A 72,089-nucleotide genomic window follows, 5' to 3' on the forward strand; every position below is an offset into this window, starting at 1 on the left:
ATGCATCATATGGAAGCTTGAACTTAATACCTGAAATTGGATGTAACACCTCCTTTACATCGCCATCTCTTTCATGGTAATATGTTCTCTTCGTCAATTGAAGCAAGATTACCCTCAGTGCTATTAGGAGACCGAAGTTACTCTTACACGAGCCAATTGTCTGATTTACCACACATAAAAAATGGTTCTATTTCCTAGCAAGTATTAGAAAGTAATATTGTAATGATGCAATCGAAAAGCTCTTATGCATGTATATATGTATGTATGTATGTATGTATGTATGTATGTATGTATGTATGTATGTATGTATGTATGTATGTATGTATGTATGTATGTATGTATGTATGTACATACATGCATGCCAGACTCTGATTTCGAATATTTAGGGATCAGATGTCAGCAAATAGATCACGGATATTCACTTCCTGCAACTTCGTCTTCACATGGGGATAGTCTGAAAAAGGATGTCCTTCCCCTTGTCAAAGTCGCAGTGAGCATGCCATCATCAAGTTATCGAACCATCACGAAGAATGTATCATGGCAGCCACATTCTGCCATAATCTATCAGACGCCCCAACTGATTATTGTGTCAAAGACATTAGTCAGGTTGATGAATATCGTAGCTTTTCTCAAGGATCTGGCGACCACCACGCACGTGGTCCCTCATTTTTTCCTGAAGCTACACTGACTCTCAGGCAGGATAATTGGTCGATTAGACTTACAATGCGATTCATCAGAATTATGATGAAGAATTTGCCTGGTATTGAAAACGAGGAGCTGACCGAAGCTTGTCGCAGGACTGTCCATTTGCCTTTCCGCTTGTTTGAAGTCGAGGATGGCTGCTACCTTGTACTCCTGGTGTATGCCGGCTATTAAACGTAAGTATATACCTCGATGCTTGTCACATACATATCTATTTCCATTCTGCTTTTACCTGTGGATAATGGATGCTTCCTTGTACTTATGGGTATATCCATCTGAGACCAGATTAACTGGAGGAGCTCATTGAGTTTCAGTACCATGTGTGGGCCTCCAGTTTTGTAGACTTCTGTTGGTATACTATCTGCTTCATGCGCTTTGTCAGTTGAGAAAAGGTCAATTGCCTTCTTCAATTTCAGAGTTGGAGGAACACCAAGTGATAACTTTTCACATGGAGCAGTCCATCAATTGCTTCCTCACTTATGATATTTTGAAGACAATCACTTTTTATTGGGGGTGATGTTTAAGTGTTTTGCCCATCTTTCAAGTTTCTTTTCTTTGTCAGTGGATGGGTTGGTATTGCCAGCATTCAGTTTTAGGTCCCGTAGATTGTCTTCAAAATATCGTAGAAGTTCTACATATTTTCACCTGTGTAAAACAGAATCTCATATGTCTTATTGGTCATCCATGATGCTTGAATCCTGCAACTCTATGAAGTTTGCATTAGACTGCCCTCCATAAGTTGTTTGAGGCTGCCTTCTGTAGCGGATGTTTCTCATTCAGACGTTCTGACTGGCATCATTGTCCTCCTGAAGCCAGTATTGATGTTTACGAGTGGATTAGCTGAGGGATATTTAGATGCAATTGAGAAGAGAGTCTTTGGAAGATGTACATTTTTCCTCGACATTTTCGGACTTAATAAGATAAGGATAAGTCTGCATAGTTCTATCGCAATGAGTCATCACTGTATAAACCGCAACAAACAAAGGCAACTGAATTTCAAAATATGGCATAAGATATATTAAAGTGTAAGATTTTTCAATCAATTGAAAGAAAGAAGTGAATATAATCACGTGATTTAGACATTGAGGTATCCACTGCTACACCGTCTTGATAAAGTGCCCTTTTTAGTTTCCATTTTTGCAGATACGTAAATACTTACCTTTAGCTTTAATAGATGATCGCAATTATAGTTGTTGATCATAACGGAATGGAAATATTTGCATTGAGGACTTGGTCAAATATAAAATACAGAGACATGTGTTTTTCAGTAACTTTTGTAGCGTCGACCTTTCATTTTTTAAACATGTTTGGAATAGGTTATATTAGGTATTAATTGTAATTAAAATTAAAATGAGATTATCAATTAAGTTTAGTCAAATAGTTGGGATAAATAGCTTTTATCTCAATACGGCAGAATTTATCTCTTGAAATAATTTTATTGCCAATTTTTCAACATTTTGTCAAGATTGTAGTCAAACAGTCTAACATTCTAAATACAAGTAATACCAAAGTAAAACAATGAAACGAAATGATATATGCGTGAACAGTTTAATGTTTAAGAAATGGAAGACACCGACTTCACCTTCAATTTCAATGTTCAATTACACAGATTTCAGTTACCGAACTGACCCAATAGGAAACAGAACGAAGTAACCACCGCATTTGCCAAATGTTCTATGGATTTTATACCCATTTCATTGTACTTACCGAACATACGCAGGAAAGGCCATTTTATGTTAGGCATTCAGATGCTCAAATAATCAGAAGTCAGTTTGGAAAACCCATTTTGTATTAACGTTGTACGTCTTGTTTTGCATCATGAATTACTTAGTTTACACATCTTACAATTTTTGCATTGATCAAGCAGATCACACAAATTTGAACAACAGTTTCACCTCTTGTAAAAGATAACTTGTATTGTATTAATACTTGGACTTTAGTCTAACATCAATTTTACCATATGCTTGTTTATGAATACTTTAATCGTACTGAAGATGTTTTGTTCTATATTGCTGACAATATGTCTAACATTTCTAAATCAAGCTATACGTTTTAAAAGTAATGGTATGGAATATGTTATATGTGAATGGTTGCATTGTAGAAAATGAAAGACTTTTTGGCCACAACTTGAAAGTTCACATACACAGATTTCAATAAAAAACTGAAGTCAGCAACTGGCAGGCATGACGTAACCACCATCAAATTTGAATAATTTACGTTTTCCCATCATCAGAATGTAAAGGGTTTAAGCACATATGCATGTACGCTTGACACGTCAATACTGAATTAATCTCTACTTTCACGTGCATCCATTTATGAAAGTCTACTTCACATGCATATATACATACATAGATACATAGATACATATATGCATGCATAGACACGCACACACGCACACACACACATACATACATACATACATACATACATACATACATACATACATACATACGTACATACATACATACATACATACATGCATATTATGCTTGTTCAATAAATTAGGGAAATGGACCCATTTCATTTTGATCTTATAAATTATCTCCATGTGTTCTAAGTGAGACAGTACATGATAATCCATTTAAATCGTTAGAGTCGAAAGTAAATAATTCCAATTCCTTTATTTTCCTCTCTTAATCTATGTTGCGTATATATCGCGTTTGAAATGAGAACACCCCTACAGTCATCATTGCTTTTACTGCTACTCTTTCCAAAGAGATTACACACGTTTCTGAATAGACGGTGATTTTTGACAACGTCAAGGTATATGAGGGAAACTGCTATGATTTTTCTGCTGGAAGATTCCGTCTGATATTGTTTGTGAGCGTGTCTGTGGGTATTTGGACGTATTAACCAATACAGATTTTTTGATCGGATAATTAACTGCTGCACATTGGTCGAACTGGGGGAGACAGTAGTGGAGTGGGGATTAGTAGTGGAGTGGGGATGGGGTTACCTACGAATTCTCGTTGTTACAAATCCAATGCACTGAAATTGATGAATGATGTAATAATATTATTATTGCACTATATATACTCTGTATTGGTGATAAGTATGTGCAGTAATTGACAGTGAGAGGACCTTAACCTTGTGATAGCGTATGGTCGGATCCATTGCGCGTTTCTACATAAAAAATTGATAACAAGGCGGACACCAGTTTCACAAATATTCAACACATGGCACAGCTTTATCTTCTAGGAATGTTATCTGATAAAAAAAATCAGAATATGCGTCTTTAACATATCAGACAAATGTAATCATCCTAATTTCAAATCAGATAAACACGAAAATATCCAGACGCACGTGTTCAAAATAGTTATATAAATTATTTCGCCTCCAGTATAAATAGAACACTTGACTTAACCCCCACACTGCATCTAGCGTTGCCATAAGAAATCTTCACAAGATCTGCAATGATTTCAATACACCTTCTGCTAGTACTGACGACTTGTACCTCCGTTGGAACAGCCTTCCTCGAAAAGGTGGGTGAAGCCGACCTGGACGCTGTTCGTATTCGACTAGAAGAGGAAAAGGCCAAAAGACTTCTTCTGGAGAATGACATTGAGGTTCTGATGGTACAAGTTGAAGAGCTAAAAAGGGGATTTTCTCAAATATCAAAATATATCAATGGTATGGATATCTATTTATCTATCTATCTATCCATCCGTCTATCTATCTATAAATCTATCTATCTATCTATCTATCTATCTGTCTGTCTGTCTGTCTGTCCGTCCGTCCGTCCGCCCATCCATCCATCCATCCATCTATATATCTATCTATATATCTATCCATCCATCTATCCATCTGTCTATCTATTTATCTACCTGTCTGTCTGTCTGTCCGTCCTTCCGCCCATCCATCCATCCATCTATATATCTATCTATATATCTATCCATCCATCTATCCATCTGTATATCTATCTATCTACCTGTCTGTCTGTCTGTCCGTCCGTCCGTCCGTCCGCCCATCCATCCATCCATCCATCCATCCATCTATCTATCTATCTATCTATCTATCTATCTATCTATCTATCTATCTATCTATCTATCAAATATATCTATCTATCTATCTGTGTATCCATCCATCCTTCCATCTATCTATCTATCTATAATATCTGTCTATCTATCTATCTATCCATGCATGCATGCATGCATCCATCCATCCATCCATCCATATATCTATCTATCTATTTATCTATCTATCCATTCATCCATTCATTCATCCGTCCGTCCGTCCGTCTGTCCGTCCGTCCATCCATCCATCCATCCTACCATCCATCCATCCATCTATCTATCTATTTATTTATATATCTGTACAGCTATATATCTATCTATATATCTATCGATCTATCTATCTATCTATCTGTCTGTCTGTATGTCGTGTTCTTTTTATGATCTTACTCATTTTGTTATGTATATAGCTGTGTCTTTACTGAATTTTCACTTTTCAGCGATTATCATTTCTTGCCTAGTTTGGTAGCATTTAGGAAGACTTTTATGGGTACTCTCGGGTTATGTTATTATGATAATTGTAGATTGGACGAGGAGACAGTTTTCATTCTCGCGGGTTCAGTTCTTTAGAGATTCCTAAATATTAAATACATGCCCGCAAATAACGTTCTTTCATATGATAGATGAAAATCGCACTTTCACAACGTTTTTGAATGAGTGGACTGACATATTTGCATGTTAAGAGATAAAGTACGGTAGATGCTGAGCGTTTTTATTTTCAATGTTCAGTTAATGACGAGAAGCCAAATTTACTTTCAGACCTTTTTGTAGACACAATAAATTGTAGGGGACATTAACAACTCGTTCGTACAACTCACCTTTACTTACATTATCTGTTTCAGCTTCTTCAGGAAATGTGACCTCTCTTACACCCAGCATAGCCTTTACTGCTACGCTTTCCAGAGACGCTACACATGTTTCTGAACAGACGGTGATTTTTGACAACGTCAGGGTAAATGAAGGAAACTGCTATGATTCTTCTACTGGACGATTCCGCGCACCTTTCCGTGGACTGTATATGTTCTCTGTAACCATTCTGAAACTTACTACCACGCATGTTCATTTATTGATAAAAAAGGACAACGTTGAGATAGGACGGGTATTTTCTGGAACTACTACAAGCGATTCGGGTTCAGTAACTGTGGTTACTGTGATGGAGAAGGGTCAGGAGGCCTATGTCACAGAGTATCCTGGTTATACTGAGACTATGCATGGTAGCTACTGGTCCACCTTTACTGGTCTACTAAATGCCCGAAATAATTAGATAAAGTATCCTTTTAAGGAAAGAAGCGACAAGTCTGAGGTGAAAAGTTTGAATAAATACATTCTTGTAATCATCCGACTTGTTATGTTTACCTATATTCGCATTTTGGAAAGTTTGCTTAAGTAATATAACCCTTCGATTCTTTTTAAGTGTTCTTTTGAATATAGAGCTAGTATTGCTCTTTTTATGGTACACGCCTTGGTGAAACGCGTTTCATTTTTCTTCATATGGCAATAACCTATATCTAATCACAGACCAGAAACGTTGTTGTTAGTCACCTTTGGGAAGTCTGAGAACTATATTTGTCTACGTAGTCAGGATATCTTGACATTGTGGCCCGCAGAATGTCTTCAAGGTATCACAAACCCTCTTCGTGTCATTCCTGTATGCGAACAACAGTCTCTTGTATGCCTTATTACTAAGTGATACATGGCTGACACACATGCAAGCAACGTTGGTCAGAAAACAGTCTACTTCTTCTGTAATGTACACCTTTAAGGATTTCTTGAATGTTCAAATTAATTGATATCATAAATTTACCATAAGAGTGTTGGAAAGTATTATATACCATTTTGGTACATACATGACTATATAAAACATACCAATTCCTGTATTGAGAAGTAACACTAACAGGAACCGAATTATCAGCGTCATCAGAAAAAATGCGCATGTGCATCTCTGTCTCCACTTAAAATGATGAGGTTTCGTATCGTTGCTTGAACGAGAGCCTTTTGACTACAGCTATTAAACCATGTCTCCCAATCATATTATGTTCATTACATCGCGACACTTATAAACAAAATTCTACCAGAAAACAGTATTGCCAACACCCTACACACTATGCTTAATGAAGCTAAACAAAGAATATAAAAGTATTTGTTTTGTTCCCATGATATTTTCATTACTTTGTCGGTATTTAGAGATCGTTACTCCTAAATGTTTTTCTACATTCATCTCAGCCCATGAAAAATTACATCTGTGTCTTCTACTAAGATCAGAAATTAATCCGTTAACTGAAACTATATCATTTTCCAAAAGTATTATCATAACTTTTTAAAACTGAGTACTTATAACAATTGCACAATAAAACATCCATGCTTGCTTTAGGTAATGACTAAAGAATTATGTCGACTGCTACGGTTGGGTAACTTAGTAAATATATAAATCGTCAAGGTATTCGGAGCTCAGTAATAACACCAAGATGTATTAAAGGGGATAAAATAATACCCTGGTGCGTCCCTTTATCACGAGGAAAAGCGAGAATATATTATTGCTGTAAATTGCCATACTGCATATTTTTGTGAACATGTTGACGACTTTTTATGTGTCCAAAAATGAAGCATGTTATTATCTACCTTTCTCTTTGGCATAATGTCTTGCAATAAAAGGATGTCATGATGCATTCTAATACCTGAGCGTGTCAGATCTCTCTACCTTGTTATGGTCAACGTCAAAGCGTACCATTGAAACGTAATCAACTATATGCGTGAACATTATCTCATTATTTACATGTGATTTCCACTGGTCAACAAGTGTTATTTCATTCATTATCTAGAAGAATTACAGTACCTAGAAGTAATTTCTTGATGTCTGTAAAATATTTATTAGGTCTCGATAAGTATTGTTACAGAAAACCGTTTCTGGTCTTGGTCTGATACACATTTGATATGGGGTGCCTGCTGACCATCCCACAGTTGACATCCTTAAATTAATATATGCCTTAAATTGAACATATATGCTAGTAGCTCTCTCAGTTTATCATTTCAATAATATTGTGGAAAGGTTTTATACTTCGGACGAGAAGAACTGTATGACTGCAACAGGATATAGTTTGACTCTGTCTTTATAAAAGAGACACATTGCTCTTTACCCGCAGGTGTAAATTCTTGTAGAATAATGAAATTAGTATTCAAGTGATGGAAGTATTTTTCAATTGTTCCGCTATGTGTCTTTCTACATTTCAGATTCATTCAGCTACAATTGGTTTTAATTTCAATAATGCAGAATAAGTCAAGGCCACACAACATAGCTTTGTGCTTCGATATGGTATAGCAAATTTTTCTCAAAGTTCGGGACGTAGAATTCATAGGATCAATAGACCAGACTAATGCACATTAAATATTAAATCTATCAAGGAACAAGAGAGTAAACAGAGTGTACTTGTCATTACCTGAGTTTGTTGAATTTAATATTGGATATGAGTGACAATTCACCACGAAAGTAGCGGCTCAAACTTTCGGATGCATTTTATACACTGAAATGAGTTTTTTAATATACTCTGAAGAAAATTCAGATTATCTATGGCATGGGAAAACACATGACAAATGAAAGCGAATGCATCATATGGAAGCTTGAACTTAATACCTGAAATTGGATGTAACACCTCCTTTACATCGCCATCTCTTTCATGGTAATATGTTCTCTTCGTCAATTGAAGCAAGATTACCCTCAGTGCTATTAGGAGACCGAAGTTACTCTTACACGAGCCAATTGTCTGATTTACCACACATAAAAAATGGTTCTATTTCCTAGCAAGTATTAGAAAGTAATATTGTAATGATGCAATCGAAAAGCTCTTATGCATGTATATATGTATGTATGACTGACTGACTGACTGACTGACTGACTGACTTTATTTCCTCTTTAAAAAGAGATTACATCAGAATAAACAAATTCATGATAATACAAGATCATAAAATAAAACAGAAAATTGACAAAAATACAATAGTAATACTGTGTTAGCTACCGTATTGACAGAACGAAATATCTCAATGCCTGCAATTATGCAAATCTGCAGTCATTTGGCGGAGCAAGGCACTAATCTTTTAACAGTTGCTTGATGATGATAATATTTCGAAAAGTTAATACGTCTATAGTGTTATGTGCTTAACATTAAGTTCGAGATAGTAACGAAAATAAAATGGAAAACTTATAACAGTGTAATTCTATATGTAGTTTTTTTTTTCTTCATATGACGCATGTATTTATGCATATATATACTTGTTTGCGCGTATGCGTGCGTGCATGCATTTATCTATGACTGACTGTCTAAATGACTTAGTTACCTCTTCAACAAAGAGTATATCAGGTTGCTAAGATACATATTATACATATCATAGGATTATGAGACACATCATAGACGAGAACGCAAGCATGATATATATATACATCGTCAACTAATGCATTTACAAAATGAGATATATAAATACAGAAAACCGTATAGAAATCTCATGGAAATAAACATAAACAAATACATTAACAAATACATAAACACACACAAACAGCTGTCATACAACAAAATTTGCGGATTTGACAAGAAGACTTTGGCCTTTAATTGTTTATATTTAATGTTAATTTACTACTTACTTTTAATATCATGTTAGGGCATGTTAGTTGATAGTAGGGCACACATTTTATTGTAGAATGAAGCTATGCTGTTTGCGGTCACCAACATGATATGATATGTATGTATGAGTGACTGACTGACTGACTTTATTTCCTCTTTAAAAAGAGATTACATCAGATTAAACAAATTCAGAATAATACAAGATCATAAAATAGAACAGAAAAGTGACAAAGATACAGTAGTAATACAATTGTAATACTGTGTAAGCTACCGTATTGACAAAACGAAATATCTCAATACCTGCAATTATGCAGATCTGCAATCATTTGGCGGAGCATGGCACTGATCTTTTAACAGTTGCTTGATGATGATAATATTTCGAAAAGTTAATACGTCTATAGTGTTATGTGCTTAACATTAAGTCCGAGATAGCAACGAAAATGAAATGTAAAACTTATAACAGTGTAATTCTATATGTAGTTTCTTTTCTTCATATGACGCATGTATTTATGCATATATATACTTGTTTGCGCGTATGCGTGCGTGCATGCATTTATCTATGACTGACTGTCTAAATGACTTAGTAACCTCTACAACAAAGAGTATATCAGGTTGCTAAGATACATATTATACATATCATAGAATTATGAGACACATCATAGACGAGAACGCAAGCATGATATATACATCGTCAACTAATGCGTTTACAAAATGAGATATATAAATACAGAAAACCATATAGAAATCTCATGGAAATAAACATAAACAACTACATAAACAAATACATAAACGCACACACAAACAGCTGTCAGACAACAAAATTTGCGGATTTGACAAGAAGACTTTGGCCTTTAATTGTTTATATTTAATGTTAATTTACTACTTACTTTTAATATCATGTTAGGGCATGTTAGTTGATAGTAGGGCACACATTTTATTGTAGAATGAAGCTATGCTGTTTGCGGTCACCAACATTAGCCTATCTGATACGTCATCGTCAATAGACGACATGCAGTCAACCCTGCTTCCAAGAAGTGTCTCCAACAATATATCGTCTTCTTGATTGAATAAGTTAACCCCGTCTCTCACTTCTAAAGAGTCAATCACTCTCTCAAAGAAAACATTTCGTTCCTCAAGCAGCATTTCGCAGCCTAAAATAAGATGTTTCGCTCTGTCGTCAGTCTCTTTTCCACAGAGTTTGCATACCATAACTTTACCAACAGGCATGATATATAGTTTCATTACTTCAGAGAGAGGCCATAACATGGATGGATATTTACGCCCAAGAAACCATATATTACTTGGTTTTAAGTCCAAATGAATGTTTCTGAAGTGAATTAAATCATCCCTTAGTTCCATATTTGCTCTCCAGGTAGTTTCTTCATGGTTTTGGATAATATCAGTAATATGTCGATTCCAGATGAGTTTTTCTTCAGTTTGTATACTTTCTGCATAGTCTAAAAGAACATTTCCCATACCATATTTCTTAGTTATTTTGTCAATATCAGGTATAAATCCCGTCTGTTTTAGCGGGTTGTTCAGATACTGACATAGGCGCATAATGAAAATCTTTTTCCAGATAAAAGTCCAATCGCCCTTACATAATCGGTTGAAAAGGAGCAATTTCATCCTATCTATGTATGCTTCCATTGACCAGAGTCCTAAGGTACTACTTGTTGCCTCCGTAGGCGAATATTTATCGAAAGCTTGCATACGTCGAGCTGCATATCTCTGGCATAACTCAAGTTCTTCTATATTTGAGTTTGTGATACCTGACCATAGTTCACATCCATATAGGACCGAGGGTAGAATAATTCTTTTCCAAATCTTCAGACTTGTTAGAGGGTTCATTCCTCCATCTCTGATACCAATAAAATATAAAGAGTTTAACAAGTGTTTGCCTTTATCACATGCTTCTTTTATCGCGTCGTTTGGTTTTAAGTTGTATTTTAGAGGTATGCCGGCATACTTCTTACTTTTGACTGCCGGAATTGGAGATTTGTCGAGCATAAAAGAAGGTATACCAGTCGTTCTTTTGTTAGTAAACAAGATGGTGCAACTTTTATCTGCATTATATCTTAATCTCCACCTTTTCGCATAGTCGGAAATTGTATCTAGCAGCTGTTGCATTGAATGACGCGAGTTAGACATTACAGTTGTGTCATCTGCTAATAAGACACAAGGCAGGTGGAGATCAACAAGATTTAGACCTCGCAAAGTGTGATCTAATTCCGTGATCAAATCATCTATCATTACAAGAAAGAACCAGGCAGACAAGATACGGCCCTGTCCTACACCCTGCATAATATCGAAGCGTTTGGACAGCTTGCCCGCATATAAAACAGAGCTTGTTACTCTCTCAAACGAATCTTTAATGATGCGCCAAGTCTTCCCTTTGATGCCAAGTCTGTACAACTTGTAGAATAACCCGTTATGCCAAACTGTGTTGAAGGCTTTAGCATTATCAAGAAATGTAGCATAGACAGGAGTATTTTCATCCAAATAGTAGCATATAGATTCTTTGATACAGAACGCTGCAGTGATACTACCGCAATTATTTCTAAAACCCTGTTGCAACGGATTTGGAAAAGAAATCTGTTTAGAAAATATAAGTAGTCTACTATATATAATTTGTTCTAGAACTTTCTGAAGCACTGGAATTATAGTTATATCGCGGTAATTATTCATATCTAATTTGTTCTTTCCCCCTCCTTTGAATATTGGTATAACCAAACCTTGTTTAAAGTGGCACGGGTACTTCTCGGCCTCGTACACTTTTGTGAATATAATTTCAAGTAATTGTACACTGCTTGGAGGGTCCGCAAACAGTAAATGCTCAGCAACAATACCGTCGTGGCCACATGCCTTATCTTTATTGAGAGAGCTAATTGCACTACTGATTTCGTCTCTAGTGGGGATTTTATCAACAAGTTCATCAAAGTGTGAATAGGTTTCTTTAGTTTGTTTTCTGACCTCTGCTAAGACCATCTGGTAATGATTTTCATCGTACAGATAAGTATTGTCAGGCAGTGATAAACTGGAGAAATGATTTGCCCATAACTCTCTAATAGAGTCGTGATCGCGTACAATTTTTCCGTTTGATTCGATTTCGTGAATGTAATTGCGTTTATTTCTTTTATTCCGTATAAACTTATAGAAAGTAGAAATATCGAGCTCTGCAGCCTTTTCAAGCTCACTAAATTGTTCTCTATCGTATATTTCTTTAGCTTTCAATAATTCTTTTGCAAACAATTTCTTCGCTTTCTTATAGTTCGCATATGATATATATTCCCAACCTCTTGGCCTACCATTAGAAATCCATACCCTGCGTTTCAGCCGCATTTCCGTGTGAAACTTTTTTACGTTTAATAATTTCCAATAGGGGTTAGCGTATGGGCAAAACCTCTTTATGGGGAGAAACCTAGATGCTGCTTCATGTAAAATCTTTACTGTGTCTTGAATAATAATTTCAATATCGACATTCGTCGCTAATTCTGCTTTATGCATTTGCGCTAACAATTCGTTGCGTGTTGCTTCCTTATATCTATTCATTTGTTCTGCTGAGGCTTTCTTCCAATTTATGGAATGAATGATATGCTCGTCAGCCATTGTTGCCTTATGTACTAAAGGTGTGACCAACTCTATTTTTACAGGAAGATGATCTGAAATGTTCAAAGGATGATCATCTATTATTTCTGCCTTAACCACTAAATCGAATTTACTTTTTTGCAATAGTATATGGTCTATCAAAGATTTTGATTTGCCATCGGTTGAGAAAAAAGTAAAATCTGGCCCTTCACAAATGGATTGACTATTAACAGATATTAAATGTCTATCGCTCAGAAACTTTTCCAGAATAGTGCCTCTAGCGTTTGATGTTAAACAATTTGCTTTGGAGCTAAACAGTGAACTTAGCTGACCATTGAAGTCTCCGGCAAGTACGGGAATGCCTTCTTTGCAGAAAATATCAAACTGATCTTTTAGTTCTTCTATTGTTTCGGAGTAACTTGCAATAGGAAAATTAGTTGATGGCAAAAGTGCCCCGAATATAAAATATTTAAGTCTATCATTACATTTTACCTCTATCCCTAAAACTCTGTCACTGCCAGCGCTCGACAAGGGATTAACGCGGAGTGATTTCCTATAAAGGATTGCTATTCCCCCGAACCCCGTATGCCTTAGCCTTTCTTCGAAATTTACTGCTAGTCTTTTGTCAGAGCGTGCGAATGATTTAAAATCTGGATGTATATTATCTAGGAAATTGAGCTGCTCCGGAAGAAGCCAATGCTCAGTAAGTACAGCAACATCTACCTCATTTAGCAAAGAATACAAGTAAGGTGACCCGTACATGACTCCTTTTACGTTCCACGTCAACAAACGAAATGTATGACTAGACATTAGTTGACTTAACGAAAAATAGATTTTCAACACAAGTATTGCAAAGACTATATAGCAATTTACCATAATATATGTATTTTACTTACTACTCCTTTATTTATTTACGCCAGTACTGCTGGGTGTCCTTATCACCATAATCCTCATACCATTCTCTTGCCCATACAAAATTTGGCCAAAAATCTTCCTCTAAAACTTTCTCAAAGTCTAACTTATCTACCGTGATTAAAACAGTAAAAGTGTCCTTTCCTCCTTTTACTCGCCAATGCTTTAATATCTGAGAGTCAATTACTTCTACCCCTTTAATTTTAGCGTGTTTTTTAATACAGGTTCTCATCTCCTCTCTTGTTCTATCAACTGGTATTCTTGACATTAGAACTCGACGTTCATAAGAGTTCCTCATTCGTTTATGTGGTCTGTAGTTTCTGTTGGTTGTGATAACTTCAATCGGTTTGTTTACTTTATCAGTGTCCTTCAATGAGGTGCCCGGATTGTTTGCTAATGGTGACCTTCTCTCCTTATCGTTGTTCCTTGTGTGTACTCGTGCCGAGTATTTCTGATCTTGGAGATAATCACGTACATCGTTATCTTTAACTAATGTAGGTTCTTCGTTGGAGGTATTGAGTATGGTGGACAGTGTCGACGCCACTCCTTCCCTTGAGTCAGTTGACTTGGCCGTATATTCCGTTTGATCCGATAAATGCTTCCGCCGTTTGATATAATCAGAGTCCAGAGCATTTATCGCTTTAGCCCTCTTTTCCGTTTGTGTTTCATTTGAATGATTGCCCATACGCACTATATCAGCTAGTAATGTCTGAGTTTCTGCCTCACATTTTGAAGTTACATTTTCTTTAGCCTTGTTATATACTTTATCACCGAGCAATTGGTGTAGAAACAGCTGGTGAGCATTTGTAGTTTCCAGCTGGTTATTCTTCTCCCTGAGTGAGATTCTCAAGGCCAGGTTGTCTTGTGATAACTTCTTCTCTTCCTCTTTGCATCTTCCTAATTCTGATTGTAACCTAGTCGAGTTAACATCTCTACTGAGCAGTTCTTTACGTATCTTGTCAAGCTCAGTTTTCAATTCATTTCTAATGTCATCTTTCATTTGTTGAATACTGCTTTGTATAAAATGTTTTAGGTCTATTATCTTGTATAAGTTCTCTGTTGTTATTGAACTGTCATTTTTATCATTTGATAGTGAAGATACTGAATTGTGATCTGATAACGTTATCACCTGTTCTGGTTTTGGTTCAGATCGCTGAGACTGTTTGTTAGATCCTTTTCTTTTAGATGCTTGACTCACGCATGTACTGTTATCAATCGTGCCCGTGCTCGGCTTGTGTCTCGACGCAAGGCTTTTCACTTCAGATAAGTTGTTATCTCCTGTTAAGAAATGGTATAGAATAAATATATCCTCAGCTAATCTCTCCTCTAGAGGAGCACTATCACATCTTACTGTTCTCTCAACTATACGCGTCACAGGGTAATTGCCATTTTCCAATTTAGCCAGGTCGTGAAGTGATAGTCTTATATCTTTTAAACTCTGTACATCCAATTCCAAACACATCTTCTTTTTAAATTCATCTCTGTCCAGAGTTCCAAATTTCGAATCAATTTGAAGGTATATATTTTTTTCGGTCTGGGTTGCTATTAAGTCTTCTTCTAAACCGGACCTTTCATCACCACTGTAACGCTCATCTATTTCTAGGTTGTCATCCATGTTCAACGGTTTATAGTGAAGTCCGTATACAATTGATAAATAGGTTAATACCTGTTATATATCGCTCGCACTTGCACTAACGAATGTGAGCCCTCTTCTGCTAGGACAGATATGTAACAGTTGTATGTTCTGTTAACTCTCGTGCATCACTTAACTGAAATTGTTCTCATTGTTCGAATGATGAATGATATTTGGTCTAACTCAGAACTTAGCTCAGAATTAACACATGGTAACGGTACCAAAGCTAACGCATCCGCTACCATAATATTTTGAATTCGTACATATGTGATTTGCTCACTATCTACTCACTATCTACTCACTAAAAAACTAAATATATAACACATATAAGGAAATAACTACTGGCACTAGGACTGAGTACACATTTACACTGGAATGAGTTAACGTGAGTTAACGTGAACAACAGTTCACAAAAGCATCTCACAAAATACATATAGTCTTTAACAACGATACTTAATGTATTTGACATTACCCACACATCATGTTTCCAACATCATGATCCGAATGCCCCAGTGTGAATTTAGATCTTATCTAGAATCTGACTGCTGTAGATGGCAAATCTCTGACATGTATATGGCATATCGTCATATATAGTAATTATGAGCACTAAATCAGTACATGTACGAATCACAGATCGTGTACGAATTTCAACTCCTTTTTTCGCAATAACAATCACACACAACATAAAAGAGCACTTAAGTGTATATATATATATATATATATATATATATATATATATATATATATATATATATATATATATATATACATACATCTATCAGGATATCACTGCCATTTATAACGTCATATATTACACATGAAAACTAGAATACTATGCTTAGCTTTTCATCCCTTTGCACATTGTTGACGACCAAGACAAATATGCATTTTTTTTTTCTTTTACACGTTACATGATTAAATGGAGTGTCACACTCACCCGCTGCGTCCATTGATCCAAGAAGATCCTTCAGAATAATCCAAGAAATTGAAATCCACAAAATATAAAATATAAAATATAAATTTAGTCCAGAATATAAATATTATTCACATATAATTCACATCAGTTATGCACAGCAAAGTTAAACAAAACTGTGTGCAAGTTAATCAAAATGCAATGATCACGGAATCGAGTACTCGAGTCACAAAATCATGAGAATGCGATTATTTATTAAAATAAATATTATTTATGCCACAATAGCAACAAGCGGAATTTATGTATCCTCACAACATGTCTCCAACAGCACATGTCTCTCAACATATTTCCAACACCACATAAGATTCACCAGAAAATACACGATAACGACACACCCTTTCATAGCCTGATACATGAAAATGGCGCGAAAAGAAGTATGAAAGGAAAATTGAATTTCATCGAATTTCCTTCGAGCTTAGTTTATATAAAACTATGATACACATGCCATTCTGTTGTCAAAGTGTTCACACAGCAGAATTTCAACACTGGATGAAAAGCACTTCTCTTTTATCTTACGGGCGTCCATAATTCACCAGAGCTTGAATACATTACGTCCACCTTGTCCGCCATCTTTATTCATCAAACGTGAAACGCGTTTCATTTTTCTTCATATGGCAATAACCTATATCTAATCACAGACCAGAAACGTTGTTGTTAGTCACCTTTGGGAAGTCTGAGAACTATATTTGTCTACGTAGTCAGGATATCTTGACATTGTGGCCCGCAGAATGTCTTCAAGGTATCACAAACCCTCTTCGTGTCATTCCTGTATGCGAACAACAGACTCTTGTAGGCCTTATTACTAAGTGATACATGGCTGACACATATGCGAGCAACGTTGGTCAGAAAACAGTCTACTTCTTCTGTAATGTACACCTTTAAGGATTTCTTGAATGTTCAAATTAATTGATATCATAAATTTACCATAAGAGTGTTGGAAAGTATTATATACCATTTTGGTACATACATGACTATATAAAACATACCAATTCCTGTATTGAGAAGTAACACTAACAGGAACCGAATTATCAGCGTCATCAGAAAAAATGCGCATGTGCATCTCTGTCTCCACTTAAAATGATGAGGTTTCGTATCGTTGCTTGAACGAGAGCCTTTTGACTACAGCTATTAAACCATGTCTCCCAATCATATTATGTTCATTACATCGCGACACTTATAAACAAAATTCTACCAGAAAACAGTATTGCCAACACCCTACACACTATGCTTAATGAAGCTAAACAAAGAATATAAAAGTATTTGTTTTGTTCCCATGATATTTTCATTACTTTGTCGGTATTTAGAGATCGTTACTCCTAAATGTTTTTCTACATTCATCTCAGCCCATGAAAAATTACATCTGTGTCTTCTACTAAGATCAGAAATTAATCCGTTAACTGAAACTATATCATTTTCCAAAAGTATTATCATAACTTTTTAAAACTGAGTACTTATAACAATTGCACAATAAAACATCCATGCTTGCTTTAGGTAATGACTAAAGAATTATGTCGACTGCTACGGTTGGGTAACTTAGTAAATATATAAATCGTCAAGGTATTCGGAGCTCAGTAATAACACCAAGATGTATTAAAGGGGATAAAATAATACCCTGGTGCGTCCCTTTATCACGAGGAAAAGCGAGAATATATTATTGCTGTAAATTGCCATACTGCATATTTTTGTGAACATGTTGACGACTTTTTATGTGTCCAAAAATGAAGCATGTTATTATCTACCTTTCTCTTTGGCATAATGTCTTGCAATAAAAGGATGTCATGATGCATTCTAATACCTGAGCGTGTCAGATCTCTCTACCTTGTTATGGTCAACGTCAAAGCGTACCATTGAAACGTAATCAACTATATGCGTGAACATTATCTCATTATTTACATGTGATTTCCACTGGTCAACAAGTGTTATTTCATTCATTATCTAGAAGAATTACAGTACCTAGAAGTAATTTCTTGATGTCTGTAAAATATTTATTAGGTCTCGATAAGTATTGTTACAGAAAACCGTTTCTGGTCTTGGTCTGATACACATTTGATATGGGGTGCCTGCTGACCATCCCACAGTTGACATCCTTAAATTAATATATGCCTTAAATTGAACATATATGCTAGTAGCTCTCTCAGTTTATCATTTCAATAATATTGTGGAAAGGTTTTATACTTCGGACGAGAAGAACTGTATGACTGCAACAGGATATAGTTTGACTCTGTCTTTATAAAAGAGACACATTGCTCTTTACCCGCAGGTGTAAATTCTTGTAGAATAATGAAATTAGTATTCAAGTGATGGAAGTATTTTTCAATTGTTCCGCTATGTGTCTTTCCACATTTCAGATTCATTCAGCTACAATTGGTTTTAATTTCAATAATGCAGAATAAGTCAAGGCCACACAACATAGCTTTGTGCTTCGATATGGTATAGCAAATTTTTCTCAAAGTTCGGGACGTAGAATTCATAGGATCAATAGACCAGACTAATGCACATTAAATATTAAATCTATCAAGGAACAAGAGAGTAAACAGAGTGTACTTGTCATTACCTGAGTTTGTTGAATTTAATATTGGATATGAGTGACAATTCACCACGAAAGTAGCGGCTCAAACTTTCGGATGCATTTTATACACTGAAATGAGTTTTTTAATATACTCTGAAGAAAATTCAGATTATCTATGGCATGGGAAAACACATGACAAATGAAAGCGAATGCATCATATGGAAGCTTGAACTTAATACCTGAAATTGGATGTAACACCTCCTTTACATCGCCATCTCTTTCATGGTAATATGTTCTCTTCGTCAATTGAAGCAAGATTACCCTCAGTGCTATTAGGAGACCGAAGTTACTCTTACACGAGCCAATTGTCTGATTTACCACACATAAAAAATGGTTCTATTTCCTAGCAAGTATTAGAAAGTAATATTGTAATGATGCAATCGAAAAGCTCTTATGCATGTATATATGTATGTATGTATGTATGTATGTATGTATGTATGTATGTATGTATGTATGTATGTATGTATGTATGTATGTATGTACATACATGCATGCCAGACTCTGATTTCGAATATTTAGGGATCAGATGTCAGCAAATAGATCACGGATATTCACTTCCTGCAACTTCGTCTTCACATGGGGATAGTCTGAAAAAGGATGTCCTTCCCCTTGTCAAAGTCGCAGTGAGCATGCCATCATCAAGTTATCGAACCATCACGAAGAATGTATCATGGCAGCCACATTCTGCCATAATCTATCAGACGCCCCAACTGATTATTGTGTCAAAGACATTAGTCAGGTTGATGAATATCGTAGCTTTTCTCAAGGATCTGGCGACCACCACGCACGTGGTCCCTCATTTTTTCCTGAAGCTACACTGACTCTCAGGCAGGATAATTGGTCGATTAGACTTACAATGCGATTCATCAGAATTATGATGAAGAATTTGCCTGGTATTGAAAACGAGGAGCTGACCGAAGCTTGTCGCAGGACTGTCCATTTGCCTTTCCGCTTGTTTGAAGTCGAGGATGGCTGCTACCTTGTACTCCTGGTGTATGCCGGCTATTAAACGTAAGTATATACCTCGATGCTTGTCACATACATATCTATTTCCATTCTGCTTTTACCTGTGGATAATGGATGCTTCCTTGTACTTATGGGTATATCCATCTGAGACCAGATTAACTGGAGGAGCTCATTGAGTTTCAGTACCATGTGTGGGCCTCCAGTTTTGTAGACTTCTGTTGGTATACTATCTGCTTCATGCGCTTTGTCAGTTGAGAAAAGGTCAATTGCCTTCTTCAATTTCAGAGTTGGAGGAACACCAAGTGATAACTTTTCACATGGAGCAGTCCATCAATTGCTTCCTCACTTATGATATTTTGAAGACAATCACTTTTTATTGGGGGTGATGTTTAAGTGTTTTGCCCATCTTTCAAGTTTCTTTTCTTTGTCAGTGGATGGGTTGGTATTGCCAGCATTCAGTTTTAGGTCCCGTAGATTGTCTTCAAAATATCGTAGAAGTTCTACATATTTTCACCTGTGTAAAACAGAATCTCATATGTCTTATTGGTCATCCATGATGCTTGAATCCTGCAACTCTATGAAGTTTGCATTAGACTGCCCTCCATAAGTTGTTTGAGGCTGCCTTCTGTAGCGGATGTTTCTCATTCAGACGTTCTGACTGGCATCATTGTCCTCCTGAAGCCAGTATTGATGTTTACGAGTGGATTAGCTGAGGGATATTTAGATGCAATTGAGAAGAGAGTCTTTGGAAGATGTACATTTTTCCTCGACATTTTCGGACTTAATAAGATAAGGATAAGTCTGCATAGTTCTATCGCAATGAGTCATCACTGTATAAACCGCAACAAACAAAGGCAACTGAATTTCAAAATATGGCATAAGATATATTAAAGTGTAAGATTTTTCAATCAATTGAAAGAAAGAAGTGAATATAATCACGTGATTTAGACATTGAGGTATCCACTGCTACACCGTCTTGATAAAGTGCCCTTTTTAGTTTCCATTTTTGCAGATACGTAAATACTTACCTTTAGCTTTAATAGATGATCGCAATTATAGTTGTTGATCATAACGGAATGGAAATATTTGCATTGAGGACTTGGTCAAATATAAAATACAGAGACATGTGTTTTTCAGTAACTTTTGTAGCGTCGACCTTTCATTTTTTAAACATGTTTGGAATAGGTTATATTAGGTATTAATTGTAATTAAAATTAAAATGAGATTATCAATTAAGTTTAGTCAAATAGTTGGGATAAATAGCTTTTATCTCAATACGGCAGAATTTATCTCTTGAAATAATTTTATTGCCAATTTTTCAACATTTTGTCAAGATTGTAGTCAAACAGTCTAACATTCTAAATACAAGTAATACCAAAGTAAAACAATGAAACGAAATGATATATGCGTGAACAGTTTAATGTTTAAGAAATGGAAGACACCGACTTCACCTTCAATTTCAATGTTCAATTACACAGATTTCAGTTACCGAACTGACCCAATAGGAAACAGAACGAAGTAACCACCGCATTTGCCAAATGTTCTATGGATTTTATACCCATTTCATTGTACTTACCGAACATACGCAGGAAAGGCCATTTTATGTTAGGCATTCAGATGCTCAAATAATCAGAAGTCAGTTTGGAAAACCCATTTTGTATTAACGTTGTACGTCTTGTTTTGCATCATGAATTACTTAGTTTACACATCTTACAATTTTTGCATTGATCAAGCAGATCACACAAATTTGAACAACAGTTTCACCTCTTGTAAAAGATAACTTGTATTGTATTAATACTTGGACTTTAGTCTAACATCAATTTTACCATATGCTTGTTTATGAATACTTTAATCGTACTGAAGATGTTTTGTTCTATATTGCTGACAATATGTCTAACATTTCTAAATCAAGCTATACGTTTTAAAAGTAATGGTATGGAATATGTTATATGTGAATGGTTGCATTGTAGAAAATGAAAGACTTTTTGGCCACAACTTGAAAGTTCACATACACAGATTTCAATAAAAAACTGAAGTCAGCAACTGGCAGGCATGACGTAACCACCATCAAATTTGAATAATTTACGTTTTCCCATCATCAGAATGTAAAGGGTTTAAGCACATATGCATGTACGCTTGACACGTCAATACTGAATTAATCTCTACTTTCACGTGCATCCATTTATGAAAGTCTACTTCACATGCATATATACATACATAGATACATAGATACATATATGCATGCATAGACACGCACACACGCACACACACACATACATACATACATACATACATACATACATACATACATACATACATACATACATACGTACATACATACATACATACATACATGCATATTATGCTTGTTCAATAAATTAGGGAAATGGACCCATTTCATTTTGATCTTATAAATTATCTCCATGTGTTCTAAGTGAGACAGTACATGATAATCCATTTAAATCGTTAGAGTCGAAAGTAAATAATTCCAATTCCTTTATTTTCCTCTCTTAATCTATGTTGCGTATATATCGCGTTTGAAATGAGAACACCCCTACAGTCATCATTGCTTTTACTGCTACTCTTTCCAAAGAGATTACACACGTTTCTGAATAGACGGTGATTTTTGACAACGTCAAGGTATATGAGGGAAACTGCTATGATTTTTCTGCTGGAAGATTCCGTCTGATATTGTTTGTGAGCGTGTCTGTGGGTATTTGGACGTATTAACCAATACAGATTTTTTGATCGGATAATTAACTGCTGCACATTGGTCGAACTGGGGGAGACAGTAGTGGAGTGGGGATTAGTAGTGGAGTGGGGATGGGGTTACCTACGAATTCTCGTTGTTACAAATCCAATGCACTGAAATTGATGAATGATGTAATAATATTATTATTGCACTATATATACTCTGTATTGGTGATAAGTATGTGCAGTAATTGACAGTGAGAGGACCTTAACCTTGTGATAGCGTATGGTCGGATCCATTGCGCGTTTCTACATAAAAAATTGATAACAAGGCGGACACCAGTTTCACAAATATTCAACACATGGCACAGCTTTATCTTCTAGGAATGTTATCTGATAAAAAAAATCAGAATATGCGTCTTTAACATATCAGACAAATGTAATCATCCTAATTTCAAATCAGATAAACACGAAAATATCCAGACGCACGTGTTCAAAATAGTTATATAAATTATTTCGCCTCCAGTATAAATAGAACACTTGACTTAACCCCCACACTGCATCTAGCGTTGCCATAAGAAATCTTCACAAGATCTGCAATGATTTCAATACACCTTCTGCTAGTACTGACGACTTGTACCTCCGTTGGAACAGCCTTCCTCGAAAAGGTGGGTGAAGCCGACCTGGACGCTGTTCGTATTCGACTAGAAGAGGAAAAGGCCAAAAGACTTCTTCTGGAGAATGACATTGAGGTTCTGATGGTACAAGTTGAAGAGCTAAAAAGGGGATTTTCTCAAATATCAAAATATATCAATGGTATGGATATCTATTTATCTATCTATCTATCCATCCGTCTATCTATCTATAAATCTATCTATCTATCTATCTATCTATCTGTCTGTCTGTCTGTCTGTCCGTCCGTCCGTCCGCCCATCCATCCATCCATCCATCTATATATCTATCTATATATCTATCCATCCATCTATCCATCTGTCTATCTATTTATCTACCTGTCTGTCTGTCTGTCCGTCCTTCCGCCCATCCATCCATCCATCTATATATCTATCTATATATCTATCCATCCATCTATCCATCTGTATATCTATCTATCTACCTGTCTGTCTGTCTGTCCGTCCGTCCGTCCGTCCGCCCATCCATCCATCCATCCATCCATCCATCTATCTATCTATCTATCTATCTATCTATCTATCTATCTATCTATCTATCTATCTATCTATCAAATATATCTATCTATCTATCTGTGTATCCATCCATCCTTCCATCTATCTATCTATCTATAATATCTGTCTATCTATCTATCTATCCATGCATGCATGCATGCATCCATCCATCCATCCATCCATATATCTATCTATCTATTTATCTATCTATCCATTCATCCATTCATTCATCCGTCCGTCCGTCCGTCTGTCCGTCCGTCCATCCATCCATCCATCCTACCATCCATCCATCCATCTATCTATCTATTTATTTATATATCTGTACAGCTATATATCTATCTATATATCTATCGATCTATCTATCTATCTATCTGTCTGTCTGTATGTCGTGTTCTTTTTATGATCTTACTCATTTTGTTATGTATATAGCTGTGTCTTTACTGAATTTTCACTTTTCAGCGATTATCATTTCTTGCCTAGTTTGGTAGCATTTAGGAAGACTTTTATGGGTACTCTCGGGTTATGTTATTATGATAATTGTAGATTGGACGAGGAGACAGTTTTCATTCTCGCGGGTTCAGTTCTTTAGAGATTCCTAAATATTAAATACATGCCCGCAAATAACGTTCTTTCATATGATAGATGAAAATCGCACTTTCACAACGTTTTTGAATGAGTGGACTGACATATTTGCATGTTAAGAGATAAAGTACGGTAGATGCTGAGCGTTTTTATTTTCAATGTTCAGTTAATGACGAGAAGCCAAATTTACTTTCAGACCTTTTTGTAGACACAATAAATTGTAGGGGACATTAACAACTCGTTCGTACAACTCACCTTTACTTACATTATCTGTTTCAGCTTCTTCAGGAAATGTGACCTCTCTTACACCCAGCATAGCCTTTACTGCTACGCTTTCCAGAGACGCTACACATGTTTCTGAACAGACGGTGATTTTTGACAACGTCAGGGTAAATGAAGGAAACTGCTATGATTCTTCTACTGGACGATTCCGCGCACCTTTCCGTGGACTGTATATGTTCTCTGTAACCATTCTGAAACTTACTACCACGCATGTTCATTTATTGATAAAAAAGGACAACGTTGAGATAGGACGGGTATTTTCTGGAACTACTACAAGCGATTCGGGTTCAGTAACTGTGGTTACTGTGATGGAGAAGGGTCAGGAGGCCTATGTCACAGAGTATCCTGGTTATACTGAGACTATGCATGGTAGCTACTGGTCCACCTTTACTGGTCTACTAAATGCCCGAAATAATTAGATAAAGTATCCTTTTAAGGAAAGAAGCGACAAGTCTGAGGTGAAAAGTTTGAATAAATACATTCTTGTAATCATCCGACTTGTTATGTTTACCTATATTCGCATTTTGGAAAGTTTGCTTAAGTAATATAACCCTTCGATTCTTTTTAAGTGTTCTTTTGAATATAGAGCTAGTATTGCTCTTTTTATGGTACACGCCTTGGTGAAACGCGTTTCATTTTTCTTCATATGGCAATAACCTATATCTAATCACAGACCAGAAACGTTGTTGTTAGTCACCTTTGGGAAGTCTGAGAACTATATTTGTCTACGTAGTCAGGATATCTTGACATTGTGGCCCGCAGAATGTCTTCAAGGTATCACAAACCCTCTTCGTGTCATTCCTGTATGCGAACAACAGTCTCTTGTATGCCTTATTACTAAGTGATACATGGCTGACACACATGCAAGCAACGTTGGTCAGAAAACAGTCTACTTCTTCTGTAATGTACACCTTTAAGGATTTCTTGAATGTTCAAATTAATTGATATCATAAATTTACCATAAGAGTGTTGGAAAGTATTATATACCATTTTGGTACATACATGACTATATAAAACATACCAATTCCTGTATTGAGAAGTAACACTAACAGGAACCGAATTATCAGCGTCATCAGAAAAAATGCGCATGTGCATCTCTGTCTCCACTTAAAATGATGAGGTTTCGTATCGTTGCTTGAACGAGAGCCTTTTGACTACAGCTATTAAACCATGTCTCCCAATCATATTATGTTCATTACATCGCGACACTTATAAACAAAATTCTACCAGAAAACAGTATTGCCAACACCCTACACACTATGCTTAATGAAGCTAAACAAAGAATATAAAAGTATTTGTTTTGTTCCCATGATATTTTCATTACTTTGTCGGTATTTAGAGATCGTTACTCCTAAATGTTTTTCTACATTCATCTCAGCCCATGAAAAATTACATCTGTGTCTTCTACTAAGATCAGAAATTAATCCGTTAACTGAAACTATATCATTTTCCAAAAGTATTATCATAACTTTTTAAAACTGAGTACTTATAACAATTGCACAATAAAACATCCATGCTTGCTTTAGGTAATGACTAAAGAATTATGTCGACTGCTACGGTTGGGTAACTTAGTAAATATATAAATCGTCAAGGTATTCGGAGCTCAGTAATAACACCAAGATGTATTAAAGGGGATAAAATAATACCCTGGTGCGTCCCTTTATCACGAGGAAAAGCGAGAATATATTATTGCTGTAAATTGCCATACTGCATATTTTTGTGAACATGTTGACGACTTTTTATGTGTCCAAAAATGAAGCATGTTATTATCTACCTTTCTCTTTGGCATAATGTCTTGCAATAAAAGGATGTCATGATGCATTCTAATACCTGAGCGTGTCAGATCTCTCTACCTTGTTATGGTCAACGTCAAAGCGTACCATTGAAACGTAATCAACTATATGCGTGAACATTATCTCATTATTTACATGTGATTTCCACTGGTCAACAAGTGTTATTTCATTCATTATCTAGAAGAATTACAGTACCTAGAAGTAATTTCTTGATGTCTGTAAAATATTTATTAGGTCTCGATAAGTATTGTTACAGAAAACCGTTTCTGGTCTTGGTCTGATACACATTTGATATGGGGTGCCTGCTGACCATCCCACAGTTGACATCCTTAAATTAATATATGCCTTAAATTGAACATATATGCTAGTAGCTCTCTCAGTTTATCATTTCAATAATATTGTGGAAAGGTTTTATACTTCGGACGAGAAGAACTGTATGACTGCAACAGGATATAGTTTGACTCTGTCTTTATAAAAGAGACACATTGCTCTTTACCCGCAGGTGTAAATTCTTGTAGAATAATGAAATTAGTATTCAAGTGATGGAAGTATTTTTCAATTGTTCCGCTATGTGTCTTTCTACATTTCAGATTCATTCAGCTACAATTGGTTTTAATTTCAATAATGCAGAATAAGTCAAGGCCACACAACATAGCTTTGTGCTTCGATATGGTATAGCAAATTTTTCTCAAAGTTCGGGACGTAGAATTCATAGGATCAATAGACCAGACTAATGCACATTAAATATTAAATCTATCAAGGAACAAGAGAGTAAACAGAGTGTACTTGTCATTACCTGAGTTTGTTGAATTTAATATTGGATATGAGTGACAATTCACCACGAAAGTAGCGGCTCAAACTTTCGGATGCATTTTATACACTGAAATGAGTTTTTTAATATACTCTGAAGAAAATTCAGATTATCTATGGCATGGGAAAACACATGACAAATGAAAGCGAATGCATCATATGGAAGCTTGAACTTAATACCTGAAATTGGATGTAACACCTCCTTTACATCGCCATCTCTTTCATGGTAATATGTTCTCTTCGTCAATTGAAGCAAGATTACCCTCAGTGCTATTAGGAGACCGAAGTTACTCTTACACGAGCCAATTGTCTGATTTACCACACATAAAAAATGGTTCTATTTCCTAGCAAGTATTAGAAAGTAATATTGTAATGATGCAATCGAAAAGCTCTTATGCATGTATATATGTATGTATGACTGACTGACTGACTGACTGACTGACTGACTTTATTTCCTCTTTAAAAAGAGATTACATCAGAATAAACAAATTCATGATAATACAAGATCATAAAATAAAACAGAAAATTGACAAAAATACAATAGTAATACTGTGTTAGCTACCGTATTGACAGAACGAAATATCTCAATGCCTGCAATTATGCAAATCTGCAGTCATTTGGCGGAGCAAGGCACTAATCTTTTAACAGTTGCTTGATGATGATAATATTTCGAAAAGTTAATACGTCTATAGTGTTATGTGCTTAACATTAAGTTCGAGATAGTAACGAAAATAAAATGGAAAACTTATAACAGTGTAATTCTATATGTAGTTTTTTTTTTCTTCATATGACGCATGTATTTATGCATATATATACTTGTTTGCGCGTATGCGTGCGTGCATGCATTTATCTATGACTGACTGTCTAAATGACTTAGTTACCTCTTCAACAAAGAGTATATCAGGTTGCTAAGATACATATTATACATATCATAGGATTATGAGACACATCATAGACGAGAACGCAAGCATGATATATATATACATCGTCAACTAATGCATTTACAAAATGAGATATATAAATACAGAAAACCGTATAGAAATCTCATGGAAATAAACATAAACAAATACATTAACAAATACATAAACACACACAAACAGCTGTCATACAACAAAATTTGCGGATTTGACAAGAAGACTTTGGCCTTTAATTGTTTATATTTAATGTTAATTTACTACTTACTTTTAATATCATGTTAGGGCATGTTAGTTGATAGTAGGGCACACATTTTATTGTAGAATGAAGCTATGCTGTTTGCGGTCACCAACATGATATGATATGTATGTATGAGTGACTGACTGACTGACTTTATTTCCTCTTTAAAAAGAGATTACATCAGATTAAACAAATTCAGAATAATACAAGATCATAAAATAGAACAGAAAAGTGACAAAGATACAGTAGTAATACAATTGTAATACTGTGTAAGCTACCGTATTGACAAAACGAAATATCTCAATACCTGCAATTATGCAGATCTGCAATCATTTGGCGGAGCATGGCACTGATCTTTTAACAGTTGCTTGATGATGATAATATTTCGAAAAGTTAATACGTCTATAGTGTTATGTGCTTAACATTAAGTCCGAGATAGCAACGAAAATGAAATGTAAAACTTATAACAGTGTAATTCTATATGTAGTTTCTTTTCTTCATATGACGCATGTATTTATGCATATATATACTTGTTTGCGCGTATGCGTGCGTGCATGCATTTATCTATGACTGACTGTCTAAATGACTTAGTAACCTCTACAACAAAGAGTATATCAGGTTGCTAAGATACATATTATACATATCATAGAATTATGAGACACATCATAGACGAGAACGCAAGCATGATATATACATCGTCAACTAATGCGTTTACAAAATGAGATATATAAATACAGAAAACCATATAGAAATCTCATGGAAATAAACATAAACAACTACATAAACAAATACATAAACGCACACACAAACAGCTGTCAGACAACAAAATTTGCGGATTTGACAAGAAGACTTTGGCCTTTAATTGTTTATATTTAATGTTAATTTACTACTTACTTTTAATATCATGTTAGGGCATGTTAGTTGATAGTAGGGCACACATTTTATTGTAGAATGAAGCTATGCTGTTTGCGGTCACCAACATTAGCCTATCTGATACGTCATCGTCAATAGACGACATGCAGTCAACCCTGCTTCCAAGAAGTGTCTCCAACAATATATCGTCTTCTTGATTGAATAAGTTAACCCCGTCTCTCACTTCTAAAGAGTCAATCACTCTCTCAAAGAAAACATTTCGTTCCTCAAGCAGCATTTCGCAGCCTAAAATAAGATGTTTCGCTCTGTCGTCAGTCTCTTTTCCACAGAGTTTGCATACCATAACTTTACCAACAGGCATGATATATAGTTTCATTACTTCAGAGAGAGGCCATAACATGGATGGATATTTACGCCCAAGAAACCATATATTACTTGGTTTTAAGTCCAAATGAATGTTTCTGAAGTGAATTAAATCATCCCTTAGTTCCATATTTGCTCTCCAGGTAGTTTCTTCATGGTTTTGGATAATATCAGTAATATGTCGATTCCAGATGAGTTTTTCTTCAGTTTGTATACTTTCTGCATAGTCTAAAAGAACATTTCCCATACCATATTTCTTAGTTATTTTGTCAATATCAGGTATAAATCCCGTCTGTTTTAGCGGGTTGTTCAGATACTGACATAGGCGCATAATGAAAATCTTTTTCCAGATAAAAGTCCAATCGCCCTTACATAATCGGTTGAAAAGGAGCAATTTCATCCTATCTATGTATGCTTCCATTGACCAGAGTCCTAAGGTACTACTTGTTGCCTCCGTAGGCGAATATTTATCGAAAGCTTGCATACGTCGAGCTGCATATCTCTGGCATAACTCAAGTTCTTCTATATTTGAGTTTGTGATACCTGACCATAGTTCACATCCATATAGGACCGAGGGTAGAATAATTCTTTTCCAAATCTTCAGACTTGTTAGAGGGTTCATTCCTCCATCTCTGATACCAATAAAATATAAAGAGTTTAACAAGTGTTTGCCTTTATCACATGCTTCTTTTATCGCGTCGTTTGGTTTTAAGTTGTATTTTAGAGGTATGCCGGCATACTTCTTACTTTTGACTGCCGGAATTGGAGATTTGTCGAGCATAAAAGAAGGTATACCAGTCGTTCTTTTGTTAGTAAACAAGATGGTGCAACTTTTATCTGCATTATATCTTAATCTCCACCTTTTCGCATAGTCGGAAATTGTATCTAGCAGCTGTTGCATTGAATGACGCGAGTTAGACATTACAGTTGTGTCATCTGCTAATAAGACACAAGGCAGGTGGAGATCAACAAGATTTAGACCTCGCAAAGTGTGATCTAATTCCGTGATCAAATCATCTATCATTACAAGAAAGAACCAGGCAGACAAGATACGGCCCTGTCCTACACCCTGCATAATATCGAAGCGTTTGGACAGCTTGCCCGCATATAAAACAGAGCTTGTTACTCTCTCAAACGAATCTTTAATGATGCGCCAAGTCTTCCCTTTGATGCCAAGTCTGTACAACTTGTAGAATAACCCGTTATGCCAAACTGTGTTGAAGGCTTTAGCATTATCAAGAAATGTAGCATAGACAGGAGTATTTTCATCCAAATAGTAGCATATAGATTCTTTGATACAGAACGCTGCAGTGATACTACCGCAATTATTTCTAAAACCCTGTTGCAACGGATTTGGAAAAGAAATCTGTTTAGAAAATATAAGTAGTCTACTATATATAATTTGTTCTAGAACTTTCTGAAGCACTGGAATTATAGTTATATCGCGGTAATTATTCATATCTAATTTGTTCTTTCCCCCTCCTTTGAATATTGGTATAACCAAACCTTGTTTAAAGTGGCACGGGTACTTCTCGGCCTCGTACACTTTTGTGAATATAATTTCAAGTAATTGTACACTGCTTGGAGGGTCCGCAAACAGTAAATGCTCAGCAACAATACCGTCGTGGCCACATGCCTTATCTTTATTGAGAGAGCTAATTGCACTACTGATTTCGTCTCTAGTGGGGATTTTATCAACAAGTTCATCAAAGTGTGAATAGGTTTCTTTAGTTTGTTTTCTGACCTCTGCTAAGACCATCTGGTAATGATTTTCATCGTACAGATAAGTATTGTCAGGCAGTGATAAACTGGAGAAATGATTTGCCCATAACTCTCTAATAGAGTCGTGATCGCGTACAATTTTTCCGTTTGATTCGATTTCGTGAATGTAATTGCGTTTATTTCTTTTATTCCGTATAAACTTATAGAAAGTAGAAATATCGAGCTCTGCAGCCTTTTCAAGCTCACTAAATTGTTCTCTATCGTATATTTCTTTAGCTTTCAATAATTCTTTTGCAAACAATTTCTTCGCTTTCTTATAGTTCGCATATGATATATATTCCCAACCTCTTGGCCTACCATTAGAAATCCATACCCTGCGTTTCAGCCGCATTTCCGTGTGAAACTTTTTTACGTTTAATAATTTCCAATAGGGGTTAGCGTATGGGCAAAACCTCTTTATGGGGAGAAACCTAGATGCTGCTTCATGTAAAATCTTTACTGTGTCTTGAATAATAATTTCAATATCGACATTCGTCGCTAATTCTGCTTTATGCATTTGCGCTAACAATTCGTTGCGTGTTGCTTCCTTATATCTATTCATTTGTTCTGCTGAGGCTTTCTTCCAATTTATGGAATGAATGATATGCTCGTCAGCCATTGTTGCCTTATGTACTAAAGGTGTGACCAACTCTATTTTTACAGGAAGATGATCTGAAATGTTCAAAGGATGATCATCTATTATTTCTGCCTTAACCACTAAATCGAATTTACTTTTTTGCAATAGTATATGGTCTATCAAAGATTTTGATTTGCCATCGGTTGAGAAAAAAGTAAAATCTGGCCCTTCACAAATGGATTGACTATTAACAGATATTAAATGTCTATCGCTCAGAAACTTTTCCAGAATAGTGCCTCTAGCGTTTGATGTTAAACAATTTGCTTTGGAGCTAAACAGTGAACTTAGCTGACCATTGAAGTCTCCGGCAAGTACGGGAATGCCTTCTTTGCAGAAAATATCAAACTGATCTTTTAGTTCTTCTATTGTTTCGGAGTAACTTGCAATAGGAAAATTAGTTGATGGCAAAAGTGCCCCGAATATAAAATATTTAAGTCTATCATTACATTTTACCTCTATCCCTAAAACTCTGTCACTGCCAGCGCTCGACAAGGGATTAACGCGGAGTGATTTCCTATAAAGGATTGCTATTCCCCCGAACCCCGTATGCCTTAGCCTTTCTTCGAAATTTACTGCTAGTCTTTTGTCAGAGCGTGCGAATGATTTAAAATCTGGATGTATATTATCTAGGAAATTGAGCTGCTCCGGAAGAAGCCAATGCTCAGTAAGTACAGCAACATCTACCTCATTTAGCAAAGAATACAAGTAAGGTGACCCGTACATGACTCCTTTTACGTTCCACGTCAACAAACGAAATGTATGACTAGACATTAGTTGACTTAACGAAAAATAGATTTTCAACACAAGTATTGCAAAGACTATATAGCAATTTACCATAATATATGTATTTTACTTACTACTCCTTTATTTATTTACGCCAGTACTGCTGGGTGTCCTTATCACCATAATCCTCATACCATTCTCTTGCCCATACAAAATTTGGCCAAAAATCTTCCTCTAAAACTTTCTCAAAGTCTAACTTATCTACCGTGATTAAAACAGTAAAAGTGTCCTTTCCTCCTTTTACTCGCCAATGCTTTAATATCTGAGAGTCAATTACTTCTACCCCTTTAATTTTAGCGTGTTTTTTAATACAGGTTCTCATCTCCTCTCTTGTTCTATCAACTGGTATTCTTGACATTAGAACTCGACGTTCATAAGAGTTCCTCATTCGTTTATGTGGTCTGTAGTTTCTGTTGGTTGTGATAACTTCAATCGGTTTGTTTACTTTATCAGTGTCCTTCAATGAGGTGCCCGGATTGTTTGCTAATGGTGACCTTCTCTCCTTATCGTTGTTCCTTGTGTGTACTCGTGCCGAGTATTTCTGATCTTGGAGATAATCACGTACATCGTTATCTTTAACTAATGTAGGTTCTTCGTTGGAGGTATTGAGTATGGTGGACAGTGTCGACGCCACTCCTTCCCTTGAGTCAGTTGACTTGGCCGTATATTCCGTTTGATCCGATAAATGCTTCCGCCGTTTGATATAATCAGAGTCCAGAGCATTTATCGCTTTAGCCCTCTTTTCCGTTTGTGTTTCATTTGAATGATTGCCCATACGCACTATATCAGCTAGTAATGTCTGAGTTTCTGCCTCACATTTTGAAGTTACATTTTCTTTAGCCTTGTTATATACTTTATCACCGAGCAATTGGTGTAGAAACAGCTGGTGAGCATTTATAGTTTCCAGCTGGTTATTCTTCTCCCTGAGTGAGATTCTCAAGGCCAGGTTGTCTTGTGATAACTTCTTCTCTTCCTCTTTGCATCTTCCTAATTCTGATTGTAACCTAGTCGAGTTAACATCTCTACTGAGCAGTTCTTTACGTATCTTGTCAAGCTCAGTTTTCAATTCATTTCTAATGTCATCTTTCATTTGTTGAATACTGCTTTGTATAAAATGTTTTAGGTCTATTATCTTGTATAAGTTCTCTGTTGTTATTGAACTGTCATTTTTATCATTTGATAGTGAAGATACTGAATTGTGATCTGATAACGTTATCACCTGTTCTGGTTTTGGTTCAGATCGCTGAGACTGTTTGTTAGATCCTTTTCTTTTAGATGCTTGACTCACGCATGTACTGTTATCAATCGTGCCCGTGCTCGGCTTGTGTCTCGACGCAAGGCTTTTCACTTCAGATAAGTTGTTATCTCCTGTTAAGAAATGGTATAGAATAAATATATCCTCAGCTAATCTCTCCTCTAGAGGAGCACTATCACATCTTACTGTTCTCTCAACTATACGCGTCACAGGGTAATTGACATTTTCCAATTTAGCCAGGTCGTGAAGTGATAGTCTTATATCTTTTAAACTCTGTACATCCAATTCCAAACACATCTTCTTTTTAAATTCATCTCTGTCCAGAGTTCCAAATTTCGAATCAATTTGAAGGTATATATTTTTTTCGGTCTGGGTTGCTATTAAGTCTTCTTCTAAACCGGACCTTTCATCACCACTGTAACGCTCATCTATTTCTAGGTTGTCATCCATGTTCAACGGTTTATAGTGAAGTCCGTATACAATTGATAAATAGGTTAATACCTGTTATATATCGCTCGCACTTGCACTAACGAATGTGAGCCCTCTTCTGCTAGGACAGATATGTAACAGTTGTATGTTCTGTTAACTCTCGTGCATCACTTAACTGAAATTGTTCTCATTGTTCGAATGATGAATGATATTTGGTCTAACTCAGAACTTAGCTCAGAATTAACACATGGTAACGGTACCAAAGCTAACGCATCCGCTACCATAATATTTTGAATTCGTACATATGTGATTTGCTCACTATCTACTCACTATCTACTCACTAAAAAACTAAATATATAACACATATAAGGAAATAACTACTGGCACTAGGACTGAGTACACATTTACACTGGAATGAGTTAACGTGAGTTAACGTGAACAACAGTTCACAAAAGCATCTCACAAAATACATATAGTCTTTAACAACGATACTTAATGTATTTGACATTACCCACACATCATGTTTCCAACATCATGATCCGAATGCCCCAGTGTGAATTTAGATCTTATCTAGAATCTGACTGCTGTAGATGGCAAATCTCTGACATGTATATGGCATATCGTCATATATAGTAATTATGAGCACTAAATCAGTACATGTACGAATCACAGATCGTGTACGAATTTCAACTCCTTTTTTCGCAATAACAATCACACACAACATAAAAGAGCACTTAAGTGTATATATATATATATATATATATATATATATATATATATATATATATATATATATATATATACATACATCTATCAGGATATCACTGCCATTTATAACGTCATATATTACACATGAAAACTAGAATACTATGCTTAGCTTTTCATCCCTTTGCACATTGTTGACGACCAAGACAAATATGCATTTTTTTTTTCTTTTACACGTTACATGATTAAATGGAGTGTCACACTCACCCGCTGCGTCCATTGATCCAAGAAGATCCTTCAGAATAATCCAAGAAATTGAAATCCACAAAATATAAAATATAAAATATAAATTTAGTCCAGAATATAAATATTATTCACATATAATTCACATCAGTTATGCACAGCAAAGTTAAACAAAACTGTGTGCAAGTTAATCAAAATGCAATGATCACGGAATCGAGTACTCGAGTCACAAAATCATGAGAATGCGATTATTTATTAAAATAAATATTATTTATGCCACAATAGCAACAAGCGGAATTTATGTATCCTCACAACATGTCTCCAACAGCACATGTCTCTCAACATATTTCCAACACCACATAAGATTCACCAGAAAATACACGATAACGACACACCCTTTCATAGCCTGATACATGAAAATGGCGCGAAAAGAAGTATGAAAGGAAAATTGAATTTCATCGAATTTCCTTCGAGCTTAGTTTATATAAAACTATGATACACATGCCATTCTGTTGTCAAAGTGTTCACACAGCAGAATTTCAACACTGGATGAAAAGCACTTCTCTTTTATCTTACGGGCGTCCATAATTCACCAGAGCTTGAATACATTACGTCCACCTTGTCCGCCATCTTTATTCATCAAACGTGAAACGCGTTTCATTTTTCTTCATATGGCAATAACCTATATCTAATCACAGACCAGAAACGTTGTTGTTAGTCACCTTTGGGAAGTCTGAGAACTATATTTGTCTACGTAGTCAGGATATCTTGACATTGTGGCCCGCAGAATGTCTTCAAGGTATCACAAACCCTCTTCGTGTCATTCCTGTATGCGAACAACAGACTCTTGTAGGCCTTATTACTAAGTGATACATGGCTGACACATATGCGAGCAACGTTGGTCAGAAAACAGTCTACTTCTTCTGTAATGTACACCTTTAAGGATTTCTTGAATGTTCAAATTAATTGATATCATAAATTTACCATAAGAGTGTTGGAAAGTATTATATACCATTTTGGTACATACATGACTATATAAAACATACCAATTCCTGTATTGAGAAGTAACACTAACAGGAACCGAATTATCAGCGTCATCAGAAAAAATGCGCATGTGCATCTCTGTCTCCACTTAAAATGATGAGGTTTCGTATCGTTGCTTGAACGAGAGCCTTTTGACTACAGCTATTAAACCATGTCTCCCAATCATATTATGTTCATTACATCGCGACACTTATAAACAAAATTCTACCAGAAAACAGTATTGCCAACACCCTACACACTATGCTTAATGAAGCTAAACAAAGAATATAAAAGTATTTGTTTTGTTCCCATGATATTTTCATTACTTTGTCGGTATTTAGAGATCGTTACTCCTAAATGTTTTTCTACATTCATCTCAGCCCATGAAAAATTACATCTGTGTCTTCTACTAAGATCAGAAATTAATCCGTTAACTGAAACTATATCATTTTCCAAAAGTATTATCATAACTTTTTAAAACTGAGTACTTATAACAATTGCACAATAAAACATCCATGCTTGCTTTAGGTAATGACTAAAGAATTATGTCGACTGCTACGGTTGGGTAACTTAGTAAATATATAAATCGTCAAGGTATTCGGAGCTCAGTAATAACACCAAGATGTATTAAAGGGGATAAAATAATACCCTGGTGCGTCCCTTTATCACGAGGAAAAGCGAGAATATATTATTGCTGTAAATTGCCATACTGCATATTTTTGTGAACATGTTGACGACTTTTTATGTGTCCAAAAATGAAGCATGTTATTATCTACCTTTCTCTTTGGCATAATGTCTTGCAATAAAAGGATGTCATGATGCATTCTAATACCTGAGCGTGTCAGATCTCTCTACCTTGTTATGGTCAACGTCAAAGCGTACCATTGAAACGTAATCAACTATATGCGTGAACATTATCTCATTATTTACATGTGATTTCCACTGGTCAACAAGTGTTATTTCATTCATTATCTAGAAGAATTACAGTACCTAGAAGTAATTTCTTGATGTCTGTAAAATATTTATTAGGTCTCGATAAGTATTGTTACAGAAAACCGTTTCTGGTCTTGGTCTGATACACATTTGATATGGGGTGCCTGCTGACCATCCCACAGTTGACATCCTTAAATTAATATATGCCTTAAATTGAACATATATGCTAGTAGCTCTCTCAGTTTATCATTTCAATAATATTGTGGAAAGGTTTTATACTTCGGACGAGAAGAACTGTATGACTGCAACAGGATATAGTTTGACTCTGTCTTTATAAAAGAGACACATTGCTCTTTACCCGCAGGTGTAAATTCTTGTAGAATAATGAAATTAGTATTCAAGTGATGGAAGTATTTTTCAATTGTTCCGCTATGTGTCTTTCCACATTTCAGATTCATTCAGCTACAATTGGTTTTAATTTCAATAATGCAGAATAAGTCAAGGCCACACAACATAGCTTTGTGCTTCGATATGGTATAGCAAATTTTTCTCAAAGTTCGGGACGTAGAATTCATAGGATCAATAGACCAGACTAATGCACATTAAATATTAAATCTATCAAGGAACAAGAGAGTAAACAGAGTGTACTTGTCATTACCTGAGTTTGTTGAATTTAATATTGGATATGAGTGACAATTCACCACGAAAGTAGCGGCTCAAACTTTCGGATGCATTTTATACACTGAAATGAGTTTTTTAATATACTCTGAAGAAAATTCAGATTATCTATGGCATGGGAAAACACATGACAAATGAAAGCGAATGCATCATATGGAAGCTTGAACTTAATACCTGAAATTGGATGTAACACCTCCTTTACATCGCCATCTCTTTCATGGTAATATGTTCTCTTCGTCAATTGAAGCAAGATTACCCTCAGTGCTATTAGGAGACCGAAGTTACTCTTACACGAGCCAATTGTCTGATTTACCACACATAAAAAATGGTTCTATTTCCTAGCAAGTATTAGAAAGTAATATTGTAATGATGCAATCGAAAAGCTCTTATGCATGTATATATGTATGTATGTATGTATGTATGTATGTATGTATGTATGTATGTATGTATGTATGTATGTACATACATGCATGCCAGACTCTGATTTCGAATATTTAGGGATCAGATGTCAGCAAATAGATCACGGATATTCACTTCCTGCAACTTCGTCTTCACATGGGGATAGTCTGAAAAAGGATGTCCTTCCCCTTGTCAAAGTCGCAGTGAGCATGCCATCATCAAGTTATCGAACCATCACGAAGAATGTATCATGGCAGCCACATTCTGCCATAATCTATCAGACGCCCCAACTGATTATTGTGTCAAAGACATTAGTCAGGTTGATGAATATCGTAGCTTTTCTCAAGGATCTGGCGACCACCACGCACGTGGTCCCTCATTTTTTCCTGAAGCTACACTGACTCTCAGGCAGGATAATTGGTCGATTAGACTTACAATGCGATTCATCAGAATTATGATGAAGAATTTGCCTGGTATTGAAAACGAGGAGCTGACCGAAGCTTGTCGCAGGACTGTCCATTTGCCTTTCCGCTTGTTTGAAGTCGAGGATGGCTGCTACCTTGTACTCCTGGTGTATGCCGGCTATTAAACGTAAGTATATACCTCGATGCTTGTCACATACATATCTATTTCCATTCTGCTTTTACCTGTGGATAATGGATGCTTCCTTGTACTTATGGGTATATCCATCTGAGACCAGATTAACTGGAGGAGCTCATTGAGTTTCAGTACCATGTGTGGGCCTCCAGTTTTGTAGACTTCTGTTGGTATACTATCTGCTTCATGCGCTTTGTCAGTTGAGAAAAGGTCAATTGCCTTCTTCAATTTCAGAGTTGGAGGAACACCAAGTGATAACTTTTCACATGGAGCAGTCCATCAATTGCTTCCTCACTTATGATATTTTGAAGACAATCACTTTTTATTGGGGGTGATGTTTAAGTGTTTTGCCCATCTTTCAAGTTTCTTTTCTTTGTCAGTGGATGGGTTGGTATTGCCAGCATTCAGTTTTAGGTCCCGTAGATTGTCTTCAAAATATCGTAGAAGTTCTACATATTTTCACCTGTGTAAAACAGAATCTCATATGTCTTATTGGTCATCCATGATGCTTGAATCCTGCAACTCTATGAAGTTTGCATTAGACTGCCCTCCATAAGTTGTTTGAGGCTGCCTTCTGTAGCGGATGTTTCTCATTCAGACGTTCTGACTGGCATCATTGTCCTCCTGAAGCCAGTATTGATGTTTACGAGTGGATTAGCTGAGGGATATTTAGATGCAATTGAGAAGAGAGTCTTTGGAAGATGTACATTTTTCCTCGACATTTTCGGACTTAATAAGATAAGGATAAGTCTGCATAGTTCTATCGCAATGAGTCATCACTGTATAAACCGCAACAAACAAAGGCAACTGAATTTCAAAATATGGCATAAGATATATTAAAGTGTAAGATTTTTCAATCAATTGAAAGAAAGAAGTGAATATAATCACGTGATTTAGACATTGAGGTATCCACTGCTACACCGTCTTGATAAAGTGCCCTTTTTAGTTTCCATTTTTGCAGATACGTAAATACTTACCTTTAGCTTTAATAGATGATCGCAATTATAGTTGTTGATCATAACGGAATGGAAATATTTGCATTGAGGACTTGGTCAAATATAAAATACAGAGACATGTGTTTTTCAGTAACTTTTGTAGCGTCGACCTTTCATTTTTTAAACATGTTTGGAATAGGTTATATTAGGTATTAATTGTAATTAAAATTAAAATGAGATTATCAATTAAGTTTAGTCAAATAGTTGGGATAAATAGCTTTTATCTCAATACGGCAGAATTTATCTCTTGAAATAATTTTATTGCCAATTTTTCAACATTTTGTCAAGATTGTAGTCAAACAGTCTAACATTCTAAATACAAGTAATACCAAAGTAAAACAATGAAACGAAATGATATATGCGTGAACAGTTTAATGTTTAAGAAATGGAAGACACCGACTTCACCTTCAATTTCAATGTTCAATTACACAGATTTCAGTTACCGAACTGACCCAATAGGAAACAGAACGAAGTAACCACCGCATTTGCCAAATGTTCTATGGATTTTATACCCATTTCATTGTACTTACCGAACATACGCAGGAAAGGCCATTTTATGTTAGGCATTCAGATGCTCAAATAATCAGAAGTCAGTTTGGAAAACCCATTTTGTATTAACGTTGTACGTCTTGTTTTGCATCATGAATTACTTAGTTTACACATCTTACAATTTTTGCATTGATCAAGCAGATCACACAAATTTGAACAACAGTTTCACCTCTTGTAAAAGATAACTTGTATTGTATTAATACTTGGACTTTAGTCTAACATCAATTTTACCATATGCTTGTTTATGAATACTTTAATCGTACTGAAGATGTTTTGTTCTATATTGCTGACAATATGTCTAACATTTCTAAATCAAGCTATACGTTTTAAAAGTAATGGTATGGAATATGTTATATGTGAATGGTTGCATTGTAGAAAATGAAAGACTTTTTGGCCACAACTTGAAAGTTCACATACACAGATTTCAATAAAAAACTGAAGTCAGCAACTGGCAGGCATGACGTAACCACCATCAAATTTGAATAATTTACGTTTTCCCATCATCAGAATGTAAAGGGTTTAAGCACATATGCATGTACGCTTGACACGTCAATACTGAATTAATCTCTACTTTCACGTGCATCCATTTATGAAAGTCTACTTCACATGCATATATACATACATAGATACATAGATACATATATGCATGCATAGACACGCACACACGCACACACACACATACATACATACATACATACATACATACATACATACATACATACATACATACGTACATACATACATACATACATACATGCATATTATGCTTGTTCAATAAATTAGGGAAATGGACCCATTTCATTTTGATCTTATAAATTATCTCCATGTGTTCTAAGTGAGACAGTACATGATAATCCATTTAAATCGTTAGAGTCGAAAGTAAATAATTCCAATTCCTTTATTTTCCTCTCTTAATCTATGTTGCGTATATATCGCGTTTGAAATGAGAACACCCCTACAGTCATCATTGCTTTTACTGCTACTCTTTCCAAAGAGATTACACACGTTTCTGAATAGACGGTGATTTTTGACAACGTCAAGGTATATGAGGGAAACTGCTATGATTTTTCTGCTGGAAGATTCCGTCTGATATTGTTTGTGAGCGTGTCTGTGGGTATTTGGACGTATTAACCAATACAGATTTTTTGATCGGATAATTAACTGCTGCACATTGGTCGAACTGGGGGAGACAGTAGTGGAGTGGGGATTAGTAGTGGAGTGGGGATGGGGTTACCTACGAATTCTCGTTGTTACAAATCCAATGCACTGAAATTGATGAATGATGTAATAATATTATTATTGCACTATATATACTCTGTATTGGTGATAAGTATGTGCAGTAATTGACAGTGAGAGGACCTTAACCTTGTGATAGCGTATGGTCGGATCCATTGCGCGTTTCTACATAAAAAATTGATAACAAGGCGGACACCAGTTTCACAAATATTCAACACATGGCACAGCTTTATCTTCTAGGAATGTTATCTGATAAAAAAAATCAGAATATGCGTCTTTAACATATCAGACAAATGTAATCATCCTAATTTCAAATCAGATAAACACGAAAATATCCAGACGCACGTGTTCAAAATAGTTATATAAATTATTTCGCCTCCAGTATAAATAGAACACTTGACTTAACCCCCACACTGCATCTAGCGTTGCCATAAGAAATCTTCACAAGATCTGCAATGATTTCAATACACCTTCTGCTAGTACTGACGACTTGTACCTCCGTTGGAACAGCCTTCCTCGAAAAGGTGGGTGAAGCCGACCTGGACGCTGTTCGTATTCGACTAGAAGAGGAAAAGGCCAAAAGACTTCTTCTGGAGAATGACATTGAGGTTCTGATGGTACAAGTTGAAGAGCTAAAAAGGGGATTTTCTCAAATATCAAAATATATCAATGGTATGGATATCTATTTATCTATCTATCTATCCATCCGTCTATCTATCTATAAATCTATCTATCTATCTATCTATCTATCTATCTGTCTGTCTGTCTGTCTGTCCGTCCGTCCGTCCGCCCATCCATCCATCCATCTATATATCTATCTATATATCTATCTATATATCTATCCATCCATCTATCCATCTGTCTATCTATCTACCTGTCTGTCTGTCTGTCCCTCCGTCCGCCCATCCATCCATCCATCCATCTATATATCTATCTATATATCTATCTATATATCTATCCATCCATTCCCAGCAGGGAAGTTGTACAGACCAGGTGGCTCAGATAAAATTAAGCCTCCCACCAAACATTTCTCCGTAGAAGCCTCAGATTGCAAAAATAAGCCTTCCTGCGTAAATTAATCCGCGAAAATTCGACCCAGGATGCAATTTCAGACATAAAAAAAAACAACAAAATTTGGGGGGGGGTAGTAAAATTTATTTGTGATTGCAAGATTGGGCTGCGAATACTAATTTTATTTCACAATAAAACAATATCATTGAAAATAAGATGAGTCGGAAAGTTAGTAGAGTTGGAGAGCCTCATTCTGCCAGATTAGCGCGAGAGCAATTAGCGGCATTAAAGAAGCTAATTCCGACAAAACGATTATTTAAGAGAAATGTTCGTGGTTACGAAGATATGCAACATGGAATTTCAGAAACTTCGGCAAAATGGTTGAAGCCAGTGACCGGAACAATTGAACAGGTTGTATATGGCGACGAAAAAGATCCAGATACCAGAAAACGTGGAATCTTTCCTATGTTGAAAGGTATTGAGGATCAATCACGAACATTACCCGAGCGATTAGCAATAGCAGCAGCGGCGCAACAACTTGCAATTACTGATGGAGGAAAACCTGGAGATGGAAAACCGGGAGGAAGAAAAATCGCAATGATAAAAGGAAAATATAATATTGATAATTTAAGAGAAAATTTCACCGATGAGGGATGGGAAATAATATCGCAGCCCCTCTCGACATTGTATAATATAGATGAGATTGGCCAATTTGCGGAGGAATATTTTAGTAGTCGAACTGAATTTTTGACTGCAGTGGGGAAAAAAAGATATGCAACTCGCGATAGTTGGTATGATATGGTATATAAAATTTACACACAAACAACATCAATAAGGAAGACAGCGGATCCGCGTTACAGAAGGTTTTTAGAAACGGCAAGAGATACACAAAGATATAATAAGCAAATGGCGGAAGAAAGAAAACAACTAGAGAAAGAAAGAAAACAACAGGAGAAGAAGGAAAAAACTAAAAAACGAGGGAGAAAAGAAACACCACAGGAAGATATTCAACCACAGGAGCCAATATTTCAACAAGAGGAATTAGAAGCTAGACCAAAACCTAAAAAACGAGGAAGAAAAGCAGCATCCAGGAAGATATTCAACCACAGGAGCCAATATTTCAACCAGAGGAATTAGGAGCTAGACCAAAAGAAAAAACTTCACCTCAGAAAAAAGAGAGAAAATCGAAAAAGAAAAAAGATCAGATTGATGAACCAATAATTGTTCACGAATATGAATCATCACCGACTAGTGGTTCGATTAAAATTAATCCTAGAATACCTGCTGGAAATTATTTGGATGAAAACATGTTGCATTTAACTCGCAACTATGATTCAAGAGTTCAGATGGCTGCGGATAATTCTCCGGAAAATAAAAGATTACTTTTACGAAAAGATATTGATGTTGATAAACTTGACGAAATTGATTGGCTAGCAATAATGTATTTTGGTGGTATGGGAAAACCAATAACATACAGCGATGAAAATTTTACAAAATTTTCATCAGATGTTATTAAATACAGATTTGCAAGTGCAAAAAAGACAATTTCGCCACCCAAAAGTAAAAGTTCGTCACCTAAAAGTAAAAGTTCGTCACCTAAAGATAAAGGTTCACCGCCTAAAAGTGATAGTCCTGAATCATTCCCTTTTGAACCTCACCACTCTCCTCTTTTCTCTCCTACATTATATCCAAGGGAACCTTCTGCATTCCCCTCTTGGCGACCCCCACCTGTGGAACCAACAGCGTCAAACTACAGGGGTCCCACTGAAAAACCATTAAGATGGGGAATTCACCCCGGGGAGGGTGCAACACTTAGGGGCGGTTCCCCTTCACCTCCACCAGATATATATTCACCACTGACGTCGTCGGGGTCATCACCAGGGTCACCATCAGAGGAGGAGAAGAAATCTTCAACGCCGTCAGACGATTTATTCTACGTAACGCCATTACAATCTCCAGAAACAAAAAAAACAGGAAGCGGATATTCAGTTTGCCCTGACAGTGTTGTCAACGATGTATCTCGCCTCGAAGTATTAATCGGAGGAAAGCGAGCCGGAAATAACTCCCGTGAGATAATCAACGAAGCATCAGATATTTGTCAGCGATTATTCCGTGGTGGTATCATCGATTCTCACATTTATAAAGAGTTTGTCGATGAACTCATCGATTAAATCAATATAATTGAAATAATATGATTGTTCATAAACATCAACGCAGACCTAATCAGGTCCGCATAGTAAACTCTCGATTGCCAGTATACAAATATATTCACGGCAATGGATTCGGCGATATCATTGGAAGTCTCGTCACGCGAGTAATACCTAAAATCGGACCAATGGTAAAACAACTAGGATTGAAAGCAATAGGAAAGATCGGCGAGACTGCCATTTCTGGTATCGGTAATTTGGCCAGTAAAGGCTTCAACGCTATCAAAAATAAAATATTAAGTTTAGTACGTAAAAAGCAACCTGTTAAATTACCTAGCACCAGAGAAATGCCACCTGAAGTTAGTAAGGCCATAAATGATGCGGCAAATAAAAAAATAAATGATCTAGCACAGGAAGCTGCTATAACAAATTTAGCGCAGGAAGTTGCTAATACAAATCTAGCGCAGGATGTTGCTAAGAAAAATCTTGTAAATACAAGTTTCATTTCAGGCAGCGGTCTTCGTTTTAGACGATATTATTAATAATAAATGTTTGCACAAGTGTCAAATGAAGTATTTGACATGGATGAACCAGTAGGTAGGGATACATCAGTGCGAGATTTCCAGTATTTCTCATACGATGTAGTTGAGCCAGATTCAAGAAATCGCAAGGAAATACAAGTCCACGATACAACAAGATATTTTCTTCCATCTGAGGCGTATATCGAATTTGTTGGAAAAATGGTAAAGGCAGCTGATGGTACCAACTACGATGCGGATTATAGTGTTGGGTTTGTCAACAATGGTATCATGGCATTATTCAAGAATGCCACTTACATGATTGATGGAAAAGAGATTGAATCAATTACAAACAACGTTGATATAGCAACGACTATCATAGGTCTAGCGAGATACTCGGATGATTTTACCAGATCAGCCGGTCCTAGTATGATGTTCACCAAGGATAATTCCAACGACCCTGAACATTCCCCGTATGATATCGGCACACCACAAAATCTCGCTGGTAATGCTCATGCTACCAACGTCCCTGTAGTTCTTGGTCCTAATACCAATTACAATCTTGGATTTGCCATAAGAAAAAATATGTTAAAGGGAGCTGAACGAAAATTCTCCTGTGCAATTCCATTATCTCACATTTTTGGATTTTGCAGACATTTCAGAAAAGTTATTTACGGAGCAAAACATACGATATCTTTCGTTCGAGATGCCAATGATGACAGAGCCATTTGGCGAGATCCTGGTGATGCTGGTAAAGTTGTCCTTGAAAAAATTACCTTGTGGATGCCAGCAATAGTTCCATCGATGATCATAGAAGAAAAATTATTATCATTTATGAATCAAGGAGGAAAATCCATCATGTCTTGGTTGACAACAATGACTGATTCTATCGAAAATATTAATATCAACGGAATATTTACCTGGCGAATTGCTTCACAGCAGGGCTCTTCCGCACCTAGACATATCTTTGTTGCTCTGCAAAGCATGATCAGAGACGATCAAAATCACAGTAACATGATATTTGATAAATTCGAGGCAACAAACGTATCATTGAGAATAAACGGTCAACAAGAGCCATCTGAGGAAATAGCCATCGATTTTGAGAACAATTCGACGGCACGCGCGTATCATCGATTACTAAGTTTCATGGGACGCGATCAAAATATTGATACTGGATTGCAAATATCACAACTAGATTTTAGTACTCTCTATCCCATCTATTATTTTTCTTTGGAACATCTTGATTTGGTAAAGCAGTCGGTCGTCGATATTCACTTCAAGGCTAGAATTAATACAGGAGGAAACGCAAGAGCAATCGCGGTTATTCTCAGTGATAGAACAATGATCCTGGAAGGCATCAGTGGTAGAATGAGAGTCATCGACGCACCCGTAGAGAACATGTGATAAATTCTAAATTTAGATAAAGTGATTATTAATATGCCATACGATCACGTCAGCGTAACTCTGACCCCCGGTCAGGTGAAAAAACTTCATGCAGCAACAACAGCGCGACGAGGTTTAAGTTTAACCTTAAAAAGCAATCAGCTTCACGGTGGACCTAACAAACTATCGTTAACTAAAAATCAACATGGACATTTCACCAGAGCCAGATCAGCAAATACTGGTATTCGCCTGAATCTCTCAATAGGAGCAATCAGAGATATGATCAAAGTAGGTGGTATTTTCCCTCTGTTGGCCGCTATTCCAGGATTGATAGCTGGGGCCCTTCCTCTGATTGGAAAAACAATAGGATTAGGTGCACTCGGTGGGATAAGTACTGCATTAGGAAAAAAGATCGTCGGAGGAAGATATCGCAAAAAAAAGGGAGGGATATTCCCTCTTCTTGCTCCTCTTCTTCTTGCAAACGCGATGCAGCAACGACAAGGATCAGGCCTTTACCTAAGACGACCCCCGTACGGATCCGGTCTAAGTCGAGCCTACCAGCCTCAAATTTAGATTTAATCAGTGAAGCAAAAAAAAAGAAAATAAAATTTTTCAGAGGTGTATTTATGCGAGATCAACTACCAGATAAACCGAATCGTACCGAGACAGGAATAATAAATCTCGATAAAAATTCCGGCCCTGGCACTCACTGGGTTGCTTACGCGATTAATCCTCGCGAAATCATTTACTTCGACTCATACGGATTAGCACCACCAAACGAATTTATCAAATATGTGTCAAAACTAAAACTTCCGGTTTGGTATTCAACACTTCCAACACAAACATTAGCAGATCCACCAATATGCGGTCCAGAGTCAATTAACGTCCTTGATGCAATTTCAAAATCATCCAATCCTTATCGCAAAATTTTATTTGAATATACCTTAGATAAATATCATGGTTGACATTTACGGTAGATCTCTTTTTAGGAAAGAAAAAAGGGAGGCAGTCGACATCGATACATCAAAGTTTGCAACCAAGAGCGATATTAATAATCTTCTATCACTATCAGAAGTTGATCCTGGTGAAGTTGCTGTTTTTCAAAATACCGAAGGGCGATTACAAACTAGCAATATCAAAATAACTGATATAATTAAGCGAGAAGAATATAATGATCATATCAGTCAATTTACTCGTCAATCGGATACGGTATTAAAATCTATTGCTGATATTACCGATATCATTGCAAAGTTTCCACCAAAGGACGATCTCGTGAATATAAAACAAAAAAATAATGAGTTATCAGCGGCATTAGTATTACACAACGACGCCCAAGATAAAATAAATAAGCGACTCAACAAACTATTTAGCGATATTAAAAAATTCGACGATGCATCAAGTAAACTTGGAAAAAAACTTGACGAGGACATAAAAAAGTTCGCGGATGCCTCCTCAATTACACATGACGAACTTAATAAAAAAATAACAAAAATCAATGAAGATATCGAGCAAATAAACGCAGCTCGAATATTGACGAATCAGAAAAATAATGCAAATTCCGCAGCGAGTAAAGTATCGAACGATGATATCGAAGCGATACGTGAATTAGTGCAACAAAAGGTCGATAAAACATCACATGATGAAACAAAGAAAACCATTAAGGAAGTTAACGACAATATCAATAAAATGTTTGAACTCACACATAAAAAACTCGATCCATCAGTGTATTACGGAGAAATAAAAACTATCAATGAGAAATTTCTTACCTTAACAACAAAAACCAACGAAATCAGCACAAAATTATCATCAATGAACCTTGAAAGATTATCGCGAATTTCGATACCAGAGGAAGTAGAAACAAAAAATCTTACCTGCAGTGTGCCACTTGTGGTAGAGGTACGAAAAGAGGCATGGTGGACACCCGTGAATAACACATTTAAATTCAACCCGCCAATTGATGGATATTATCGAATGTTCATTCAATCTTCGGTAGGTTTTAAAATAAAAGCCGCGGGTGGTAAAATTTTTGGTGAAAATTTTAATTATGTTATGTACGCAGGTTATGATAATATATTTGTGTTAGAACCACCGGATAGAACCAACATGGGACCGTTTGGTTATAGTATAGTTTTCGAATATTTATGTAAATATATTCGGGATTAAATCATGCAATTGATATCGTAGATTAATAAATGACCGCATCGGATTACCGATACAATCAGGGGCGATCATGGCAGGATTCACTAAAAAAACTCCTCGACGATTATCAGATAAAAATAAAGAAATATCAGCGCAGATTAGTTACCATTGATGTTGCTGTGTACGCGGTATCTGCTGTGGTCGCTGGTGCAGGAATAATTCTATCCGCGGTAACAATGATAGCGCCAATCGTAGCAACAATAATAATATCGTCAACAACAACAATCGCGGGCGTTCTAAATATCATCGCGAAGAAAATATCATCGTGCACAAGTGAGAAATTATCTTCGTACAAAAGTAAACTTACTAAGATCAATGACGCATACTCGAAGTTATCATCGCTACTTTCCGAAAGTCTCAACGATGGTATTATATCCGATCTAGAATTTTCTACAATGATCAGTATTTACTCGGAGATTGAACAAATGAATATTAATAATGTCCGAGCTAGCCCAGATCGTGACAAACACAACACCACCAACAACAACGTTAATATCGTTAAGTTCAACGAAACCAGAATTTAGCATTAATTTTTCAACACCAATCAGCGTCAACGAAATTGCGTTAACACAATTGCGCGTCTACAATAGCTGGCCTAATGTTAGATCAAAATCATTCGGTAATTTGATGCCAAATAATTCACTTGTTTTTGCAAATAAAAATAAACCCGATGGAACACCCGATTGGATCGTCGTTGGTATACCAACCGGTAGTTACGAAATTGATCAGCTGAATAATGAGTTTACCACTAGAATATCAAATTTAACCGGCGATGCTACTCCGGGAATAAAGATATCTTCACATGATCCAACACTATCGTCAATGATAGAAGTGAAATCACCGTACGTGGTAGATATTTACCAATCATCGATTAGAAATATATTAGGTTGGCCCGAGGTCGCACCTCTGGTAGAACCAAAAAAATCGGATGTTATTATTCCAGGTTGGTATGATGAAACCCTTCCAGAACTACCGGAACCAAAAAAATCGGATTTTACCACCAACGAAGGATGGTATGGAGATATCAAACACAAGACTCTGATCCACAGCGCCATCAATCTCATGAATAACCACAAAATTAACCTAGTAATGTTCGCTTTCACTTTTATTAACGAAAGAATTCTCTCATGGCTGCCTCTTCCTAAAATCCCCCCAGATGTGAAAATCTTCGACGCTACCAACATTAACAGGATAATAGCCCCCATAGACGGTATCTTGGTAAGAAGAACACTAGACGAGTTTATTCAAGAACACGAATTACAATTAAATTTATTGCGAGGATCATTTCATGAATGCATCCTAAATAAATCTGGTTCATGTAGCGAAATTATAAAGCACGTGAAAATTTTAAATCAACTTGCGAATGATATTGAATATTATCATGATATGTTTATTCAGGCGATAGTCGACGATATATCAATTGCCGAATATGTTCTCCCTATTAGCAAATTCGAGTTGATCAAAAACTCAGGAGAAAAACAAAAATTCATGAGAGTATTTGAATTAACCGAGGAAACACTGCCAAATTTCAAATTTCCCAATTCTGATTTTGATGCGATGAGAAAATCCGTCACTGATACCATTGATGATTTATTTCCGAAATTACATGCCGCATGGACCAAAAAAATACATTCAGAATTAATTCTTAAACACAATAACGATCCTGACAAAGGTGGACGGCACATATCGCCGGGTATCGTTAATATAACGGAAGTTATCGCGATTTATCTTCACGCGGATGTTGTCGAGGGTAGCTATAATGTTGATTCGTCAGTGTCGAATCAAGCGAATCAGGGATTTGTATTGTATTCATTTTCACCTAGCGCATCTCCTGGTTACTTGATAATCAAGGAACCAATGAATCCGTTTTACCTGCGATGTCATAATCGATTATTGACAAGAATAAATTTCAAACTAACGGATCAGAAAGGAAATTTACTTGATATACGAGGAGAAACTGTAAGTATCAATCTTTTGGTGAAATCGTGAGCGAGATTTTCCAAATCTATCTCCCAGGAAAAAATGGGCGAAAAAAATAAATAAAATCCAGGGAAATTTTCAAAATTAATCTTTTTTTTTGTTTTGCGGAGATATTCAATTATTCTTCGTCACTCTCCGAATCAAATATTATTGGTACATAGGAGAATTTGATCCACGAATCAGCATCATAAGAAAATGTTGCGTTGTATTTTCCTTCTGCCACTCGTTTTACTGAATGCGAGTCAATAACGAAATGTTTTGCTGCTGCAGACATCGATGTAAACGCGATTTCCTCACCTGTTGCCTGATTCACTGATTTAACAGTCCTCGAATAATTAGGAAATCCACGGTTATTACCAAATCTTGAATTTTCACTCTGGGTTACCGCGCGCAGATTGGAAAGTTTATTGTTAAGTTTATTACCGTCAATGTGGTCGATAACAAGTCCGATCTCTATTGGTCCTTTGTAGCATTCGAACACAAATCTATGATTCGAATAACATTCTGTTCTTTCATTTCTTTTATGGACTGTAAATTTGAGATATCCCGAATTACAAATACTACCAACACGTTTCTTTGTTTTGATGTTTCTGACATTACCATCCTCAGATGCTTCGTAACCTTCGATGATGGGATGCGATTTATACTCGCATGTGATTTTCATTGTGGGAATCGCTGATTTCATTTCCATATATGATATTCTCTTTGTTTAAATCGAAATTTGCTTTGAAACGATTAATATAATCTTCTTCGCATTTTATTACCGAGGAGGATCTTTTCTCATAATATCTCCGTAACTCACGATATTTTTTCCCTCCACAGGAGAAACACAATCGTGTCTTTCCTCGAATGCCAACTTGACAAATTAAACATCGCTGTGGTCCTTTGTTACCTCGTCGAATTTCGTATATGTGAGCGCCACAATATTCACCTCTACAGGATTTGTTACATGATTTTGTTGATCCGACTGTTATCCATGAACATTGCTTCATTATATTTAGATATTTGTCTAAAATATAATAATGGATTTATTTGATCTTGATGAGGCAGAATATATCATTCCTGAAGTTGATCGTGCGAAGAAGGAATTTTTTGATGATGGAGCGATTCATGTTTGGTCGACATGGAAAACTAACTTTGTTGATGCTACGATGAATTTGGAGCGAGCGAAAAAGATAATCGAACATATAAAAAACTCACACAAAGAAGAGAGATTTATTTTCGGAATAAAATTTATTGCACAAATGCCCGATGACATTTGGATTATTCGTGATAAACGAGATCCGGTACGCGGCGGTAAGAAAAATGTTGTTCTTGATAAAAATTCGAAACCAGGATTGTTATTAGGGATTGATGGTCCTTATTATGCTAGGGCGTATCCTTCTAGTGCTGTTGTCTATGGAATTTATCGGCTGAATAATAATCCTGATGTGAAAAACCTACCTACGATGAGGGAATCACCGAAAATAAATTGTGTAGCTGAGCGCGTCATCGAGCACATGAAAAATGCACGACGTGGATCTGGTCTGACTCAATTGAGATTGGATAAAATTAATTCATGGGCAAAGACAGTTACTGATGGCGCATCGATTGACGATGTTGCTGCGTTAAGTAAGAAACTTAAATTTCCTATCACAGTAAAAACGCTATCGGGTGAAATATTATATTCGTCGCCGTATAATTCTCGAGGAACACCAATCGAAATTGTTGATCATAATTCACATGCGTGGAGTCAGTCGGTAATGATATTCCCGCGAGATCGTGTTGTTAAGTTTTATCCCGTGGAATCTGAGAAAGACAATTCCGATGCAATGTTTAGGTTTATCAAACTATTAGCCAAGTCCGATCCAATATCGATTTGGTTATTTTCTAGCGAAGAAAGATACGATCAATTTATCTTACCACGCGGAGATATTTACCGTGATGAAATATTACACGAAACAATGAGAAATATCGCGGAGAAGTATTCATCAAATCCAGATCAGTTGCTGACAAACTGCTTTACTGTTCCGTCTGTTGCCGCTCATGCTGCGAGAGAAAGAAACTCGTGGAAACCTACGAGGAATGAGTTTCTTAATGATATTCAACTTAGTTGTATCGAATACGGCCATGGAGGATTATGGAATACCAAGTATTATTTCGAAGATATGATTTCTGTTGATATGAGCGCATGCTATCCTGGAAGTTTTCTCGGATATGGCGATTGTGCGGATTACTTTGCTAAATTCGGCCATCCCACCAACGAAATGACGAGAGTGGCAATTAACGGACCGTTACCTGATTTTGTCATGACAGGATTCGCTCATGTTACTTCATTCGAACTTGCTGAAAATTTGCATAAAATTTGTTATATTTGGATTGGTCGGCATTTATCTCAGCGAAGATGGGTCCCTACGGTATTGTTGAGATTTATGTTGGATTCGTCGATGTTAATATCATTGACGGTAAGTGAAGCAATTATATCGTATAGAAAGCAAACCGAGGTGTGGTTGCCGACAGATTGTGAAAACGCGAAAGATATTGGAAGAAAAATAATTGGTAAATTTACTCAAGGAGGATCAGTTGATCATAAACATCGCCACGCTAGGTTATTTATCAATGATGCCGAGATGGATTTTATTATTGCTGATACAGTATCGCGTGGAATATTTTGCAACAGAGAAAATATTATTATTGATGGAACGAAGTTAGGTACAGTGATCACTTATCTCGATGGAGAGTCAGCGCAGTATACTCATTTAAGATCATCGATGCTCGCTTATGTGAGTATCAATTTGCTGTCGATGATAAATAAATTTTCTGATATCGCGGTAAGGGTTGCAACGGATTCGTTTTATATCGATAAGAAATTTCAGTGCAGGCTGGAAAATTTAATCACCGATGGTTCCTGGGGAACTTGGAGAATAAAAAACGAGGATATTCTAGATTATTGCGAGGACGCGGATGTGGAAGATTGCGATAAGTTTCATAAAGATAAATGTGATGAAGTATCAACAGCAGTATCTGCGTTTGATCCGATTTCACGAAACAAATTCGTTTACCTAAATGGTCCTGGAGGTAGCGGTAAAACAACACGAGCGATAAACTTATTTTCAAACTCTGATATGATCGTGTTGACTCCAACTCATAGATTAGCGCGAGAAATAAAACAGCGTGGCGTTAATTCTTGTACGTATCATAGTTATTTCAAGTACAGCGGTGGATTGTGGGATTCAGCTCGAATGGGAAATAAATATATCAACAAGATTATAATATTTGATGAAATTTGCACGGTAAATTTAGTTGTGTTAAAATTATTCCTGGGTTGGCTAGAAGAAAAAAATACCGCTGTAATAATGTGCGGAGATCACGGCCAACCTGATCCTATTGATGGTGAATCTCCTCACAGGTGGCTTAGAAATTTTGTAGATTATTATGAAGAAATTAACGCTGATTATAGATCTAATGATATTTTACTGACCGAGTTTAAAAAAATGATTCGATTGCAACCTAATAAATTTCAATGCGATGTAATGAGAAAAATAATCGACGAAACTTCGATGGATAATTTTCTAACTTTGTGGCGTCCGGATCATTTGATTGTTGCTAGCAGAAAAATTGTTCGCGATGCTATTCAGGAAATACTGTTCAAACTTCATTGTGATAAATTTCCAACATTGCAGGTGCCGTTGTGTTACAGGCCAACTGATACTAGGAAACAAAATATTAATGTTACTTTGCCATGTGGAGAAGAAAAGATCTTGGTACTAAACGATATTATTTTCGTTGATATTAATCTTGTCAATGATGCAATAAACGCGGAAAGATCGCCATGGAAACTTGGATATGCAGCAACGATACACTCGTCACAGGGATTAACAGTAGATGGCCAGGTCTGGATCGTCGATGATAGAATTTCCTGGTCAAATTTAGTTTATCTAGCAGTTTCTCGAGTAAGAAAATTATCTCAGCTAGGTAGAATTAAATTTCACATAAGTGACGACGGCGGTAATTGAGTATCTCTCGGTATTATTTGTAATTCTTCTTTGGTAAATCCGCGTTGTGGTGCTAGTGAATCTAGAAAATAAATTGCTGGCCTTCCTGATGATCTTGTTACGGCTGATATTTTATGTGTCGTAACGCTCCAAGTTGGATCAGTTGCTCTTTTTCTGCCACCCTCGGCTTCTCCTTCCTTGTATAAATATCTTACAATAACACTACCTAGCACAGGCGGAATTGTGGAACTTCGCTTTAGTGGTATATTTGGTTTTGTAATTGAAGTTGCGGGCTTCATTGATATTGTTCGTGTTACTTCGTTATTTAGTGCGTTAATCACGTGAGGTAATCTTGTTACCCAATCGTGAGATCGTTTATCTTGGATAAATTCTCTCGCGTATTGATATCCGAATAATCGTTCTGCAAGAGTTTTATTGAATCTCTCAACGATAGCTTGATTGTGATGAACACCTACAATACCGCGACGGATTTTAACATTATTCTTTTTCATCAGTGAAGTAACCGCGCCAAGAAATTCTCGACCTGGATCAACCTGGAGAAGCTTCGGCCATGTTAATGGAGATCGTGAATAAATTTCGCTAAACGCCTTAGCAATCTCTGTTGCTGTTTTATTCGATAACGGTTCCGCTTCCTTGTATCTGCTAGCGATATCAACAACCGTCAACACGTATTTATATGTGACTCCGTCGACGGTATCGTAAGGAAGAAACATAAGATCAGCCTGATGGACTTCATTAGGGACGCTGACAGAGAAACTCGCATATGATATTTTCTTAGGCGGAGGAAGATAAATTTGCCAGACTGCTTGTCTCGATAGCCACGATTCAGCGACAGATTGCTTTACTTTTGCTGCCTTGGCAAGTTTAGCTATTGCTGATTTTCCTCGCCAAAATCCTCGCGGAGAATAATATATTTGCTCCATTATAAATTACCAGCACCTAGTACTAATTTACCTTTCATCGCGCCTTTTATTAACCAAGTTGCCAATTTCTCTTTGAAATTTTTATCAGGAATAGCATCTATTGCGTGAATTAATTTAATATCAGCGAGATGTCTTTGTTGTAAATCTCCGCTGCGATATGCAAGATCGTGATAGTAGCATGCGTTATCGATAGCGTTTACTGGATCCTCGCCAGGATTTGGTTGATTATTATCGTTAAGTCTTATATCTAGCCTTGTACCAGGTCCGCAGTAATTATATCCTGGTAAATGTTTCTCTCCGGGATATTTCGCCCAAGGAGCTCCAGGCAGATTTGTTAAGGAGGTTGCGATGTCTCCTCCGGTTCTACTTTTTTTTTTACAAATCTAAACTTAATTGTCTTGCAAACTTCACATTCTCCCTTGATTGCATTTCTGTTGTTGCGTGTAACGACTTCGATTGGATTTATCGTAGCAGTTCGAGTGCGACACTTAACACAATATGAATCCATGTTATTCTAATAACATGAATGTAATTGATTTTTCAGCCACAAAAAAACGCGAGCAAGTAAAACATATCGAGGCATTACCAAATTCGATTAGAATGATAATCATTGGACCATCTGGTTCTGGAAAAACGCAATTGTTGCTAAATTTGATTATGCGATGGTTAAAATGGGACAAATTGTATTTGGTTGCGCCGTCTGTTGATGATCAGCGATGTTATCAGGTATTAAAAGAATTTAGCGATAATACTGAGGATGGCACGATAGAATTTATAACGGATATCAATGAGGCTCCATCAGTGGAGAATTTAGATGGCGATGTTAATAATCTTGTCGTATTCGATGATGTAATGCTGGATAAACAAACTAACCCAGCTAGGATATTCTCGCGTGGCCGACACAAGAACACCGATATGATTTACGTGACGCAGCGATATACGCAAATTCCGAAGGTAATTAGAGATAATTGTAATATTTTATCGGTATTCAATGGCGTTGATACCCACACGCTGAGGAATATTCATCAAACTTGGTGCAATGGCGACATGGATATAAATAAGTTTAAAAATTTCTTCAGTCACGCTCAGGCAACACCACACGGTTTTGTCACGATTAATCTTCATGATCCTCGTAGTAGGTATCGAGTTGGTCTTGATCAGATTTACTCATAAAATTGCAGCCCAATCTTGCAATCACAAATAAATTTTACTACCCCCCCCTAAATTTTGTTGTTTTTTTTTATGTCTGAAATTGCATCCTGGGTCGAATTTTCGCGGATTAATTTACGCAGGAAGGCTTATTTTTGCAATCTGAGGCTTCTACGGAGAAATGTTTGGTGGGAGGCTTAATTTTATCTGAGCCACCTGGTCTGTACAACTTCCCTGCTGCTATCCATCTGTATATCTATCTATCTACCTGTCTGTCTGTCCGTCCGCCCATCCATCCATCCATCCATCCATCCATCTATCTATCTATCTATCTATCTATCTATCTATCTATCTATCTATCTATCTATCTATCTATCTATCTATCTATCTATCTGTGTATCCATCCATCCTTCCATCTATCTATCTATCTATAATATCTTTATATCTATCTATCTATCCATGCATGCATGCATGCATGCATCCATCCATCCATATAACTATCTATCTATTTATCTATCTATCCATTCATCCACCTATCTATCTATCTATCTATCCATCCATCCATTCATTCATCCGTCCGTCCGTCCGTCTGTCCGTCCGTCCATCCATCCATCCATCCTACCATCCATCCATCCATCTATCTATCTATTTATTTATCTATCTGTACAGCTATATATCTATCTATATATCTATCGATCTGTCTATCTATCTATCTATCTATCTGTCTGTCTGTCTGTCTGTCTATCTATCTATCTATCTATCTATCTGTCCATCTATCTATCTGTCTGTCTGTCGTGTTCTTTTTATGATCTTACTCATTTTGTTATGTATATAGTTGTGTCTTTACTGAATTTTCACTTTTCAGCGATTATCATTTCTTGCCTAGTTTGGTAGCGTTTAGGAAGACTTTTATGGGTACTCTCGGGTATGTTATTATGATAATTGTAGATTGGACGAGGAGCCAGTTTTCATTCTCGCGGGTTCAGTTCTTTAGAGATTCCTAAAAATTAAATACATGCCCGCAAATAACGTTCTTTCATATGATAGATGAAAATCGCACTTTCACAACGTTTTTGAATGAGTGGACTGACATATTTGCATGTTAAGAGATAAAGTACGGTAGATGCTGAACGTTTTTATTTTCAATGTTCAGTTAATGACTAGAAGCCAAATTTACTTTCAGACCTTTTTGTAGACACAATAAAGTGTAGGGGACATTAACAACTCGTTCGTACAACTCACCTTTACTTACATTATCTGTTTCAGCTTCTTCAGGAAATGTGACCTCTCTTACACCCAGCATAGCCTTTACTGCTACGCTTTCCAAAGAGACTACACATGTTTCTGAACAGACGGTGATTTTTGACAACGTCAGGGTAAATGAAGGAAACTGCTATGATTCTTCTACTGGACGATTCCGCGCACCTCTCCGTGGACTGTATATGTTCTCTGTAACCATTCTGAAAACTAGTACCACGCATGTTCATTTATTGATAAAAAAGGACAACGTTGAGATAGGACGGGTATTTTCTGGAACTACTACAAGCGATTCGGGTTCAGTAACTGTGGTTACTGTGATGGAGAAGGGTCAGGAGGCCTATGTCACAGAGTATCCTGGTCATACTGAGACTATGCATGGTAGCAACTGGGCCACCTTTACTGGTCTACTAAATGCCCGAAATAATTAGATAAAGTATCCTTTTAAGGAAAGAAGCGACAAGTCTGAGGTGAAAAGCTTGAATAAATACATTCTTGTAATCATCCGACTTGTTATGTTTACCTATATTCGTATTTTGGAAAGTTTGCTTAAGTAATATAACCCTTCGATTCTTTTTAAGTGTTCTTTTGAATATAGAGCTAGTATTGCTCTTTTTATGGTACACGCCTTGGTGAAACTCGTTTCATTTTTCTTCATATGGCAATAACCTATATCTAATTACAGACCAGAAAGTTGTTGTTAGTCACTTTTGGGAAGTCTAAGAACTATATTTGTCTACGTAGTCAGGATATCTTGACATTGTGGCCCGCAGAATGTCTTCAAGGTATCACAAACCCTCTTCGTGTCATTCCTGTATGCGAACAACAGTCTCTTGTATGCCTTATTACTAAGTGATACATGGCTGACACACATGCAAGCAACGTTGGTCAGAAAACAGTCTACTTCTTCTGTAATGTACACCTTTAAGGATTTCTTGAATGTTCAAATTAATTGATATCATAAATTTACCATAAGAGTGTTGGAAAGTATTATATACCATTTTGGTACATACATGACTATATAAAACATACCAATTCCTGTATTGAGAAGTAACACTAACAGGAAAAGCAATTATCAGCGTCATCAGAAAAAATGCGCATGTGCATCTCTGTCTCCACTTAAAATGATGAGGTTTCGTATCGTTGCTTGAACGAGAGCCTTTTGACTACAGCTATTAAACCATGTCTCCCAATCATATTATGTTCATTACATCGCGACACTTATAAACAAAATTCTACCAGAAAACAGTATTGCCAACACCCTACGCACTATGCTTAATGAAGCTAAACAAAGAATATAAAAGTATTTGTTTTGTTCCCATGATATTTTCATTACTTTGTCGGTATTTAGAGATCGTCACTCCTAAATGTTTTTCTACATTCATCTCAGCCCATGAAAAAATACATCTGTGTCTTCTACTAAGATCAGAAATTAATCCGTTAACTGAAACTATATCATTTTCCAAAAGTATTATCATAACTTTTTAAAACTGAGTACTTATAACAATTGCACAATAAAACATCCATGCTTGCTTTAGGTAATGACTAAAGAATTATGTCGACTGCTACGGTTGGGTAACTAGGTAAATATATAAATCGTCAAGGTATTCGGAGCTCAGTAATAACACCAAGATGTATTAAAGGGGATAAAATAATACCCTGGTGCGTCCCTTTATCACGAGGAAAAGCGAGAATATATTATTGCTGTAAATTGCCATACTGCATATTTTTGTGAACATGTTGACGACTTTTTATGTGTCCAAAAATGAAGCATGTTATTATCTACCTTTCTCTTTGGCATAATGTCTTGCAATAAAAGGATGTCATGATGCATTCTAATACCTGAACGTGTCAGATCTCTCTACCTTGTTATGGTCAACGTCAAAGCGTACCATTGAAACGTAATCAACTATATGCGTGAACATTATCTCATTATTTACATGTGATTTCCACTGGTCAACAAGTGTTATTTCATTCATTATCTAGAAGAATTACAGTACCTAGAAGTAATTTCTTGATGTCTGTAAAATATTTATTAGGTCTCGATAAGTATTGTTACAGAAAACCGTTTCTGGTCTTGGTCTGATACACATTTGATATGGGGTGCCTGCTGACCATCCCACAGTTGACATCCTTAAATTAATATATGCCTTAAATTGAACATATATGCTAGTAGCTCTCTCAGTTTATCATTTCAATAATATTGTGGAAAGGTTTTATACTTCGGACGAGAAGAACTGTATGACTGCAACAGGATATAGTTTGACTCTGTCTTTATAAAAGAGACACATTGCTCTTTACCCGCAGGTGTAAATTCTTGTAGAATAATGAAATTAGTATTCAAGTGATGGAAGTATTTTTCAATTGTTCCGCTATGTGTCTTTCCACATTTCAGATTCATTCAGCTACAATTGGTTTTAATTTCAATAATGCAGAATAAGTCAAGGCCACACAACATAGCTTTGTGCTTCGATATGGTATAGCAAATTTTTCTCAAAGTTCGGGACGTAGAATTCATAGGATCAATAGACCAGACTAATGCACATTAAATATTAAATCTATCAAGGAACAAGAGAGTAAACAGAGTGTACTTGTCATTACCTGAGTTTGTTGAATTTAATATTGGATATGAGTGACAATTCACCACGAAAGTAGCGGCTCAAACTTTCGGATGCATTTTATACACTGAAATGAGTTTTTTAATATACTCTGAAGAAAATTCAGATTATCTATGGCATGGGAAAACACATGACAAATGAAAGCGAATGCATCATATGGAAGCTTGAACTTAATACCTGAAATTGGATGTAACACCTCCTTTACATCGCCATCTCTTTCATGGTAATATGTTCTCTTCGTCAATTGAAGCAAGATTACCCTCAGTGCTATTAGGAGACCGAAGTTACTCTTACACGAGCCAATTGTCTGATTTACCACACATAAAAAATGGTTCTATTTCCTAGCAAGTATTAGAAAGTAATATTGTAATGATGCAATCGAAAAGCTCTTATGCATGTATGTATGTATGTATGTATGTATGTATGTATGTATGTATGTATGTATGTATGTACATACATGCATGCCAGACTCTGATTTCGAATATTTAGGGATCAGATGTCAGCAAATAGATCACGGATATTCACTTCCTGCAACTTCGTCTTCACATGGGGATAGTCTGAAAAAGGATGTCCTTCCCCTTGTCAAAGTCGCAGTGAGCATGCCATCATCAAGTTATCGAACCATCACGAAGAATGTATCATGGCAGCCACATTCTGCCATAATCTATCAGACGCCCCAACTGATTATTGTGTCAAAGACATTAGTCAGGTTGATGAATATCGTAGCTTTTCTCAAGGATCTGGCGACCACCACGCACGTGGTCCCTCATTTTTTCCTGAAGCTACACTGACTCTCAGACAGGATAATTGGTCGATTAGACTTACAATGCGATTCATCAGAATTATGATGAAGAATTTGCCTGGTATTGAAAACGAGGAGCTGACCGAAGCTTGTCGCAGGACTGTCCATTTGCCTTTCCGCTTGTTTGAAGTCGACGATGGCTGTTACCTTGTACTCCTGGTGTATGCCGGCTATTAAACGTAAGTATATACCTCGATGCTTGTCACGTACATATCTATTTCCATTCTGCTTTTACCTGTGGATGATGGATGCGTCCTTGTACTTATGGGTATATCCATCTGAGTCCAGATTAACTGGAGGAGCTCATTGAGTTTCAGTACCATGTGTGGGCCTCCAGTTTTGTAGACTTCTGTTGGTATACTATCTGCTTCATGCGCTTTGTCAGTTGAGAAAAGGTCAATTGCCTTCTTCAATTTCAGAGTTGGAGGAACACCAAGTGATAACTTTTCACATGGAGCAGTCCATCAATTGCTTCCTCACTTATGATATTTTGAAGACAATCACTTTTTATTGGGGATGTTGTTTAAGTGTTTTGCCCATCTTTCAAGTTTCTTTTCTTTGTCAGTGGATGGGTTGGTATTGCCAGCATTCAGTTTTAGGTCCCGTAGATTGTCTTCAAAATATCGTAGAAGTTCTACATATTTTCACCTGTGTAAAACAGAATCTCATATGTCTTATTGGTCATCCATGATGCTTGAATCCTGCAACTCTATGAAGTTTGTATTAGACTGCCCTCCATATGTTGTTTGAGGCTGCTTTCTGTAGCGGATGTTTCTCATTCAGACGTTCTGACTGGCATCATTGTCCTCCTGAAGCCAGTATTGATGTTTACGAGTGGATTAGCTGAGGGATGTTTAGATGCAATTGAGAAGAGAGTCTTTGGAAGATGTACATTTTTCCTCGACATTTTCGGACTTCATAAGATAAGGATAAGTCTGCATAGTTCTATCGCAATGAGTCATCACTGTATAAACCGCAACAAACAAGACAACTGAATTTCAAAATATGACATAAGATATATTAAAGTGTAACATTTTTCGATCAATTGAAAGAAAGAAGTGAATATAATCACGTGATTTAGACATTGAGGTATCCACTGCTACACCGTCTTGATAAAGTGCCCTTTTTAGTTTCCATTTTTGCAGATACGTAAATACTTACCTTTAGCTTTAATAGATGATCGCAATTATAGCTGTTGATCATAACGGAATGGAAATATTTGCATTGAGGACTTGGTCAAATATAAAATACAGAGACATGTGTTTTTCAGTAACTTTTGTAGCGTCGACCTTACATTTTTTAAACATGTTTGGAATAGGTTATATTAGGTATTAATTGTAATTAAAATTAAAATGAGATTATCAATTAAGTTTAGTCAAATAGTTGGGGAGAAATAGCTTTTATCTCAATACTGCAGAATTTATCTCTTGAAATAATTTTATTGTCAATTTTTCAATATGTTGTCAAGATTGTAGTCAAACAGTCTAACATTCTAAATACAAGTAATAAAAGTAAAACAATGAAACGAAATGATCTATGCGTTTACTGTTTAATGTTTAAGAAATGGAAGACACCGACTTCACGTTCAATTTCAATGTTCAATTACACAGATTTCAGTTACCGAACTGACCCAATACGAAACAGAACGAAGTAACCGCCGCATTTGCCAAATGTTCTATGGATTTTATACCCATTTCATTGTACTTACCGAACATACGCAGGAAAGGCCATTTTATGTTAGGCATTCAGATGCTCAAATAATCAGAAGTCAGTTTGGAAAACCCAGGTTGTATTAACGTTGTACGTCTTGTTTTGCATCATGAATTGCTTAGTTTACACATCTTATAAGTTTTGCATTGATCAAGCGGATCACACAAATTTGAACAACAGTTTCACCTCTTGTAAAAGATAACTTGTATTGTATTAATACTTGGACTTTATTCTAACATCAATTTTACCATATTCTTGTTTATGAATACTTTAATCGTACTGAAGATGTTTTGTTCTATATTGCTGACAATATGTCTAACATTTCTAAATCAAGCTATACGTTTTAAAAGTAATGGTATGGAATACGTTATATGTGAATGGTTGCATTGTAGAAAATGAAAGACTTTTTGGCCACAACTTTAAAGTTCACATACACAGATTTCAATAAAAAACTGAAGTCAGCAGCTGGCAGGCATGACGTAACCACCATCAAATTTGAATAATTTACGTTTTCCCATCATCAGAATGTTTAGGGTTTAAGCACATATGCATGTACGCTTGACACGTCAATACTGAATTAATCTCTACTTTCACGTGCATCCATTTATGAATGTCTACTTCACATGCATATATACATACATACATACATACATACATACATACATACATACATACATGCATGCATACACACGCACACACGCACACACACACATACATACATACATACATACATACATACATACATACATACATACATACATACATACATACATACATACATACATGCATACATACATACATACATGCATATTATGCTTGTTCAGTAAATTAGGGAAATGGACCCATTTCATTTTGATCTTATAAATTATCTCCATGTGTTCTAAGTGAGAGAGTACATGATAATCCATTTAAATCGTTAGAGTCGAATGTAAATAATTCCAATTCCTTTATTTTCCTCTCTTAATCTATGTTGCGTTTATATCGCGTTTGAAATGAGAACACTCCTACAGTCATCATTGCTTTTACTGCTACTCTTTCCAAAGAGATTACACACGTTTCTGAATAGACGGTGATTTTTGACAACGTCAAGGTATATGAGGGAAACTGCTATGATTTTTCTGCTGGAAGATTCCGTCTGATATTGTTTGTGAGCGTGTCTGTGGGTATTTGGACGTATTAACCAATACAGATTTTTTGATCGGATAATTAACTGCTGCACATTGGTCGAACTGGGGGAGACAGTAGTGGAGTGGGGATTAGTAGTGGAGTGGGGATGGGGTTACCTACGAATTCTCGTTGTTACAAATCCAATGCACTGAAATTGATGAATGATGTAATAATATTATTATTGCACTATATATACTCTGTATTGGTGATAAGTATGTGCAGTAATTGACAGTGAGAGGACCTTAACCTTGTGATAGCGTATGGTCGGATCCATTGCGCGTGTCTACGTAAAAAATTGATAACAAGGCGGACACCAGTTTCGCAAATATTCAACACATAGCACAGCTTTATCTTCTAGGAATGTTATCCGATAAAAAAAATCAGAATATGCGTCTTTAACATATCAGACAAATGTAATCGTCCTAATTTCAAATCAGATAAACACGAAAATATCCAGACGCACGTGTTCAAAATAGTTATATAAATTATTTCGCCTCCAGTATAAATAGTACACTTGACTTAACCCCCACACTACATCTAGCGTTGCCATAAGAAATCTTCACAAGATCTGCAATGATTTCAATACACCTTCTGCTAGTACTGACGACTTGTACCTCCGTTGGAACAGCCTTCCTCGAAAAGGTGGGTGAAGCCGACCTGGACGCAGTTCGTATTCGACTAGAAGAGGAAAAAGCCAAAAGACTTCTTCTGGAGAATGACATTGAGGTTCTGATGGTACAAGTTGAAGAGCTAAAAAGGGGATTTTCTCAAATATCAAAATATATCAATGGTATGGATATCTATTTATCTATCTATCTATCCATCCGTCTATCTATCTATAAATCTATCTATCTATCTATCTATCTGTCTGTCTGTCTGTCTGTCCGTCCGTCCGTCCGCCCATCCATCCATCCATCTATATATCTATCTATATATCTATCTATATATCTATCCATCCATCTATCCATCTGTCTATCTATCTACCTGTCTGTCTGTCTGTCCCTCCGTCCGCCCATCCATCCATCCATCCATCTATATATCTATCTATATATCTATCTATATATCTATCCATCCATCTATCCATCTGTATATCTATCTATCTACCTGTCTGTCTGTCCGTCCGCCCATCCATCCATCCATCCATCCATCCATCTATCTATCTATCTATCTATCTATCTATCTATCTATCTATCTGTGTATCCATCCATCCTTCCATCTATCTATCTATCTATAATATCTTTATATCTATCTATCTATCCATGCATGCATGCATGCATGCATGCATGCATGCATCCATCCATCCATCCATATAACTATCTATCTATTTATCTATCTATCCATTCATCCACCTATCTATCTATCTATCCATCCATCCATTCATTCATCCGTCCGTCCGTCCGTCTGTCCGTCCGTCCATCCATCCATCCATCCTACCATCCATCCATCCATCTATCTATCTATTTATTTATCTATCTGTACAGCTATATATCTATCTATATATCTATCGATCTGTCTATCTATCTATCTATCTATCTGTCTGTCTGTCTGTCTGTCTATCTATCTATCTATCTATCTATCTGTCCATCTATCTATCTGTCTGTCTGTCGTGTTCTTTTTATGATCTTACTCATTTTGTTATGTATATAGTTGTGTCTTTACTGAATTTTCACTTTTCAGCGATTATCATTTCTTGCCTAGTTTGGTAGCGTTTAGGAAGACTTTTATGGGTACTCTCGGGTATGTTATTATGATAATTGTAGATTGGACGAGGAGCCAGTTTTCATTCTCGCGGGTTCAGTTCTTTAGAGATTCCTAAAAATTAAATACATGCCCGCAAATAACGTTCTTTCATATGATAGATGAAAATCGCACTTTCACAACGTTTTTGAATGAGTGGACTGACATATTTGCATGTTAAGAGATAAAGTACGGTAGATGCTGAGCGTTTTTATTTTCAATGTTCAGTTAATGACTAGAAGCCAAATTTACTTTCAGACCTTTTTGTAGACACAATAAAGTGTAGGGGACATTAACAACTCGTTCGTACAACTCACCTTTACTTACATTATCTGTTTCAGCTTCTTCAGGAAATGTGACCTCTCTTACACCCAGCATAGCCTTTACTGCTACACTTTCCAAAGAGACTACACATGTTTCTGAACAGACGGTGATTTTTGACAACGTCAGGGTAAATGAAGGAAACTGCTATGATTCTTCTACTGGACGATTCCGCGCACCTCTCCGTGGACTGTATATGTTCTCTGTAACCATTCTGAAAACTAGTACCACGCATGTTCATTTATTGATAAAAAAGGACAACGTTGAGATAGGACGGGTATTTTCTGGAACTACTACAAACGATTCGGGTTCAGTAACTGTGGTTACTGTGATGGAGAAGGGTCAGGAGGCCTATGTCACAGAGTATCCTGGTCATACTGAGACTATGCATGGTAGCAACTGGGCCACCTTTACTGGTCTACTAAATGCCCGAAATAATTAGATAAAGTATCCTTTTAAGGAAAGAAGCGACAAGTCTGAGGTGAAAAGCTTGAATAAATACATTCTTGTAATCATCCGACTTGTTATGTTTACCTATATTCGTATTTTGGAAAGTTTGCTTAAGTAATATAACCCTTCGATTCTTTTTAAGTGTTCTTTTGAATATAGAGCTAGTATTGCTCTTTTTATGGTACACGCCTTGGTGAAACGCGTTTCATTTTTCTTCATATGGCAATAACCTATATCTAATCACAGACCAGAAACGTTGTTGTTAGTCACCTTTGGGAAGTCTGAGAACTATATTTGTCTACGTAGTCAGGATATCTTGACATTGTGGCCCGCAGAATGTCTTCAAGGTATCACAAACCCTCTTCGTGTCATTCCTGTATGCGAACAACAGTCTCTTGTATGCCTTATTACTAAGTGATACATGGCTGACACACATGCAAGCAACGTTGGTCAGAAAACAGTCTACTTCTCCTGTAATGTACACCTTTAAGGATTTCTTGAATGTTCAAATTAATTGATATCATAAATTTACCATAAGAGTGTTGGAAAGTATTATATACCATTTTGGTACATACATGACTATATAAAACATACCAATTCCTGTATTGAGAAGTAACACTAACAGGAACCGAATTATCAGCGTCATCAGAAAAAATGCGCATGTGCATCTCTGTCTCCACTTAAAATGATGAGGTTTCGTATCGTTGCTTGAACGAGAGCCTTTTGACTACAGCTATTAAACCATGTCTCCCAATCATATTATGTTCATTACATCGCGACACTTATAAACAAAATTCTACCAGAAAACAGTATTGCCAACACCCTACGCACTATGCTTAATGAAGCTAAACAAAGAATATAAAAGTATTTGTTTTGTTCCCATGATATTTTCATTACTTTGTCGGTATTTAGAGATCGTCACTCCTAAATGTTTTTCTACATTCATCTCAGCCCATGAAAAAATACATCTGTGTCTTCTACTAAGATCAGAAATTAATCCGTTAACTGAAACTATATCATTTTCCAAAAGTATTATCATAACTTTTTAAAACTGAGTACTTATAACAATTGCACAATAAAACTTCCATGCTTGCTTTAGGTAATGACTAAAGAATTATGTCGACTGCTACGGTTGGGTAACTAGGTAAATATATAAATCGTCAAGGTATTCGGAGCTCAGTAATAACACCAAGATGTATTAAAGGGGATAAAATAATACCCTGGTGCGTCCCTTTATCACGAGGAAAAGCGAGAATATATTATTGCTGTAAATTGCCATACTGCATATTTTTGTGAACATGTTGACGACTTTTTATGTGTCCAAAAATGAAGCATGTTATTATCTACCTTTCTCTTTGGCATAATGTCTTGCAATAAAAGGATGTCATGATGCATTCTAATACCTGAACGTGTCAGATCTCTCTACCTTGTTATGGTCAACGTCAAAGCGTACCATTGAAACGTAATCAACTATATGCGTGAACATTATCTCATTATTTACATGTGATTTCCACTGGTCAACAAGTGTTATTTCATTCATTATCTAGAAGAATTACAGTACCTGGAAGTAATTTCTTGATGTCTGTAAAATATTTATTAGGTCTCGATAAGTATTGTTACAGAAAACCGTTTCTGGTCTTGGTCTGATACACATTTGATATGGGGTGCCTGCTGACCATCCCACAGTTGACATCCTTAAATTAATATATGCCTTAAATTGAACATATATGCTAGTAGCTCTCTCAGTTTATCATTTCAATAATATTGTGGAAAGGTTTTATACTTCGGACGAGAAGAACTGTATGACTGCAACAGGATATAGTTTGACTCTGTCTTTATAAAAGAGACACATTGCTCTTTACCCGCAGGTGTAAATTCTTGTAGAATAATGAAATTAGTATTCAAGTGATGGAAGTATTTTTCAATTGTTCCGCTATGTGTCTTTCCACATTTCAGATTCATTCAGCTACAATTGGTTTTAATTTCAATAATGCAGAATAAGTCAAGGCCACATAACATAGCTTTGTGCTTCGATATGGTATAGCAAATTTTTCTCAAAGTTCGGGACGTAGAATTCATAGGATCAATAGACCAGACTAATGCACATTAAATATTAAATCTATCAAGGAACAAGAGAGTAAACAGAGTGTACTTGTCATTACCTGAGTTTGTTGAATTTAATATTGGATATGAGTGACAATTCACCACGAAAGTAGCGGCTCAAACTTTCGGATGCATTTTATACACTGAAATGAGTTTTTTAATATACTCTGAAGAAAATTCAGATTATCTATGGCATGGGAAAACACATGACAAATGAAAGCGAATGCATCATATGGAAGCTTGAACTTAATACCTGAAATTGGATGTAACACCTCCTTTACATCGCCATCTCTTTCATGGTAATATGTTCTCTTCGTCAATTGAAGCAAGATTACCCTCAGTGCTATTAGGAGACCGAAGTTACTCTTACACGAGCCAATTGTCTGATTTACCACACATAAAAAATGGTTCTATTTCCTAGCAAGTATTAGAAAGTAATATTGTAATGATGCAATCGAAAAGCTCTTATGCATGTATATATGTATGTATGTATGTATGTATGTATGTATGTATGTATGTATATTTGTACATACATGCATGCCAGACTCTGATTTCGAATATTTAGGGATCAGATGTCAGCAAATAGATCACGGATATTCACTTCCTGCAACTTCGTCTTCACATGGGGATAGTCTGAAAAAGGATGTCCTTCCCCTTGTCAAAGTCGCAGCGAGCATGCCATCATCAAGTTATCGAACCACCACGAAGAATGTATCATGGCAACCACATTCTGCCATAATCTATCAGACGCCCCAACTGATTATTGTGTCAAAGACATTAGTCAGGTTGATGAATATCGTAGCTTTTCTCAAGGATCTGGCGACCACCATTTTTCCTGAAGCTACACTGACTCTCAGACAGGATAATTGGTCGATTAGACTTACAATGCGATTCATCAGAATTATGATGAAGAATTTGCCTGGTATTGAAAACGAGGAGCTGACCGAGGCTTGTCGCAGGACTGTCCATTTGCCTTTCCGCTTGTTTGAAGTCGACGATGGCTGCTACCTTGTACTCCTGGTGTATGCCGGCTATTAAACGTAAGTATATACCTCGATGCTTGTCACATACATATCTATTTCCATTCTGCTTTTACCTGTGGATGATGGATGCGTCCTTGTACTTATGGGTATATCCATCTGAGTCCAGATTAACTGGAGGAGCTCACTGAGTTTCAGTACCATGTGTGGGCCTCCAGTTTTGTAGACTTCTGTTGGTATACTATCTGCTTCATGCGCTTTGTCAGTTGAGAAAAGGTCAATTGCCTTCTTCAATTTCAGAGTTGGAGGAACACCAAGTGATAACTTTTCACATGGAGCAGTCCATCAATTGCTTCCTCACTTATGATATTTTGAAGACAATCACTTTTTATTGGGGATGTTGTTTAAGTGTTTTGCCCATCTTTCAAGTTTCTTTTCTTTGTCAGTGGATGGGTAGGTACTGCCAGCATTCAGTTTTAGGTCCCGTAGATTGTCTTCTACATATTTTCACCTGTGTAAAACAGAATCTCATATGTCTTATTGGTCATCCATGATGCTTGAATCCTGCAACTCTATGAAGTTTGTATTAGACTGCCCTCCATATGTTGTTTGAGGCTGCTTTCTGTAGCGGATGTTTCTCATTCAGACGTTCTGACTGGCATCATTGTCCTCCTGAAGCCAGTATTGATGTTTACGAGTGGATTAGCTGAGGGATATTTAGATGCAATTGACAAGAGAGTCTTTGGAAGATGTACATTTTTCCTCGACATTTTCGGACTTCATAAGATAAGGATAAGTCTGCATAGTTCTATCGCAATGAGTCATCACTGTATAAACCGCAACAAACAAAGGCAACTGAATTTCAAAATATGGCATAAGATATATTAAAGTGTAACATTTTTCGATCAATTGAAAGAAAGAAGTGAATATAATCACGTGATTTAGACATTGAGGTATCCACTGCTACACCGTCTTGATAAAGTGCCCTTTTTAGTTTCCATTTTTGCAGATACGTAAATACTTACCTTTAGCTTTAATAGATGATCGCAATTATAGTTGTTGATCATAACGGAATGGAAATATTTGCATTGAGGACTTGGTCAAATATAAAATACAGAGACATGTGTTTTTCAGTAACTTTTGTAGCGTCGACCTTACATTTTTTAAACATGTTTGGAATAGGTTATATTAAGTATTAATTGTAATTAAAATTAAAATGAGATTATCAATTAAGTTTAGTCAAATAGTTGGGGATAAATAGCTTTTATCTCGATACGGCAGAATTTATCTCTTGAAATAATTTTATTGTCAATTTTTCAACATTTTGTCAAGATTGTAGTCAAACAGTCTAACATTCTAAATACAAGTAATACCAAAGTAAAACAATGAAACGAAATGATATATGTGTGAACAGTTTAATGTTTAAGAAATGGAAGACACCGACTTCACCTTCAATTTCAATGTTCAATTACACAGATTTCAGTTACCGAACTGACCCAATACGAAACAGAACGAAGTAACCGCCGCATTTGCCAAATGTTCTATGGATTTTATACCCATTTCATTGTACTTACCGAACATACACAGGAAAGGCCATTTTATGTTAGGCATTCAGATGCTCAAATAATCAGAAGTCAGTTTGGAAAACCCAGGTTGTATTAACGTTGTACGTCTTGTTTTGCATCATGAATTGCTTAGTTTACACATCTTATAATTTTTGCAT

General features: G+C 36.3%; 4 protein-coding genes across 4 annotated transcripts; all 4 read left to right on the forward strand.

Moving 5' to 3' along the window:
* Positions 1–4,049: 4,049 nt before the first annotated feature.
* Positions 4,050–6,047, forward strand: LOC149788004 (complement C1q tumor necrosis factor-related protein 3-like). The gene is made up of 2 exons (XM_089975703.1): positions 4,050–4,332; positions 5,555–6,047. The coding sequence occupies exons 1-2, from the start codon at positions 4,116–4,118 to the stop codon at positions 5,974–5,976; spliced, it is 639 nt and encodes a 212-aa protein (XP_089831829.1). The 5' UTR covers positions 4,050–4,115; the 3' UTR covers positions 5,977–6,047.
* A 17,140-nt stretch (positions 6,048–23,187) lies between these two features.
* On the forward strand, positions 23,188–25,189 carry LOC149788005 (complement C1q tumor necrosis factor-related protein 3-like). The gene is made up of 2 exons (XM_089975704.1): positions 23,188–23,470; positions 24,697–25,189. The coding sequence occupies exons 1-2, from the start codon at positions 23,254–23,256 to the stop codon at positions 25,116–25,118; spliced, it is 639 nt and encodes a 212-aa protein (XP_089831830.1). The 5' UTR covers positions 23,188–23,253; the 3' UTR covers positions 25,119–25,189.
* Positions 25,190–42,302: 17,113 nt separating this feature from the next.
* On the forward strand, positions 42,303–58,980 carry LOC149788006 (cerebellin-1-like). The gene is made up of 2 exons (XM_089975705.1): positions 42,303–42,588; positions 58,488–58,980. Exons 1-2 carry the CDS (start codon positions 42,372–42,374, stop codon positions 58,907–58,909), a joined length of 639 nt encoding a protein of 212 aa, XP_089831831.1. The 5' UTR covers positions 42,303–42,371; the 3' UTR covers positions 58,910–58,980.
* A 6,299-nt stretch (positions 58,981–65,279) lies between these two features.
* Positions 65,280–67,346, forward strand: LOC149788007 (cerebellin-1-like). The gene is made up of 2 exons (XM_089975706.1): positions 65,280–65,565; positions 66,854–67,346. The coding sequence occupies exons 1-2, from the start codon at positions 65,349–65,351 to the stop codon at positions 67,273–67,275; spliced, it is 639 nt and encodes a 212-aa protein (XP_089831832.1). The 5' UTR covers positions 65,280–65,348; the 3' UTR covers positions 67,276–67,346.
* Positions 67,347–72,089: the final 4,743 nt, after the last annotated feature.

This window comes from Sinohyriopsis cumingii, chromosome 11, assembly GCF_028554795.1.
Source record: "Sinohyriopsis cumingii isolate HCF-2022 chromosome 11, ASM2855479v2, whole genome shotgun sequence".
In the NCBI taxonomy this organism is placed as follows: Eukaryota; Metazoa; Mollusca; class Bivalvia; order Unionida; family Unionidae; genus Sinohyriopsis; species Sinohyriopsis cumingii.

Excerpts from the sequence above, each read along its gene's own strand:
- LOC149788004 (XM_089975703.1), top strand. The coding sequence starts at position 4,116 with ATGATTTCAATACACCTTCTGCTAGTACTGACGACTTGTACCTCCGTT. Across the intron at positions 4,333-5,554 it reads AATATCAAAATATATCAATG|CTTCTTCAGGAAATGTGACC; the intron begins GTATGGATATCT and ends TATCTGTTTCAG.
- LOC149788005 (XM_089975704.1), top strand. The coding sequence starts at position 23,254 with ATGATTTCAATACACCTTCTGCTAGTACTGACGACTTGTACCTCCGTT. Across the intron at positions 23,471-24,696 it reads AATATCAAAATATATCAATG|CTTCTTCAGGAAATGTGACC; the intron begins GTATGGATATCT and ends TATCTGTTTCAG.
- LOC149788006 (XM_089975705.1), top strand. The coding sequence starts at position 42,372 with ATGATTTCAATACACCTTCTGCTAGTACTGACGACTTGTACCTCCGTT. Across the intron at positions 42,589-58,487 it reads AATATCAAAATATATCAATG|CTTCTTCAGGAAATGTGACC; the intron begins GTATGGATATCT and ends TATCTGTTTCAG.
- LOC149788007 (XM_089975706.1), top strand. The coding sequence starts at position 65,349 with ATGATTTCAATACACCTTCTGCTAGTACTGACGACTTGTACCTCCGTT. Across the intron at positions 65,566-66,853 it reads AATATCAAAATATATCAATG|CTTCTTCAGGAAATGTGACC; the intron begins GTATGGATATCT and ends TATCTGTTTCAG.